At 38.5% G+C, this 72089-nt stretch overlaps 2 protein-coding genes across 2 annotated transcripts; both read left to right on the top strand.

Moving 5' to 3' along the window:
- Positions 1-37773: 37773 nt before the first annotated feature.
- On the top strand, positions 37774-40143 carry LOC128126873 (probable leucine-rich repeat receptor-like protein kinase At1g35710). The gene has a single exon (XM_052765026.1). The coding sequence runs from the start codon at positions 37774-37776 to the stop codon at positions 40141-40143; it is 2370 nt and encodes a 789-aa protein (XP_052620986.1).
- LOC111909306 (MDIS1-interacting receptor like kinase 2) lies at positions 40142-41361 on the top strand. Its single transcript, XM_042900610.2, has 3 exons — positions 40142-40466; positions 40566-40839; positions 40918-41361. Exons 1-3 carry the CDS (start codon positions 40212-40214, stop codon positions 41046-41048), a joined length of 660 nt encoding a protein of 219 aa, XP_042756544.2. The 5' UTR covers positions 40142-40211; the 3' UTR covers positions 41049-41361.
- The last annotated feature ends 30728 nt before the right edge of the window (positions 41362-72089 follow it).

The raw sequence follows: 72089 nt of genomic DNA, 5'->3' as shown, positions 1-72089 counted from the left end.
ATTGCACAAGTTCAGTCCATATGCATTTGGAAGTGTCACTGACCTAGTCCTGTGATTATGGTTTTGACAAAATTCACATGGAAAAGAACACATACACCATAAAATCTAAGTGCCATAAGGTTACTCTTCGATTCATGAAAATGATGGTAAGGAAATGCTTCCACTAAGAAGATTTTAAATAGATAGCGGTTGTGATATTTGCATTCTCATATAGTTAGTGGAGCGTGTGTGGTTAACCGACACACTAACTAGTGAGAATTGCAAAAGGTCTAGAAAAACATGTGAGCTATCTAAGGAAAGGTGTATGTTTTTTATAAAGTCTTATCAAAGCAATCTAGTATCAGAAATATGAACTTTGGTAAGAAAGTCAATAAAGTATTGATTTCTAGAAGTCTAGTTGATTTCTGAGTACATGTCAAAGCTAGTGGGAGCATAAAGTGTTATGCTGGAAATGATTATGCTAGTGGGAGCATGATGATTATGTTAAGTATTGCAAGTTAGCAACGTTAATTATAGAAAACAAAAGTTTCAATTTGCTTTGAGAACTTGTTTGCTATAATTAAGGGAGAGGATTTTATACTTCACTCCAATTCTACAAGCTTAGATTGATATTTAAATCTACTTTAGTCAAGAATATATATGAATGTTATGTTGGAATGGTTCAACATAAGGAAATTCTATATATGTTAGCTTAGATTGAGAATCTAATCTGCTTTAGTCAAGAATATATATGAATGTTATGTTGGAATGGTTCAACATAAGGAAATTCTATATATGTTGCGTTCTCAAAATTCGATTATGATTACGACATCCCTCTTCATAGTTCGAATTTTGAGAACATGGAAAATAAAAATTTTATAGCATGAATCGTGTCCCATATGCTTCAGATATAGGATCGATTGCATATACTATAATATTCATACATTCTAAATTTTCCTAATGCTTAGGGCATTAAGAAGGGAAAAAGGAATAGAACTGGAAATGACTAAAATGATTAAGCAAATTATCGAGGACAATCTGAGGTTTACCAAAGATTGGTTGCTCATGGACAATTAGAAGTATAGAGTAAGGACCATATTGACATATTTTGAAAAGAGGCAACTCTTGTTCAGAAGTGATGGTCAAAATGGTAATATGGAATTGTCTCCATAGGTGGAAGTTATTCTTTGAATCTGTGTAAGATTAAATAACTTAATGCTAAGAAGGATGTTTAGAGGAATTTACTTTGAATTTGAGACTTCATTTCCATGGAATTGTTTTCCATTGGAATGCTTTGTAATGTTTGTTGCCAAGTATTTGTGACTTCTGTGCATAGTCATTACAAGGGGATCATTGCAAATAAGTTTAGAATCTAAGAGATTACAGTAAATGGCAAGAGTTTGGTATTCTTGCAGTTAAAACAAGGATTGGAATTGTGAAATGAGCATCATTGGAATATTGTAAATTGATCTATTTCACAAAGAGAGGACCATATGTAAACATAGTATGCATACTTGGAGTACGACATAATTGTTGTTTGGAAAACCATAGTGTACATGCTTGGAGCATGGGACAACTAATGTTTTAATTCAAGCATAAAGTTGATTAATCGAAACATAAATAATGAGTAATCAATATGGTGCTTAAATAAAAGGTGTTTTATTTACACTCAAAGTGTTGGGGCCATATAAGATTAGTATTATTCTTGTGTTTCACTTTGCATGTTTTGACTTCCAGAATAATTATGTTATGGTATATATCATATTATTCAAACCATCCATAGTCAGTCATATGTTGGAAGTAGATATGAATCAAGATTGTCATGAATTTGTCTTGTATGATTTGTCTAAAGTGCTTTAGACAATGCAATGGTTGCTACAACATTCATGAGTACTCATAAGGGCTGAGTATTGGATTAACCCACGCTCACTTGCATCACTTCATGGAATTTATCTCGAGTGACCGTGAGACGGTAATATCATATGAATCTTCAAACCTAGAGATATGAGTTGTTGACTATGTGTTGTTTATTCATTGATTGTACGAAAACGCATTGGTAAGTCGATGTTATAAAGTGTGCCTTTGTGAGTAATTCAACAAGTAGTTAGTGCAAGCATATCAATCGAAGTTTATCTGTTCCTTCTAGAAATAGAAGCGATATCTGGGCCCCTCGATGATTTGGTTTTCACTTGTGTACCAGGCCCGGTCAAAACCTAATTGATGTGTTCAATTTAGTTCTATGTCGAAACAAATCGGAGATCGAGAAACAAATGCTGGACAATAAGTAAGACCATGTTCCATGTATTTGTCCGGCAGATATCATGAGAGTAGAGGATTATATGATCACTTATCTTAAATGGCGTATCATCATCATCTCAGTTCCGAGAGACTTTGAAAGAGCTACGATTGCTAGTCGGATTTTGAATTCATATTTGCAAATATAGTTATTAGACTTATCCAAGTGGGAGACTGTTGGATATAGTGTCTAAGTCCATAACTATATTTGATATGTACTTGACCCGGCCCGACATGGTCCATTTGGGTTGCATGGCATTGCAATACTTGGATAGACTAAATGAGAGAATATGGCACTTATGATTATTAATATATTATAAGTTCTAATATATTAATAATAGTGTTATTTAATTAGTATTGATCAAGTATTAATCTAGTATTAATTTGGTGATCAAAGTGATATTAATTAAATATATAGGGTTGATTATGACAATCATCAATTATTTTATGGTGGATTAATGATCCATGGTTTATGGGTTATGGATGTAACCATTTGGAGCTCCATGGATAGTCCATGGGAGTTACAAACCCATGGGTCATGAGAAATGAAGAGTCATGACAATTATGGGTCTTCTTAATGAAACCCTAATTGTGATACCACTATAAAAGGAACCCTTTGGCTAGCAAAATCGTGACCTAGTGTTACTAAAGAGGGCATAACCGATTATGAGTGCTAGAAGTATTCTCTCAAGTTATTCCAAGTTTTGTGGTGTTGTGTGAAGCATTTGAGGCACAACATTTGGGGTGCTAGGCTCACAAAGTCTTGAAGGAATCCAAGCAACATCAGGGTATGTAATTCTACTAGGAAAAGATCACTAAATATATGTAAAGGGAAAATAAATGTAGTACTGTAGTGTTGTATTATAGGAACTACTGTTGTACTAACTACCTTAAACCGGATTTATATTAAGGCATCATGTGATAAATTGCACCATACTATTGACTGGTAACAACGACATACGAATGGGCGTAAAATGGAATGACGTTTGGCACCCGCAGACCTGCAGGTCCGGCTGTAGCTAGCAGCAAGGTCTAGGATAGTAAACCCAGTATAGATCTATACGCAAACTCACGCTCTCCCTCCAAGAGAATTCTGGCTACAACTCGGGCCATGACATTTAAGGCATGCTCCGATAAAGTGGATCACAATTGTTAACGTATTCATGTATATGTAATTTAATGTTACTTGTTCTAGTATCGTTGTATATGCTCTCTTCCTAGTATAGTTGTATATGTTCTTCTCTAGTATAGTTGTATATGTTCTTCTCTAGTATAGTCGTTTATGTTCTCATAGTAGTAAGGATTGACTCATGAATGAACTGAGTCATAGTAAGATATTGTGATCTAGTAATAGTTCTACTATCTTCCTAAACCACCCCTATGGTAGTTTACTAGTAATCTAACTAGTAAGTATGAACATGGGTGTATACCCTTGCTACCCAAAGGCATTGGATGAACTGGAAGGACCTTTATGACTATATATGTACACATGTTATATAACTAATATTTAAACGACCTTCGGACGCGTACCCGATATACCACCAGACCACATCTCAAGCGCGAAAAGGAAATAGGGTGGATAGCCTTCCTAAGTCTTTTAAACATTTCTTATATAACTATACATATAGAGGCATGCAATTTATAATATAAAAGCATAAATAAGTTTTGTAAAACCTTTGAACATAATTATTATATTAAGAAACGATCGACTTGATGTCAATCTATAAAACGGTTTGAAGGCATGGGTTTGATAAAACAATTTAAGTATAAGGAAACGTTTGTTCGAAACACAATTGTAAATAAGTTTGAAATGAAACATACAGAGTAAAATTTACAGTGTAATAAGGAGTTTTAAAACATATAAAATGTTTACGAAGATCATTTGAAGGAAACTGTTTGGTAAAACGGCTAATGAGTAGTAAATCATTTAAATGTTGCTTATTAATCACATGTGATTGATATAATAAGTAGCATGATTCTACTTGTATCCCCCCCCCATAAAACATTTAAAATAGTTTAAACATTGATCAAGGGGTAAGAACTCACCTGTTGTGGGTGATACGGATGAACTGAAGAGGTAGGACTGCTAGGTGTCAAGTGGAAACTTTAGACACAAACAATGGTCCTAATTGCATATGAAGACATATGTATATAAACAATTAGTGATTATAACACTAATTAAACATGTATAAAAATCCTAATGCGAGGAAAACACTTTTGGTCAAGTGCTAGGAGGCTAATGGGTTGCGACAAAGGAGTGCAAGGCCTCGTATGGTAGTTTATGGTCAAAAGACCATATGTTTTGGAGTTTATGGCCCAGGGGAGTAAACTCCTGGCCGTAAACTCTCTTTAGGGTCACTAAATGAAGCCTAAATTTAATACAACTTAAGTGGTGAAGAGCTTCTAGTCTTAAACAAGTGTTTGGGTGGGTTTAAGGCCTTAAAATGGCCTTGCTTGATGTTCACGGCCCTGGGACCACTCCCCCATGAGTTTACGACCATAAACTCATGGTAAGGAGTACTAATTGATGTTTTGAGGTTCCTAACACTTCAAGGTTATGATCTATGTTGGGTTCTAGGCATAAGGAAGGAATTAGGGTGTCATTTGACCCCTTTATAGGGGTTTACGGCCCAAGAACTTGTCTTGGCCGTAAACTCCTTAATACTTGTGATTCCTTATGTTTTCTAGGCTATAAACACTTTAAGGTATATGTCAAAATTCAAGCCTAAGCCTTAGGAAGTGTTTGTGGCATCAAAACACCCCTAACTTGTGTTTTCGGCCCATGTACCAATTGGCAATGTGTTTGCGGCCGTGAACACCCATAGGTGTTGGTATTTTGATTGTTTTGGGTCCTAGACACATCAAGGTAATGTGTTATGCTAGTCTCTTGGCTTAATGAAGGTATTTAGGTCATTTTGGCAACCTAAAATGGAGTTCACGGCCCAAGAACCTCCTTGGCCGTGAACTCACTTTCACCCTTGATTCTTAATTGTTTTGTAGACTAAACATTGTAATAAAGGCTTCTAGTTTGAGTTCTAAGGTTTAGGGGGGCATTGGTACACTTTTGGCCCTTAAAATGGAGTTTACTCCCCAAGTGTTCTTGGGCGGTAAACTCCCAAATCTTGGGGTTTTGGTCCGATTTTGATGTTTCTAAACACAATCTAAGCTATATAACATAACTAGATCGAAGTACTCACAATTTGGGATAAAAATCCAAAGATCCGTGAGAGAGAATTTTGACTTTTCTCTAAATGGAAATGTAACTAATGAACGAATATGGTTCAGTTTTCTATATATAGTCCTGGGATTTTTGGCAGAAAATATTTTTATTCCCGAAATGAACTCTAATATCCTAGAGTATTGGAATAACAGTGTTGCACAAAACCCTAGTGCATCCACTCTCCTGATATCTCCTTAAGTGTAAATCCTGAAAAACTGCCAAAATTATACCTGAAGTCTGGAATTTCACTGAAACTATTCTACTTCTAGTGGCTTCAAATGGTTTGTATAGAAAGGAAATTTCGGGTTGTCACATCATCCCTCCGTTGAAGGGAATTTCGTCCCGAAATTAGAATTTAGGCAATGAAGTAGATACGAATGATCGAGTCGTGAGGATGAAACTTCCTAATCGATTGGTTCTAGCGCACCTAAGTGAAATCGGGCTCTCGGTTGGAATCCCAACCAACCTTCACTAACGGGCGATGACGTTGCTTCGTCCGCTTGACCTCTCGGTCGAGGGTCACTACGGTTTTAATACGAAGGCGAGGATCTCGACGAGTGGACTTACAAGAGTCCTAACAGAAAGGTATGGTTTCACGATCGAGACGCGAAGAGTAGAATGTACATTACTGGGTTCACGGAGTAGGTCTAGTTTGTGCGAGGCACAGGACCGATTCTGATAAATCTCGAAGGTCCTAACTATATTGGATTTTAGCTTTTCACATGTTACGAAGCATATTAAGCCATTCCCATAGTGAGTTCTCCTAAAGACCTTGGTCACTCACTTGGAATCTCCAAGGTTTATTTATCTTGTTTAACTTCCCAGTCAAGGGCCACCCCCTTGCTGGGTCAGAGTCGTAAAGGTTTCTGTAATTTGTGAGGGGTTCTGAATGAACTATGATAGTAGGTCGGTAAGACCTAGAATTTTTGCGAATTTTTGTCGGTCTCTCCGGTGTCAACAAATTCTCAACAGTTTTGACAAATTGAAAGAGTACGCAAAAATTCCCACATCACTAATAGTGTGTCTTAGGAAATTTTGACTCCTCAATTCCAAAACTCGGGTTCAGAGAACTTTGCAAAAAGTATCTCCGAGGGTGATGTTTCTAGAGGTTCCTTCTTACTACGAGGGTAGATAAGTAAGTCGTTACATGGAGAAATGACGAACTGATCCAAGTAAGAAAGACGTACCCTACTCATTTAGCTCATGAAAACTATGGGCGTATTGGTCCTATCCAAAGGGTATCACTACGGACTTGAAGTGTCCGCATCGAGTTTGGAACATAGTCTTCCGGACATCCTTCCCTAACACTCGAACTGGTGATATTCGGATCTCAGATCCATTTCTGAAAGTAATTCTTTCCTCGCGTTTGCTCAACCATTTCATTTATGCAAAGCAGAGATAACGATTTCTAATGAAAAATCTTGACGGAGTCCTCGATATCCGAGGCACATACGATGCAATCCGTCGATCTCTGGGAGAATAAGACTGGGATTCTCCAAGGTGAGAAGCCTAGTCTTCTAGTTCTCTTTCTGTGTAGTTTGCTAAGTTGTCTGGGCTGTTCTTGTGTTTCCATAGGTGTTTAAGCTGTAGGGCGGTCCGTTTACAAGAGTCGTACTGGGTTCTAAGTTTGTTCACATGAGGATGCGATTACTCGTAGGCTTAGGCAGTTCTTCGTCCTGAAGTTCATATTAGAATTCATACATGTTTTCACAATCACAATCTCGTGTATACGAGTCGTATATAATTAAGATTGAAAAGGTAGTCGAATAACTGATTCTTCTTTAAGCTCACTTCCTTTCGAGGAAAAATAAGTTAAAGTGGAATCATCAATTCTAAACCTGTAGAACCTTGATTATATATTACTCATATGTATATATTCCTCAGTGACAGATCAATCGCATGAATCCTTGGATTAAACTTGACGTACTGCACGAGTGGTACTTCGGGGGTTTCTTTGGAAAAGAAAAGAACTATGAGGTACTCCATGCATGAGTACTTCGGTGTTCTGAAATGACGATTTCGCTAAAAAGACATTTACTGATAATGACATACGCATGAAGCTGTTTTTTTTGTGAGGATCAAATTGAATCGAGTCGTATGATAATGTCGGCTGCAACTATATTAGGCAAGTATTTGACCCGGTTGTGCATGGTCCTTTTGGGTTGCCTTCACCATAGCAACTTGATGGGATGATTTATTAAGAGAGAGTAAATATTATTAATATATTATGGGAATAATATAAAGAATAATATATTGTTATTTGATTAATATAAGTCATAGAATTAATTGGAATTAATTTGGTGACTTAAAGAGATTAATTAAAATAAAGGGGTATAAACTATCAATTGTTTGATAGTTAAGCTTTAGACTGTAAATCCTTATGGATACACAAGGGACGGATTCTAGAAGCTAGGATAGCTTCAAAATCGTCCATGACTTATCTAAGGAAAGGATTTGGATAGCCTTAAGAGAAGATTATCCAATTAGGGTTTAGGTTGTAACCCTTAAGGAGTCTACAAGTATAAATAGATCCCATGGGCAAGGGAAATCGGAACCTCACCTAAAGTAAGAGAACCCTGGCCGATTTCCTCCCCTCTCCTCTCTCCTAAATCATCTTTCTTGCTATTGGTGTTTGTAAGCCATTAGAGGAGTGGCATTTGTGACTCTAGAAGCTCCAAGACCACAAGATCAACAAGGAACTCAAAGGTATGATTCTAGATCTGTTTCAATGTTGTTATTTAACCTAATTAGTCATTAGAAGTCTTGGATTCAAAGCATGTTTAATTAGAAAGCCTAGATCCAAGCATTAGGGTTTTGCATGCGCACATAGGAAAGTTCTTATGGCTAAAACTCATCAGTGGTATCAGAGCCTTGCTTGGTTTTCTTTAAATTGTTGCTTAATTAACTGAAACAAACCTGCAAAATTCGATTTTTTGGTTTCTGAGTCATGGACTCGGCGAGTTCCAAAGTGGACTCGGCGAGTAGGCCTGACTCGGCGAGTCCAGGCGTCAGGAATGGCCTGATTCGGGATTTTTTCATAATTATCTTATGGAAACTTACCTTAATCATAATAGATCAATCTAAATCCGATTTTTTGATATATATGACTATTATCTTGATCTAGTTGAAGGTATTTATCAACTAATAAAATATTTAATTTCCTTATATGATAATTAATTAATTATTTTAATTATTTTGGTAATTATATTTCAAAGAAATCTTGAATAAAATCAAATATAGATAATTAGGATATTAATTGTTAATTGGAATTATTTGTTATTTGATCCTCTATGTTTTAAATGTTTAAAACTTGCCCTCAAGTTTTGAAATTTATATTTGTATTTAAAAGTTTTAATTTAGACAACTTAAATTTCAAACCCTAGATTTTAAAAGGTTTAAAATACAACCCTATACTAATATGATATTACTAGAATAATATATATATATATATATATATATATATATATATATATATATATATATATATATATGTATAACTAAATGCTAATCTTACCGTTAGTAGGTCTCATTCACGAAGCCGGTCTATAAGGTGGGTATAAGCTTGCGGCCTATAAAATGGCGCTTAATGGGTGTACACTCACACCCACCGCTTGCTTGATTGGTGGAGGGTCATTAGCCGAACGGGTAGGATAGGGCAACCTCATCCTCTCATTAAAAGTATAATAAGTAATACAAAGTAACTACACATTTTTTTTAAAATTTCCCAATCTTAGTTACTTTAGGAAAAGTGAATTGATGCAATCCCATGAAATTACACTTTGCACCCTTGCTAAGAAGTTAGCGGAGCTTATGTGGTTTACCGGCACACTAATTGGTTCTAAGCAAAGGTGGCAAAGGTTGATTCATTGTTTATCATAGTTCGATGGAGCGTGTGTGGTTTACCGGCATATCGAATAGGTGATCGTTACAATGAAGGCACCATGTGAATTTGCATGGTAATTCACACCCTCTTTGTGATCCTCGGTATCCCAGTCACAAACAAGAGGGGCATATCGAGATTTAAACATGCCATTGAATAGTTTCAATGAGTCTCATTCGAACCTAGGAATTCTCAATAGACTTAGGACTAATAGTTTAGGTTTTGTGATGGAGAATTAGTGAATCGTCATTCACTTACCTTCAATTTATTTTCATGTTAGATTATGACATCCCTTTTCTAGTATGTAAATGTTATTGTTGGATCCTAGCCCTAATTTTCTTATTGGGTGATAATTAGGGATTCTTATTCTAATCTATCTTTGTCCTTTTCTTTTGAAGATGTCGAACGCAAACAACGCTGCTGCTAGTTCTTTCACGTTGATGAGCCTTTGCCAAAAGGTCACCTTCGATGGAACGAACTTTAGCGAATGGATAAGATACATTCGCACCATTGCTCGCTATGAGGATAAGGAGTATGTCCTTGATGAGAAGCTCGAGAAAATCAACCCCGAAATCGCTACTTCGGACGAAATCACCGCTTTTGAGACTCATGAGCGAGATGCAACGAAGGTACATTGCATCATGATTGCCACCATGAACTCCGAATTCCAAAAGTCCTACGAGGACATGTACCCGTACGAGATGCACCAAGACTTATTGGAGAGGTACCACCAAAACGCGAGACAATAGCGTTATGAGATTTTCACCAACATGATTTCCGCTAAGATGGGTCATGGAGAATCTCTTACCGTGCACTTGCAAAAGATGCAAAGGTATGTCGACCGCCTTCGCAAGTTAAATGTTGACTTTGGGGAAGACTTGGCGATCGACATGGTGCTTCACTCTTTGCCTCCAATGTACAACCAATTTAGGATGACCTACCACATGAACAAAGAAGAGGTCACCCTAAGAAAACTCCAAGGTCTCTTGAGGGTTGCTGAGAGCAACTTCAAAGACAAGTCTGTTGCGCCAACTCCCAATCCGCCTGCTGCTCCTATCTTGGCTATTGGTCAAGGAAAGGGAAAGAAGAGGAAGGCTTCATCGAAGAACTATCGCAAGGTCAAAGCCCGAGATGGTGCCTCTTCTAGTGGGACCAAAGTTGATCCCGCTAAGCCCTGTCCTAACCCGAAGGAGGCAGAGTGCCACCACTGCCACAAGATAGGTCATTGGAAGAGAAGCTGCCCAGAGTACCTGCAAGCAATCAAAGAAGGAAAGATCAAGCCATCTTTCGCAGGGACTAAGAAGAAGTAGGGATGTGGAGCAAGGAAGAATCAATCTAATCATGGGGAACAGAAGATCGTCGCCTGTGACCAAGATTGGAGTGTATTCTTTAGTGCTTAGGAATAATTTGTGTTTAGATTTGAACAATTGTTGCTATTCGCCAGAAATGGCTAGAAACATCATTTCATTTCATGGTTTATATAGACAAGAATTTAGTTTTTCTTTTAATAATGAGAATGGTTCTATTTTGGCTTATCTAAATGGTGTCTTTTACTTTGAAGCTATACCATGTAATGGAATATATGAGACTGTTATGATTGTTGATAACTTAGGAAATGATGTTTTGAATATAGATTCTTCCACTAGTATGGATAAAGCATCCTTGTGGCATTGTCGTCTTGGACATGTCAACAAGAACCGCATAGCCCAACTCCAAAAGGATGGAGTGTTGGATTCATTCGACCTTAGGGAAGATGACACATGCGAGTCTTGTTTACTTGGAAAGATGACTAAATCACCCTTCACAAGTACATGTGGAAGGGGTGAGGGTCTATTGGACCTAATACATACCGATGTATGTGGACCGTTTAAATCAACCACGAAGGATGGGAACCGCTTCTACGTGACTTTTACCGATGATTATAGTAGATATGGGTATATCTATTTAATCAAGAAAAAGTCAGAAACCTTTGAAAAGTTCAGAGAATTCAAGAATGAAGTGGAGAATCAATTGGGCAGGAAAATCAAGATGCTTCGATCCGATCGAGGAGGAGAGTACCTAAGTCTTGAATTCCACGATTATCTCAAGGAGTGTGGAATAGTTTCGCAATTGACGCCTCCTAGGACACCGCAGTTGAATGGTGTGGCAGAAAGGCGTAATCGATACTTATTGGATATGGTTCGCTCTATGATGAGTCGTGCTTCACTACCTATCCTTTAGGGGGTATGCCTTAGAGACTGCCGCCCATATCCTTAACCGAGTCCCTACCAAGAAGGTTGCCAAAACACCTCACGAGATGTGGACAGGGAAAGCTCCCTCGTTGGCACATATCAAGGTTTTGGGTTGCGAGGCTTTCGTAAGACGAGATACTCACGACAAGCTCGAACCTCGAAGTGAGTGATGTATTTTCATCGGCTACCCACAGACATCCTTTGGATATCTCTTTAGACAAAACTATAAAATTGGTCCCTGTGGTATTCAAAAAACTTTGGATAGGGTCCAAAAAGTTTTCAACTTGCATGGAAGATCCAAAATCAAGAATTTCCTTTGGTTTTGGTCCATGAAGGACATGAAAAGACTGTTTTGCCCTTTTTATTTCTTTTTTTGTATTTTTTAAATTTTCTTTAATAATTTATTTATTAAAAATTAAAAATGAAAGAACTGGGCCCACTCCCACCCCTACTCTCTCTCTCTCTCTCTCTCTCTCTCTCTCTCTCTCCAGAAAGAACCCACACACACACACTCCATATACAAACACAATCCATGATGAACACACTCATCCACCATCGGTTTCACCGATAAACTCCACCGCCAGTCCACCGAACAACACCGGTTTCACCGATAAACTCCACCGCCAGTCACCGTCATCCACCACAACCCTTACCAGAAACATCCTCATCATCTCCCTCTCTTCACCAGAGTAAATCAACCCCAAATATGTCAAACATCACTACATCACTCACTCAAGAACATACAATCACTCACTCAAGAACATATAACCACCACCTCAACGCCTTAGAAGGCCCATGAGCCGCCGAGAAGAAACCCACTCGTTGGCCGTTTCCAAAACAACTGTCTCTCCGATCTACAACTCGACGAAGACGATGGTTGATCCGCCCGTCTTTCTCCTTCTCCGGAGATGTTCCAGCTCACTGATGGCGGCGACATTTAGGGGTTCCAGCTCACTGATGGCGGCGACATTTAGGGTTTCAAGCAATCATTTGCAAATGAGGGTTTCAGATCCGTTTCCGTTTAGGGTTTCAAGCGATGACGGAGGCAACAAAGAGGGAAGATGGATGGTCGATGTATCTCCAACCTCCTGAGAATCGTCGAGCTCCATCGGTGACATATCACACCTTCAGATCCAAAGTTTTACTACTGAATGTGGGTTGATGTTATTTCTGGATTTAAAAGTGTTTTTTGTATTTTTGTTTTCTTTGTGTGTATGTATGAGAGATAAGAGAGAGGTAAAGATAGAATAAATGGTGGTGGTGGTGGCTAAGAGTGGTGGCCGACGATGGTGGATCGGTATTTGTTTATGTGTGAAAGAAGAAAGGATGAGAAGAAGACAATGGAGAGAGAGAGAGAGAGAACCTGCTGGTGGGGTGGACCCAAAATATATTTTTTATTTTTTTTTTATTTATTTTTTAATTAATAAGGTATTAAAACAAATATAAAATAAAAAAAAAGAAATGAGAAGGGCAAAATAGTCTTTTCAATATTTTTTGGACTAAAATTACAGGAAATTCTTGATTTTGGACCATCCATGCAAGTTAAAAACTTTTTGGACCCTATCCAAAGATTTTTGAATACCACAAGGACCAATTTGACAGTTTTGTCATCTCTTTATAGACTGAAGGACATTGTTGTCTTTGTTGCGAGGAGAGGAGTTTTCCGAGAGAGAGAACTCCTAAGACAAGGATATAGTGGGAGGCTAATCGAGCTTAAAGAGATTCAAGAGTCGATAGATGAAGGAACCTCTACCGCTGGCACTCAACCCGAGGAGGAAACTCCGGTTGAACCAATTGACGAATCCTTACCTCTTAGACGTTCCGATAGAGTTAGAGTTCTACCCCAGATTTATGGTTTTCATATTACTACCGAAGGGGACACGTATATTAGTGATGGTACACTGGTAAATCTTGACGAACCTAACAGCTATAAGGAAGCCATGGCAGGCCCGGAGTCTGCAAAGTAGAAAGAGGCAATGGATAGCGAGATCCAATCCATGTATGACAACCAAGTTTGGAATTTGGTTGATTATGTGCCCGGACGTAAGACCGTTGGGTGCAAATGGATCTTCAAGAAGAAGACCGACGTGGATGGAAACGTTCACACATATAAAGCGCGATTGGTTGCGAAGGGCTTTACTCAAACTCCCGGAGTTGACTATGATGAGACCTTCTCGCCAGTTGCGAAGATTAAATATGTTAGAGTGATGCTAGCTATTGCCGCATTTCATGATTATGAGATTTGGCAAATGGATGTCAAGACCTCTTTCCTTAATGGGAAGTTGGTTGAGGATGTTTACATGGCTCAGTCCGAGGGGTTTGTGCATCCGAAGCATCCAAATAGAGTATGTAAGCTTGAGAAGTCCATTTATGGACTTAAGCAAGCGTCTCGCAGATGGAATCTTTGCTTCGATGAGAAAGTCAAAGAGTTTGGATTTGTACGAAGCGAAGACGAATCTTGTGTATATGTCAAAGCCAGTGGGAGTATAGTAAGCTTCCTCGTTCTATATGTTGATGACATATTACTCATAGGAAACGACATCCCGACCCTGCAGGAGGTTAAGTCCTGGCTCGGGAAGTGCTTCGATATGAAGGACCTCAGAGAGGCTTCTTACATTTTGGGAATAAGGATAGTAAGAGAAAGAAGTAAGAGACTAATTGGACTTAGTCAAAACACTTACTTAGAGAAGGTACTAAAACATTTTAGTATGGAAAACTCAAAGAAGGGAGAATTACCGATACAAAGTAATGCCAAGTTGAGTAAGACTCAATGTCCGAGTACCGAAGCTGAAATAGCAGAAATGAGCCGAGTACCATACGCTTCTGCAGTTGGCTCAATCATGTACGCTATGACTTGTACTCGCCCTGATGTAGCCTTCGCTTTGAGCATGGTTAGCAGATATCAAGGGAATCCTGGCAGAGCACATTGGATTGCGGTGAAGAATATCCTTAAGTACCTTCGGAGGACGAAGGAATGGTTCTTAGTCCTCGGAGGGAGTGATGACTTGAAGGTGCGAGGGTATAGTGACGCCAGTTTTCAGACCGACAGGGACAACTACCATTTGCAGTCGGGCTGGGTCTTTACCTTAAATGGAGGAGCAGTAACATGGAAGAGTTCCAAGCAGGAAACCGTAGCTGATTCAATGTGCGAATCAGAGTACATTGCAGCGAGCGAAGCGTCGAAGGAGGCAATATGGCTAAAGAACTTCATCGGTGATCTTGGAGTTGTACCCGCCATAAAGGAGCCCATGGAGATTTTCTATGATAACGAAGGAGCGGTTGCCTTGACCAAGGAACCGAGGGATCATGGTAGATCAAGACATATCGACAAAAAATATCACTTCATTAGACATCGTGTAGAAGAAGGACAACTCGTAGTGAAGAGGATATCATCAGAAGATAACCCAGCAGATCCGCTTACGAAGGGACTAAGTAGGGTTAAGCACTTGCAGCATGCTAGGAGTATTGGGTTGAAGGATGATATTAGCATAGATTAGATAGTATTAGAAACGTGTAATAGATAAATGTAATTAACATTTGATGATTAAATAAAGGAGTTTTATTTATGAGTAATGTTACTGTCTTATGTTAATTGTTTAACTATTGTTTCACTTTGCATGTTTTGACTTCCAGAATAATTGAAATTATTAGGAATAATGGAATTGTTCAAATTGTCCACAATCGTTCATATGTTGAAGTAGATATGAATGAAGATTGTCATGAATTGGTGTGTAGATTGTCTAAATGGTGTTGGACATAGCAAAGGGTTGCTGCAACGTTCATGAGTGCTTATGAACTAGTTTTGAGCATTGGAACAAACCCGCGCTTGCTGGAATCACCTTATGGAATATGATATAAAAAGGATGATCGCAAGACGATAATATCATATGGTATTAAAACCTAGATATATAGTTTGTTATTTGTTAATTGATTGTACATTGATAATGCGAAAACGCATCAGTAACTCGGTGTTATAAAATGCATTGTTGTTTATAGTTGATTAATGAATAAGTAAATGCATATAAGTCGAAGTTTATCTGTAACTTTTATCTAAGAAGGTAAAAGTGATATCTCGGCCGCTCGATGATTTGATTTGACTTATGTGCCGGGCCCGGTCAGAACTGAATTGATGTGTTCGATTAAGTTCTATGTCGAATAAATCAGAGATCGAGAAACCTAAATGCTTGACTAACCATTCCATAGGATTGTCAGCATGATATCTAACAGAGGACTATACGATCCCTTATCTAAAGGACAAGATTGATTAGATCAGAGTTTGACAGCGTCTTTAAGAGCTACGATTGCGAACCGAGTTGTACTTGTGCATATAGTTACTAGACTTATCCAAGTGGGAGACTGTTGGAATAGTGTCTAAGGCTGCAACTATATTAGGCAAGTATTTGACCCGGTTGTGCATGGTCCTTTTGGGTTGCCTTCACCATAGCAACTTGATGGGATGATTTATTAAGAGAGAGTAAATATTATTAATATATTATGGGAATAATATAAAGAATAATATATTGTTATTTGATTAATATAAGTCATAGAATTAATTGGAATTAATTTGGTGACCTAAAGAGACAAATTAAAATAAAGGGGTATAAACTGTCAATTGTTTGATAGTTAAGCTTTAGACTATAAATCCTTATGGATACACAAGGGACGGATTCTAGAAGCTAGGATAACTTCAAAATCGTCCATGACTTATCTAAGGAAAGGATTTGGATAGCCTTAAGAGAAGATTATCCAATTAGGGTTTAGGTTGTAACCCTTAAGGAGTCTACAAGTGTAAATAGATCCCATGGGCAAGGGAAATCGGAACCTCACCTAAAGTAAGAGAACCCTGGCCGATTTCCTCCCCTCTCCTCTCTCCTAAATCATCTTTCTTGCTATTGGTGTTTGTAAGCCATTAGAGGAGTGACATTTGTGACTCTAGAAGCTCCAAGACCACAAGATCAACAAGGAACTCAAAGGTATGATTCTAGATCTGTTTCAATGTTGTTATTTAACCTAATTAGTCATTAGAAGTCTTGGATTCAAAGCATGTTTAATTAGAAAGCCTAGATCCAAGCATTAGGGTTTTGCATGCGCACATAGGAAAGTTCTTATGGCTAAAACCCATCAATAACATCCTAATTACATATATCCTTAGTGTATCCACTTAGCAACTATCAACTTAGTAATGAAGATCCCGTTTTAGTTCTCAAGTATAACGTACTTATAGTAACACCAAATACTCCTATAGTATTTTAAGTTTAATGTTATGTTCTACTGTTCTCATTGTGGTAGGGTTGGTAAGATTTTAGACTTGTTGCAACCACACAATTAAACTTAGGCACATGCTAGTCAACCCTCGGATAATATAGGTGACCAGGCTAAATCTTCCCGGTTTTGACCATATGTCTCTAAGCCCACTTGTGTTGCCCAACAACTGTAATTCTTTTGTATTGTCCTAGTGACACTCATTTTAGTATGAATGCAGGCACGTATACTTTATTAAACATTTTATTATTTAAAGTATAAACTCTTGGTCAGAGTATTTTTAATCCCTTATGTATTTATAGTTAGTATATTTTTTATAGGTTGATATACTTAATTCACTATAAAAAATGCTCTGATACCAATCTGTCACACCCCAAAACCAAGAACGGCGGAAACGTTCTGGGACGGACGACGTCATGTACAGTATCACAACAATGAAAAGTAGTAAACAAGCAACAACATCATCCATTGTATTAATAATATAATTATTATACAAGTGTGTTCTGTCAAATTTTGATAAACACTAAAGCATAAATCAAAATGAAAGATGAGTCTTGAACAAGCTCCATCTTCCCTAATCCTTGCATCGGTACCTGTCTATAGATGACCTGAGGATACAAGTAATTTTGAAAGCGAGTATCAGCTTTGAAGCTGGTGAGATCATAAGTATTTTAGTGTCTTAATTTGTATGTAAGAAATTGTTTGTAAATGAACTGTAAGTATGGAAAAATGTAGATGAACTGTAAGTATAAAAATGTTTGTAAAACAACTGTAAACGTTTGAAAAACCCTAGAAATCCCTATGATTCCTACTTTTATATAAAGGTGTCTTCTACCAAGACTTAAATGTTCTCAATGTAGTCTTCTACCAAGAGTTAACTGTTCTAAATGTTCGTTTCTTGTAAAAGTGTGTAATTTTCCCAAGTGTAACTATCATTATCAAAATATAGTTTTTACATTAAATGTTTAAGTGAAAAGATCACTAAATATATGTAAAGGGAAAATAAATGTAGTACTATAGTGTTGTATTATAGGAACTACTGATGTACTAACTACCTTAAACCGGATTTATATTAAGGCATCATGTGATAAATTGCACCATACTATTGACTGTAACAACGACATACGAATGGTCGTAAAACGGAATGACGTTTGGCACCCGCAGACCTGCAGGTCCGGCTGTAGCTAGCAGCAAGGTGTAGGATAGTAAACCCAGTATAGATCTATACGCAAACTCACGCTCTCCCTCCAAGAGAATTCTGGCTACAACTCGGGCCATGACATTTAAGGCATGCTCCGATACAGTGGATCACAATTGTTAACGTATTCGTGTATATGTAATGTAATGTTACTTGTTCTAGTATAGTTGTATATGTTCTTCTCTAGTATAGTTGTATATGTTCTTCTCTAGTATAGTTGTATATGTTCTTCTCTAGTATAGTCGTATATGTTCTCATAGTAGTAAGTATTGACTCATGAATGAACTGACTCATAGTAAGATATTGTGTTCTAGTAATAGTTCTAGTATCTTCCTAAACCACCCCTATGGTAGTTTACTAGTAATCTAACTAGTAAGTATGAACATGGATGTATACCCTTGCTACCCAAGGGCATCGGATGAACTGGAAGGACCTTTATGACTATATATGTACACATGTTATATAACTAATATTTAAACGACCTTCGGACGCGTACCCGATATCCCACCGGACCACATCTCAAGCGCGAAAAGGAAATAGGGTGGATAGCCTTCCTAAGTCTTTTAAACATTTCTTATATAACTATACATATAGAGGCATGCAATTTATAATATAAAAGCATAAATAAGTTTTGTAAAACCTTTAAACATAATTATTATCTTAAGAAAAAATCGACTTGATGTCAATCTATAAAACGGTTTGAAGGCATGGGTTTGATAAAACAGTTTAAGTATAAGGAAACGTTTGTTCGAAACACAATTGTCAATAATTTTGAAATAAAACATACAGAGTAAAATGTACAGTGTAATAAGGAGTTTTAAAACATGTAAAATGTTTATGAAGATCATTTGAAGGAAACTGTTTGGTAAAACGGCTAATGAGTAGTAAATCATTTAAATGCTGCTTATTAATCACATGTGATTGATATAATAAGTAGCATGATTCTACTTGTATTCCCCCCAATAAAACATTTAAAATAGTTAAAACATTGATTAAGGGGTATGAACTCACCTGTTGTGGGTGATACGGATAAACTGAAGAGGTAGGACTGCTAGGTGTCAAGTGGAAACTTTAGACACACACAATGGTCCTAATTACATATGAAGACATATGTATATAAACAATTAGTGATTATAACACTAATTAAACATGTATAAAAATCCTAATGCGAGGAAAACACTTTTGGTCAAGTGCTAGGAGGCAAATGGGTTGCAACAAAGGAGTGCAAGGCCTCGTATGGGAGTTTATGGTCAAAAGACCATATGTTTTGGAGTTTACGGCCCAGGGGAGTAAACTCCTAGCCGTAAACTCTCTTTAGGGTCACTAAATGAAGCCTAACTTTAATACAACTTAAGTGGTGAAGAGCTTCTAGTCTTAAACAAGTGTTTGGGTGGGTTTAAGGCCTTAAAATGGCCTTGCTTGATGTTTACGGCCCTGGGACCACTCTCCCATGAGTTTATGGCTGTAAACTCATGGTAAGGAGTACCAATTGATGTTTTGAGGTTCCTAACACTTCAAGGTTATGATCTATGTTGGGTTATAGGCATAAGGAAGGAATTAGGGTGTCATTTGGCCCCTTTATAGGGGTTTAACGCCCAAGAACTTGACTTGGCCGTAAACTCCTTAATACTTGTGATTCCTTATGTTTTCTAGGCTATAAAAACTTTAGGGTATATGTCTAAATTCAAGCCTAAGCCTTAGGAAGTGTTTGTGGCATCAAAACACCCCTAACTTGTGTTTTCGGCCCATGTACCAATTGGCCATGTGTTTGCGGCCGTAAACACCCATAGGTGTTGGTATTTTGATTGTTTTGGGTCCTAGACACATCAAGGTAATGTGCTATGATAGTCTCTTGTGTTAATGAAGGTATTTAGGGCATTTTGGCAACCTAAAATGGATTTCATAGCCCAAGAACCTCCTTGGCCGTGAACTCACTTTCACCCTTGATTCTTAATTGTTTTGTGGACTAAACATTGTAATAAAGGCTTCTAGTTTGAGTTCTAAGGTTTTGGGGGGCATTGGGACACTTTTGGCCCTTGAAATTGAGTTTACTCCCCAAGTGTTCTTGGGCGGTAAACTCCCAAATCTTGGGGTTTTGGTCCGATTTTGATGTTTCTAAACACAATCTAAGCTATATAACATAACTAGATCGAAGTACTCACAATTTGGGATAAAAACCCGAAGATCCGTGACAGAGAATTTTGACTTTTCTCCAAATGGAAATGTAACTAATGAACGAATATGGTTCAGTTTTCTATATATAGTCCTGGGATTTTTGGCAGAAAATATTTTTATTCCCGGAATGAACTCTAATATCCTAGAGTATTGGAATAACAGTGTTGCACAAAACCCTAGTGCATCCACTCTCCTGATATCTCCTTAAGTGTAAATCCTAAAAAACTGCCAAACTTATACCCGGAAGTCTGGAATTTCACTAAAACTGTTCTACTTCTATTGGCTTCAAATGGTTTGTACAGAGAGGAAATTTCGGGTTGTCACAAATTCTCTCTCAAGGATCTTTAGACTTTCGTTCCGGAAAGTGAGTACGTCTATCTAGTGTTGTTTTATAGCTTCTTATATGCTTAATACACTAGAAATCATAGGAAAACACTAAGATCTAAGAGTTTACCGCCCAAGAACACCTTGGGGAGTAAACTCTTTTATAACGGCCAAAGTGTGCCTAATGTCCCTCCAATCCTTGGAATTGTAACGCCCCAAAATTCAAGACTAAAAATTTCTTTTAAATAACACATTACTTTAAACAAAACATCATTCCAAAACATAATCTGAGTATAAGTTTTCAAAACACATGTTTATTATCAGAGTAAACATTCCCAGGCTGACTACTCAATGGTGTGTGCCATGCGATCACCCCGAGCTCCTCCCTCCACTACCGGAAGTACCTGAAAGCAAAACTGAAAACCGTAAGCACAAAGCTTAGTGAGTTCCCCACCTTACCACATACTATTCAAGATCACATACTGCACATACTGGGCCACGCCCGCTATCCTGGGCCTCGCCCTCTACTTCGGGCCTCGCCCGCTATAACGGCCCCGCCGCTCCAGGACCCGCCTGGCTTCGAGCCCCGCTCGGATACATATCTGTTTCACTTAGGCCTCGCCTGTCACAGGGCCTCGCCCACTAACATAAAATAGCACATAAACATATCATAATACATTACATAAGCTAAACATATACTAACAACTCTTATTCCAAGGCCTCGCCTATCTCTGGGCCCCGCCCGAGTCCTGCTACTGACGAGTCATGGAACCTCGTCCATATTCCTGCTGATAGTGAGGTACGGGCCCAGCCCACCCTCACTCCTTTCCTAACTTGGGCCTCGCCCCTGCTCTGCTGCTACTGAGATGTGGAACACAGTCCACACTCTGCTATTTGTGAGATACGGGACCTCGCCCTCACTCACCCCCCTACTAGGCACATACAAGTATCACACAGACAACAAGTATAAACTATCACTTAAACCGCTCCATGGGCACCCGCCCTCTGTCATTGGACCCCGTCCAAATATCATACTAGCATACTGTGCCTAGGGCTAACCCCCGGGTCTTCTACTCATAACTACATGGGCCGACATTGTGGCCGTAGACCCATTCATACAAAGGGAAACTCACCTGATACTGCTGAACTGCTGCTGCTAACCCCTTTGACCGCTAACTCCGAACTGTTACTCCGCTAGCTCCCCGAGCTACCAATAACAACCCAACACTTAGTCTAACTGACCTCCAAAGGTCAACCAAGTCAACTCTGGTCAAAGTCAATGTCCTGGTCAAAGTTGACCTTCCAGGTCAACCCTACTCGCCGAGTCACCCTACTGACTCGCCGAGTTCATAAATCCATAGTCCTTCCATTCGCGACTCTACTCGCCGAGTCAGCCCATGACTCGCCGAGTTTACTGATTCCCGATTCCTGTCCTGACCAACTCACTGAGTCCTGGCTCGACTCGCTGACTCGAGTCTTAACTCGAAGGGTTTGGGACCACTCGACCTGACTCGCCGAGTCTAAGAACAGACTCGCCGAGCACACGGCAATCTTCATCCAACTCGCCGAGTTGTTCATCCAACTCGCCGAGTTCATGCCCATCTTCATCCGACTCGACGAGCTGTTCATCCCACTCGTCGAGTTCCTCCTCATCTTCAAGCTACTCGCCAAGTCCACTCGAAGGACTCGTCGAGTCCACTAAGATCCACTTACATGCAGAGGACTTCCGAGTCATGCATGAGCTCCAAACTGTAGATCTACCCTCCCCAAGCCTATTTCCCACGTAAAGTTGCAAACTTTACGTGTAGAGAGTGAGATCTAGGCAAAATACACCCATAGCTAGGGTTTAGGACCAAGAGACTCCAATTTCCGCCCAATGGCTGATACTTTATGGGATTCCATACCAAAACAAGCATGGATCTGAAGTAGCCACCTCAGATCTGGACTTCAAACTCGAGATTGACCTTAAACATGGCTTAAAAGCCCCAAACTCAAATCCAAGGAAGATCTAAAGGAGGGAAACGAATTGATACCTTCCATTGCTCTGAAATGCTTCCCAAAATTCAGATCCAAAGCCACTCCCTGATGCTTCACGGATTCCCACTCCTTCTTCTTCCTTAAAACCACTCAAAAATGGCTAAAAGCTTGAATGAACACAATGGGGGCTTAAGGTGCGGCGTTCTGGGTGTGAGAGGCTGTAAAGGAGCCCTAGGAAGAAGATTGAGACGTTTAAATAGGTTCCAAGCCCCGGATTTAGGGTTTTCCTCGCACAGACCAGACTCGCCGAGTCCACTTGGCCGACTCGTCGAGTTGGTCAGTTTCTTATCGACCCGGATCCCGCTCCGACTCGCCGAGTCCTTCCTTTGACTCGTCGAGTCCCTCTTAAATTTAGGGTTTCCTTTACTTTCTTGGCTTTCAAAATCCTGGGTGTTACAACTCTCCCCCACTTAAAATGAACTTCGTCCTCGAAGTTTACCATGGCCCACCGCCTGCGATCTGCCTCCAATACCCAACACCAGCCGCCTACCTGCGCTGGTCTTCCACCGAATACTGCACTGAACCTGCAGAGGTTCTCCACTTCTTTCCTTGCGCAAATCCCTTGCCTTCCCAAGGCAAAGCCTCATAACCGACTTTTCCTTTGACACTGTGAAGGTCCTATCCTTCACTAACTCCATCACCTCCCTGCTATTCCCAGAACGGGTCATCACCGTCAGCACTCACTGACACTCCTTCCTGCCAACACTTGGTGTCGAGCACCCCTCGAATCAACTAACTGAACTCCACCATACGCTGCACACTCGCACTGCCACCGACTGGCAATTCAGCTATTCCTCGACTGACTTCCTGATAAACTGGGACCGCCCCGGTCCCTACCAACCTATCACTGACTGGATTACCGATTCCCACCGGTAGCTAGTCCCAACACTATCACTGGTCGCTCTCAGCGACTTCCCAAAGAAACCTCGACCACCTATAAGTGCTCAAACAATCCTGCCATCCAGGCACCACAAACCTGGGATCCCTGATCCCCTATCTTGACACTAGAGTCCTTACCAGGTCCCACCTGCGCTGCTAAAACTCACGGGCCTCGCCCTCGGGTCTCACCCAACCATACTACTAGGCAACCCTGCTCCCAGGTCTCATCTCCACTGCCAATCTCATACGGGCCTCGCCCACGCGTCTCACCCAACTATATCCTGGAGCGGCCTCTCCCAAGGTCTCACCTCTCTAGAGCTATACAGGCAACTCCTTACTACTCTCATTCACTACCCATTCCTGCTCCCTACCTGATCACTAGGAGATAAGGGCCTCGCCCCAATTCCGCTAACGAAACTACTAAGGAATGCTACGGCTTACCCGTAGTCTTACATCACCAACCATTACCGACTGCTAGTGAATGCTACGGCCGCCCTGTAGTCTTACAACACTCCCTACCACTGACTGCTAATACGAAGGTACCCACGTGCCATCGGCTTCTCAAGATCCTTATTCCGACTCCCGCGAGTCCTTCAGGCGATCCACAACCTGAATTCTCAACCATAACCAACCATTACCATCCCACGAGCTAGCTGATATGGAGTTTCTCAAACTCCCAACCCTGAAATCCTCAATCCATCAAACGTTGAACTACTTCTCTTCCCTCTCGAAGGTCACGTACTCGTTCTGGGTCTGCGTGCTCCTCTTTGGGCACACCCGGAGGATTCTCCCCCACTTCGATCCTGCTTACCCCTTGCTGCTCAATACTCAAAGAGATCCCGATCTTTACTACCCTTCCATAACCCATCTACTGAGGAATCCAAGCCTGCCATAGCTAGGGATTTAGACAATCCATCACAATCACTGCACCACTCTGAACTAGCGAAACGTACCAAATCCCTCCCAAGCATGCTACAGTTACTGCATCCTTCGAAACCTTCTTCAATAGAGCACATCCCCCTAACTACCATACAAATATCCAAGGTATGAAAATGGCATATAACTCGATCACAATCAACCAATCAAAATAAAATACTTATACCGATAATGATGCAGAACCATAACAATGAAATCATGCACAAAATAAAAGAACTGAGAATGGAAATTGCATACCTGCAACGTCCGGCGATGCTCGCGTCTCCAAAGTCGTCATCTAGAAAGCCCTGCTCCTTGCTGCAGGTGCCTCTACCCGGCCCTGACAGCCATTTGCGATCCTCAAGGTTGCAGGGGCGGGTGCCATCACCCATCCTGCTGAAGACAAACTGGGGCACTGGGCCTTCTTGTGGCCCCGCTGGTTGCAATGAAAACATATCATGTCTGATCCCTGCGCGGCGGTAACAGTACAATCCCTGCTAAAATGACCAGTCCGACCGCACTTGAAGCAGCCAGACTCACCACCGCTACCACTCCTGCACGCGCCCCCGTGCGCCCTACCACACTTTCCGCATCGACTGCGGTCCTGATGATCCCTCGATCTCGAATCCGATCCCTTGGGCCTTTTGTCCGAACCCACTGATGCCTGAACCTCATCCGGCTTCCTCTTCCGGATCTGCTCCAAATCAATTTCCCTTTCCCTAGCCCGAGAAATCATATCTTCCAGCGTCTTACAGCTGGACCTGCTCATGAACTCCCTGATGTCGTCCCTCAACATCTCATGGTACCGAGCCTTCTTCATCTCCTCATCCACTACATACTGCGGTACAAGAAGAGCCCTCTCCCTGAACTTGGCGGTGATCTCCGCCACAGTCTCAGTAGTCTGCGTCAAATCCTGAAACTCTCGTGCCAGCTGCTGCACCTCAATAATCGGCGAAAACTCCGCCATGAACCTGGCCGAGAAATCGCTCCAAGTCATCGCGTCCAACGCGGCATCATCCCCCAAAGCATGACCAATCTCCTCCCACCAATCCCTCGCTCTGTCCTTCAGAAGACAGGAGGCGAGTCTAACCTTGTCCCCCTCGGGACACTTGCTCGTACGAAAAGCGTTGGCAACATCAGCCAACCATCTGCTGCTAGCAATGGGGTCCCTAGCTCCATGATAATCTGGTGCCCCGCAGGCTCTGAACTCTCGAAATGTCAAGGTACGCGCTCCCATCAATGTCATCATCTCAGTACGGAAGGCTCCCAGCCTCTCCTCCAAGATCTCCAGTATGCCCTCCTTGACCGTGCCAAAGATCACAGGAGTCTGAGCTAGAATACTGCGCGTAACCTCAGTTGATATCAACTCTCTCATCCGCCCCTCGAGCTGCTCGGCCCCTGAACCCGAGCCCGATCCCTCTTCGGTGCCTGATCCGCCCGCTGGTCTCTCTTGCAATGTTACCATGCTGAAAATATACCACAACCACTATCAGAATACTCATCACTGATACGAGACCAAACATGCCCTACCAGGTTCCCGATCTTGTCTCTGCCCTTCCTGAATCGAGTACGGATCCTCTGCTTTCAGTAGTATGGGCCCATACTACCTTCCACATCTATCCGTACTTTCCTCAGAAATTGCTTTGACTCCACTAGGTCCCTTAACCACTAATACTGCTCCCAACTCTATCTCATCCTAGGCTTACCCTAGGGAAACCTCTGACTCAACTCAAACCAGTCCTCAGCTGCTGAAGGTCTCCTTGTGATGCCAATTAGCCATCACCTGGATACCATCACATGCGACGAGGCTCAGATAATCCTTCAAGTAAAGGACTCGTCCCTACAACGGTTAGACTCAAATGAGAGCTGCGCGATAGGATCAATTTCAGTACTCTGAGATTATTCAACCCTGATCACATGTGATGTAACGTATCCACCTAATGGCTAACTCCCATCACTCAGAATCCCACAATGCACAAAGCAAGCAGCATTCAGCCAAGGGAAAATCTAACCACCACATACTCAAGCAATCATATCCACATAGCAAGAATCTGAACTAGCATGCAACACAAACTCAAAAACTCAGGCATAACCTAAACAGGCCATCCTACTACTACCTAATCAGCACTATCATGCAGCTCAAAAGCACAACAACAGTCACATAAGGCATCATCCCTAGATACTTAGTCCTATTCTAGCATGCTGTTCTATCAACTGATAAGCATAACATAAACTTGTATGGGTAATTTGGGGTACTTACTTGAGCTCGGTTGATTGCATGCACCACACCTCTTTTCTCTTTTCAAAGTTCTTTTCTTTCTGGATTCTTTTTGCTTTTCTAAAACTGTTTTTCATTCTCAAAAATCTGTTTACAAAACTGTCTTTTCACAATTTGAAAACTTTTCATTCGACCCCTCAGTTTGAGTTCAGGCACACCCGAGAGTATGCCCGAATCCCTCAAACCAAGGCTCTGATACCAACTTGTAACGCCCCAAAATTCAAGACTAAAAATTTCTTTTAAATAACACATTACTTTAAACAAAACATCATTCCGAAACATAATCTAAGTATAAGTTTTCAAAACACATGTTTATTATCAGAGTAAACATTCCCAGGCTGACTACTCTATGGTGTGTACCATGCGATCACCCCGAGCTCCTCCCTCCGCTACCGGAAGTACCTGAAAGCAAAACTGAAAACCGTAAGCACAAAGCTTAGTGAGTTCCCCACCTTACCACATACCATGCAAGATCACATACTGCACATACTGGGCCACACCCGCTATCCTGGGCCTCGCCCTCTACTTCGGGCCTCGCCCGCTATAACGGCCCCGCCGCTCCAGGACCCGCCTGGCTTCGAGCCCCGCTCGGATACATATCTGTTTCACTTAGGCCTCACCTGTCACAGGGCCTCGCCCACTAACATAAAATAGCACATAAACATATCATAATACATTACATAAGCTAAACATATACTAGCAACTCTTATTCCAAGGCCTCGCCTATCTCTGGGCCCCGCCCGAGTCCTGCTACTGACGAGTCATGGAACCTCGTCCATACTCCTACTGATAGTGAGGTACGGGCCCAACCCACCCTCACTCCTTTCCTAACTTGGGCCTCGCCCCTGCTCTGCTGCTACTGAGATGTGGAACACAGTCCACACTCTGATATTTGTGAGATACGGGACCTCGCCCTCACTCACCCCCCTACTAGGCACATACAAGTATCACACAGACAACAAGTATAAACTATCACTTAAACCGCTCCTTGGGCACCCGCCCTCTGTCATTGGACCCCGTCCAAATATCATACTAGCATACTGTGCCTAGGGCTAACCCCCAGGTCTTCTACTCATAACTACATGGGCCGGCATTGTGGCCGTAGACCCATTCATACAAAGGGAAACTCACTTGATACTGCTGAACTGCTGCTGCTAACCCCTTTGACCGCTAACTCCGAACTGCTGCTCCGCTAGCTCCCTGAGCTACCAATAACAACCCAACACTTAGTCTAACTGACCTCCAAAGGTCAACCAAGTCAACTCTGGTCAAAGTCAATGTCCTGGTCAAAGTCGACCTTCCAGGTCAACCCTACTCGCCGAGTCACCCTACTGACTCGCCGAGTTCATAAATCCATAGTCCTTCCATTCGCGACTCTACTCGCCGAGTCAGCCCATGACTCGCCGAGTTTACTGATTCCCGATTCCTGTCCTGACCAACTCACTGAGTCCTGGCTCGACTCGCTGACTCGAGTCTTAACTCGAAGGGTTTGGGACCACTCGACCTGACTCGCCGAGTCTAAGAACAGACTCGCCGAGCACACGACAATCTTCATCCAACTCGCCGAGTTCATGCCCATCTTCATCCGACTCGACGAGCTGTTCATCCCACTCGTCGAGTTCCTCCTCATCTTCAAGCTACTCGCCTAGTCCACTCGAAGGACTCGTCGAGTACACTAAGATCCACTTACATGCGGAGGACTTCCGAGTCATGCATGAGCTCCAAACTGTAGATCTACCCTCCCCAAGCCTATTTCCCACGTAAAGTTGCAAACTTTACGTGTAGAGAGTGAGATCTAGGAAAAATACACCCATAGCTAGGGTTTAGGACCAAGAGACTCCAATTTCCGCCCAATGGCTGATACTTTATGGGATTCCATACCAAAACAAGCATGGATCTGAGGTAGCAACCTCAGATCTGGACTTCAAACTCGAGATTGACCTTAAACATGGCTTAAAAGCCCCAAACTCAAATCCAAGGAAGATCTAAAGGAGGGAAACGAATTGATACCTTCCAATGCTCTGAAATGCTTCCCAAACTTCAGATCCAAAGCCACTCCCTGATGCTTCACGGATTCCCACTCCTTCTTCTTCCTTTAAACCACTCAAAAATGGCTAAAAGCTTGAATGAACACAATGGGGGCTTAAGGTGCGGCGTTCTGGGTGTGAGAGGCTGTAAAGGAGCCCTAGGAAGAAGATTGAGACGTTTAAATAGGTTCCAAGCCCTGGATTTAGGGTTTTCCTCGCACAGACCAGACTCGCCGAGTCCACTTGGCCGACTCGTCGAGTTGGTCACTTTCTTATCGACTCGGATCCCGCTCCGACTCGCCGAGTCCTTCCTTTGACTCGTCGAGTCCCTCTTAAATTTAGGGTTTCCTTTACTTTCTTGGCTTTCAAAATCCTATGTGTTACAGGAACTCAACCTAGAAACTACCATGACATGTGTAGACCACAAAATCATTAAGAAACAAAGGCTAGAAGTGAGTTCACGGCCAAGGATGTTCTTGGGCCGTGAACTCCATTTTAAGGTGCCAAAACACCCTAAAAGCCTTCCTTAAGCCAAGAGACTAGTTTAGACATGTACCATAATGTGTTTAGGACTAGAAAACACCATTAGAACACCAAGAGTAAGGTGTTCACGGCCCAAGAAGTTCCAGGGCCATGAACTCCAAACAATAGGGCCAAAAGGTGCTATAACATCTTCTAAAGCCATGTACACTAGCCTAGTTTAGTTCCTAGTTAAATTAGGGACTTGAAAACACCAAAAACACCCATCCAAGGGATATTACGGCCGTAATCTCCATGGGATTTGGTCCCATTGCCGTAAACTCCTAAAAGGAGTTATATAATGCCCTAAACTCTTCCATAGACCAAGCCATTAAGTAGAATTGCTTCTTAGGGCCTTATAGTGCATCAAACATCAAATGGTCACCTAAGTATGAGCTTACGGCCGTAAACTCATGAGTTTACGACCGTGAACTCATTTGGTAGTGTCATTAGCGCCGTGAACTTCATGGTGGAGTTTTCCTTGAGCCCTACACACAATAGCTTCCCTACAAACACTTAGATGCAATCCTAGAGGCTAATAACACTTGATAAAGGTGTTTAGCATGTCCCAGGGTGTCTTGACTTGTTTATTAGTTGTTTATAGACTAATTTGTTACATATATGTGATATTATATGTTAACTAGGATCATAGAGTGTGTTTAGGACTTCACTTGACACCTAGCAGTCCTACCTCTTCAGTTCATCTGTATCACCCACAACAGGTGAGTTTATACCCCTTAATCAATGTTTTGACTATTTTTAAATGTTTCATGGGGGGATACAAGTAGAATCATGCTAGTTATTATATCAATCACATGTGATTGATAAGCAGCATTCAAATGATTGGCTACTCATTAGCCGTTTTACCAAACAGTTTCCTTCAAATGATTTTCATAAATACTTTATATGTTTAAACCTCCTTATTAAACTGTACATTTTACTCTGTATGTTCCTTTTCAAACTCATTTACAATTGTGTTTCAAACAAATGTTTATTTATACTTTAACTGTTTTATCAAACCCATGCTTTTAAACCGTTTTATAGATTGACATCAAGTTGATATTTTCTTAGATAATAATTATGTTGAAAGGTTTTACAAAACTTATTTTATGCTTTTATATTATCAATTGCATGCCTATATATGTATAGTTATATAAGAAATGTTTAAAAGACTTAGGAAGGCTATCCACCCTATTTCCTTTTTGCGCTTGAGATGTAGTCTGGTGGGATATCGGTTACCCGTCCGAAGGTCGTTTAAATATTAGTTATATATCCTGTATACATATATAGTCATAAAGGTTCTTCCAGTTCATCCAATGCCCTTGGGTAGCAAGGGTATACTTCCATGTTCATATGTTCCAGTTATATTACTAGTAAGCTACCATATGGGTACTTTAGGAAGATACTAGAACTATTACTAGAACGCGATATCATACAATGAGTCAGTTCATTCATGAGTCAATACTTTCTAGATAGAGAGAACATACATTATAGCTAGTACACACAGTACATTACTATACATGCTAGATAAAGAGAGAACACACATTACAGCTAGCACACGTAGAACATTACAGTACATTACTATACTATTACATAGATATGTTTACATGATTACGCTTACATGAGTACGCTTACATATACGATAATAGGACAGACGTCACTAGGTGCTATAGTACAGAACAAGTTCAGGATCTAACTATACCGATGAATCGCAACGCATTGTGATAGTTATATCGGGTATACATGATCATAGTAATGTGGATGTTCACGGCGTGCAAATATGCATGGGAGTGTAAAGGTACCAAAATCCCTTTGACAGGGGAGTGTCTAGCCTGGGATCTAGCCATCACATTATACCTTAAACCTCAAATAAGGCAATAGGAGTACAGAAGTAGTTATTTATTACAAATATTATAGTACTTAGAAGAATTACCCTAGACTTAAGGTAATTGGTACGGTTGTAGTTCGACACTACACCATAGTACTATTTCATTTTCCCATTACATTCACTTCGTGAACATTCACACGACGCACGGTAATGTAGAAACTATATTTTTGGTTAATGATAGTCATACTTGGGAAAATACACACTCTTACAAGAGCTACACACACAGACACTAGATGCCTTGGTAGAAGGATAATATTAGTAGGAAACATAGGGCTTCCTAGGATCATACAAAACATTTTCATACTTACAATTCATATACATTTTCAATACTTACAATTCATATACATTTTCAATACTTACAGTTCATATACATACAAATTAAGACACTAAAATACTTATGATCTCACCGGCTTTAAAGTTGATACTCTTTTTCAAAATAACTTGTATCCTCAGGTCAATCATAGACAGGTACCGATGCAAGGTTCAGAGAAGATGGTGCTCGTTCAAGACTCATCTTTCTTTTTGTTTTATACTTTAGTGTTTATCATAATTTGTCAAAACACACTTGTATTAAAATTATATTATTAATGCAATGGATGATGTTGTTGCTTGTTTACTACTTTTTATTGTTGTGATACTGTACATGACGTCCTCCGCCCCAGAACGTTTCCGCCGTTCTTGGTTTTGGGGTGTGACAGGTGGGTCATAGGGTCATGGGGAGTACAGATGTGGTACTCAAGACTACGGAGAGGATCCAACAGGTTCGGAGTAGGCTTCAGACTGCTCAGAGTCGACAGAAAAGTTATGTTGACAAGCGTCGATCGGACCTGGAGTTCCACGTCGGGGATATGGTGCTCCTGAAGGTGTCGCCTTGGAAGGGCATCATTCGATTTAGGAAGCGGGGCAAGCTGGGCCCCAGGTATATTGGGCCCTGTAGGGTTATAGCCCGGGTGGGCAAGGTGACATATAAGCTGGATCTGCCAACCGAAGTCAGTCATATTCATAGCATTTTTCATGTCTCCCAGTTGCGGAAGTGTCTAGTGGACGATTCAGCGGTGGTGCCTTTAGAGGATATTCAAGTCGATGACAGCCTGAACTACATCAAGCTACCAGTGGCAATCGTTGACAGGAAGTCGAAGGATCTGAGGAACAAAAGAGTGGAGTTGGTAAAGGTTCAGTGGCAGCACCGAAAGGGTTCGGAATGGACCTGGGAGTCAGAGGACGAAATGAGGGAGCACTACCCCGAGCTTTTTTAGGACCAGGCAGCAGACTTCGAGTAGAGTCGTGACCGCGGGAGAGTTTAAGTGGCCTACTCGACGAGTCGGGAGCCTGATTCGGCGAGTAGGTACTGTTTTGGTGAAACCCTAAATCCGAGGGTTTGCACCCTATTTAAAAAACTTATCCCAGCCTCCTTCGTCCCTATCACTCCCATAAGACAGTATATCGAAACCCTAGCCTTGTTTGTTTTCTCTAAGGCCATTTTTGGTGTATTTTGGTGGGTTGTGAAGCTTAAGAAAAGGAAAGGAGCTTGGGAGTGCAAGTTAGGGCTTAAAGATCCAGGATATTTGTTCCATTTCCAGTCCATTCAAGGTAAAAATCTCTTGTCTTGGTCTTCTATGTGATTATTCATCTTTGGAGTTGGGATATTGGGGGCTTTCTAAGCCATTTTCAAATTATGAAGGGATTGAATGGGGTTTGACTTCAGATCTGGGCCTTAGGAGGGGTCTCATGGCATGAAGGTGCCAACTTTATGGCCATGAGAGCCCCATGCCTCTTATAGGTTGCTTCTTATGGCTTTTTGAGCCAAAAACCCCTTGCATGTGCATCATGTTCGGGACTTTATGTGTAAAATGGGCATTAGGAGGCCAGATCTATGGTTTTGGTGTGTTAAGACCCCTTTAGATCGACTGTATGGTGATGGTCAAGAGTGAACTCGAAGAGTCATTCTTGGGACACGACGTGTCGGAGCGTAATAATCATCAAATCCTTCTGTCGAAGGACCAGATGAGAGCAAGGAAGGTCCCTTAGTTGTTGAATCTCATTAGAGGGCCTGGGAGTCATGGGACTCGGCGAGTGCTTAGAGCAGGCTCGACGAGTCGAAGGGAATCTCCTAAGGACTCGACGATTTATTCATACAACTCGACGAGTCATAGATTGGACGTGTTCATAAGAGGGAGGTGAACTCGACGAGTTCAAGGTGAACTCGGTGAGTCAGATGAAGTTGGCCCTGAGTGTAAGATCAAAGAAGAACCCGTCTAGTTCTTGCTAGACTCGACGAGTGGAGATGGGGATTTTCATCGAGTTGAGGGGTATGGACTCGACAAGTGCTAGACCAACACGGCAAGTCAGGTCAACTGGAAGTTGACTTTGACCAATTTTGACTTTGACTAGATTGGTATGACCCTAGTTAGGATTCCATACTCAAATGAATAGCTTTGAAGTATTATCATGTAGGGATCAAGGCGTCTTAGGTAGTCGACTTGTACGTCGAAGATAGTTCAGACACTGCACGACATTGAGGTGAGTTACCTTCTAGTAGGGGTGGGTCTAAGGCCATAATGTCGGCCCACCATCAGGAGTATTTGGTGGATAATTGTCTCTGTGATAATTATCTTGGTATGTTTATGTGATATGGTCATTAGATATACATGTATGATATGCAGTGTGTATGTTAGTGGTAGTAGTAGGGAATAGTTTTTCCCTGACATCAGTCATTAGGATCAAAGGGTAGATCAGTAACCAAGATATGCCTGACTGTAAGATTATATCTTGATATTGTATGATAGCAATAGGGGTGAAATAGTCCCCGGTTACCGGTTGAGAGATACCGATGGCAGGTACCGGTTGAAAGATACCTATGGCCGTTACCGGTTGAAAGATACCAATGGCAGATACCAGTTGAAAGATACCGATGGCAGTTACCGGTTGATAAATATCGATGATATGATAGTGTATGTGCTATGATAGGGGGAACTCACTAAGCTTTGTGCTTACAGTTTTGGTTTTGGTTTCAGGTACCTCTTCGTCGAAGGGCAAGGAGTCGGCGATGTACACACACACATGGTTTCTGCATTGGGTTTCTAGGATTGTACTCTGATTTTCATTACTTTTGATGTCATGGTAGTGTTGCTTTATAGACAATGTTATGGTAAAATGTTTTATAAATTATTAATTCAAAAATGAAATTTTTGGTCTCGAAATTTGGGATGTTACAATCTTTTTATCCAAGTTTTAATTTATAAAAGCTATTTCCTTCGCTAGACTATTAAACACACTAGGCAGTGTGCCTAATCGTGTAATAGTATAGCAATGGTAAGAATGAGTGTCGAACACAAGGAACGGTGTTTTAACTAACTTTATTCTACTATTAACTAATTACTATTTAAATTTAAAAAAAAGGTTTAGTTTCCCTAGTTTTGCAAGACTTGATACTTAAATTATCAAACTAACTAAAAATTCACTTAATTAAGCTAACACTAAACTCAAAGGGTGAGTAAGAGACTTCCGTTTAGCTTTGGATTTATTTGTTATTATGGTTGATTTATGGAAGTGCAATGGATTTAGTTTCTTTAGTTACTGATTCCTAATATGACCAAGTTAGTATTCACTAACTTAATCCTTTAGCAAACTAGTTTATTTATTTAGTGATCATGTGGACAAACTTACAATCTTACTAGTGTTTGGTTCAAATTGATTAGACTTATAACTAATTGACCAATTTAGTTTATTGATTTAATTTAATATATGAGTTGTCGTCATATATTAGCTCCTATACTCTTTTACCCACTTTTCTACTTAACCGTAGGTTTTGTCAAAACTATAGTCCAACAATTTTGCAAATCACAAGATCATAAGATTCAAATTTAACTAAGAGAGATGGTCATACTAACTTGATCAAATTTAGCAATAAGTAGAGAAAATAGTTATCAAAAGTACTTGAGGTCCTTTAATAAGCTATATCAACAAATAACCAAATATCCAAATCCAAACCATAAATCAACCGCAGATACTTAATTCATGTTGGGCTAAACGAAAGTCGTGAGTATTTATCTCATGATTTCAGCAAACAAAACCACAAAATGAAATTCAAAGTATTTGACATGGCAAAATCTAATGAAAAATCAAAAGTATAGAGTTTAATTGCCTTAATGCTCCTCCTTCCAAGGTTATGAATGAAATTCTTGCTTTCAAGCCTTAGAATAAGTATTTTAGCCTTCAAAGGTGTCAAATTCTCCATAGCTAAAAGTTCCAATTTGGGGGTTTGAGTGATCTATTTATACTTTTCCCGAAATCAGAGCACCACGTCGTGGTAGATCCACCACGCGGTGGTCATCGTGTTTATGTCGTATTCTCCAAGTCTTCTAAGCTGATCGGGATTCTTCAAGTTTCCACGTCGTGGTCAGATCACCACGACGTGTTGGGCATATTTTTCTTCATTTTAGGGCTTTGATCCAAACTTTCAACTTCCTGCTTCCTTTTCGCTCCAAACATGTCTTTTAGTCCCTACAACACGATTCCTAGCAAATTAAGTATCTTTTGTTCTGATAAGGGTATAAAAGTAATTAAAATATTAATATATGTTGTATAAATATGTGTATAAATATGCACATATCAATATCCCAGGTGTAGATAGACGAAATGAGGCTATAGAGGCTGATAGGTTTTGGTCCAAGAGGCTTTAGGGAGTTTAAATAGGTGTCAATTCCGAGAATTTGGGTTTTAGCCTTCTGTTGCGTACACTCAGCATGCCCACAGGTACGCCCTATGTACGCAAGGCTCCTTCGTGATCCTTCCTCCTTAGTATGCTAAGCGTACTCTTAGGTACGCCCAACGTACAAAAGGGACCATTTTTTCCAATTAATTTACATATAAGAGTTACAAGGGTAATACCTGATTTGGAGTGTTACATGTACGCAGCACATAAAGCCAAAGGGTCGAGTACACTAAGCATACTGATGTGGTAAGATTGTTGTACGCACTATAGGAGAGTTAGGCTTCGTTAGGCTTGCAAGCTTATTGGGCCCTATTCAACTTTGGGCCTGGTCCCATTCAGAGTTATTGGACTTTTCTTCTTGTTAGGGCATTGATGTCATGTTTGGTCTTATTGGGCCATGTGGCCCATTGTAGTTTGGACCTTGATCTTCGGCCCATTATTGTACGTTATACATTTGGGCTTTGATGGTGGGCCTTAAATTAAGATGTTGGGCCTTTTTCTAAGTTGTGAATCAATTCTAATTAGGGGTTTTTGTATATTTGTTTAATGTGAGATTTTGGGCTAGTAGTCGAGCAGCTTTTGTGTTCAGCAGACTGAGGTGAGTCTTCTCACTATACCAATGGGTCGAAGGCACTAATGTTGACCTATTACTTGATGTGAAATCTCTATAAATGATCATGCAATGGTTAGTTATTTGATGTGTATTGATTTACATGAAGACCATGGGGGAGCCCATGGCACCTGATAAGACCATGAGGGGGAGGCCATGGCACTTTGGTATAAGACCATGAGGGTAGCCCATTACATCTCGGTTGAAGACCATGGAGGGATTCCATGACAATTTTATGTGTATATGTGCATGGCATTATATGGTTATGTAATTTGTGTATTTTAGGAAAATCACTAAGTGTGTGCTTACAGTTTTGTTGGGCGTTTCAGGTACTTCTGGCTCTAAGGACAAGGGTCCAGCTTGATGGCGCAGCGTGCACTCTCCAGTCTTCCGTACTAGTTGTTTTGAATACTCGGATCTTTTGAACCATATGTTATGTAAGGGAATTTTAGATAACAAACATGAATGTGATTTCTAAGTATTAAATGAAAATTTTTACCTAAGTTTTTGAGTTGTTACAATAAGATTATTATTATTTTTTGATTTTAAATTGTACTTCAAATCAATAATTTTTCAATCTCTGTAATCAAACAGTGATTTAATAATTAGCTTTTTGGTTCATTCCTTTAATTTCCAGAAAAGAAAGAAATTCTTCGAAAAAAACTATCGATTATTTGTTTGTTGGTTCACTCCCTAAAATAGAGTTCGATGTTGAACTTGATTTTATATATATATATATATATATATATATATATATATATATATATATATATATATATATATATATATATATTAAAGAAAAAAATAAAGTAAAAGCTTTTACTGAAAATATAAAATTTTCCATTTTTTAATTTCTTTGATTATATCCTCTTCTTAGTCTTTACCACTTAATTAATCACTAGGTGTAAGATCTCTATGCTATATGAATTGATTAAAAATTAAAATATTAAAATTTAAATAATAAGTATTTTTTCAAATAAAATTTTGAAATATGGAATAAAGAAACACAATAATTGCAATTAATATCATATTTATTATATTTAATACTTAACATATAAAACTAAAAGTATTATATAGCTTTTTAATTTTAAAAATTGAAAAATCTCATAAACTGACACGTAAATATTATTTATTTAAAAAATATCATAAAATAAAAGTGTTAAATTTGATGAGAAGTTGAAAAATAACAAAATTATTTTTATTTATTTGATAGGATTTATTTTTTCTTGTATACTTCCTCCGACAGGGAACTATATAAATAGTAACTATTTCGTCGTACAAATCATAAACACGAAATGAATCCTTTTCCAGTGGAGAGGACTTTTGTCGTCCAAAACACGAAATGAATCCTTTTCCAGTGGAGTGGACTTTTGTCGTCCAAATATTTATTTTCATGCTTGCTACCATTTCCCTTTCCCCAATCGTTTCTTTTGGTTCTTCATATGAATTCATTGCTCTTCTTAAATGGAAGGCTAACCTTCAACAAGGAAATAATAACCCTGTGTTATCTTCATGGATATCTCCTCTTCCCGACCGTCAAAACCGTTCTTTGCCTCAAACGATGCCAACTATGTTTTGGTGCACTTGGTATGGAGTTTCTTGTAATTCTGATGGAAGCGTAAGGGCACTGAACCTCTCATCGTCGAGCTTAATAGGTACACTAAATAGCTTCACGTTTTCATCCTTCCCCAACCTTACTCTTTTCGATCTAAGTGTAAACAATCTTTTTGGGACCATCCCAGCTGGAATCGCTAACGTGTCAAATCTTGTTTATCTTAATTTAAATTATAATAATTTTTCCAGCATCATTCCCCCAGAATTTGGGTTGTTGGCATATCTTGAGTCACTTAGCTTGTCTCGGAATCAGATATATGGTTCAATCCCACATGAGATATGCCAATTGAAGTATCTAACTCGGTTTGGTTTGGAGAACAGTATTGTCAGTGGTAGCATTCCTCACTGTCTAGGGAACTTGACCAACCTCAGTTATCTATTTCTCAATGGCAATAAACTGTTTGGTTCCATCCCTTATGAATTAGGAAACCTCTCAAATTTGATTGAGCTGCAATTGCAAATGAATTTTCTAACAGGGACTATTCCAAACTCTCTTGCAAGTCTGGGCAAGCTGACTAAATTGAATCTGTTTACGAACCAGATACAGGGTCCCATTCCTGCTGAAATAGGTAGATTGAGTTCGCTTCAACAGATAAACCTTTACCAAAATCATCTAACAGGTTCGATCCCAAATTCTTTAGGTCGTCTTCGATCTCTTATGGTTCTGAGTCTCCACACCAACAACCTTTCTGGTCCCATTCCTGAAGAGTTAGGAAACATGGTATCCCTTGTCAATCTCGAAGCAGGTAAGAATTATCTTACAGGTTCGATCCGAAAATCTTTAGGTCATCTTCGATCTCTTATGGTTCTGAGTCTCCACACAAACAACCTTTCTGGTCTCATTCCTGAAGAGTTAGGAAACATGGTATCCCTTGTCAATCTCGAAGCAGCTAAGAATTATCTTACAGGTTCGATCCCGAATTCTTTAGGTCGTCTTCGATCTCTTACCATTCTTAGTCTCCCCACCAACAAACTTTCTGGTCCCATTCCTGAAGAGTTAGGAAACTTGGTATTGCTTGTCACTCTTGATGTATCTAAGAATCAGCTCAATGGTTCCGTTCCAAAGTCAATTGGTAACCTACTACATTTACAGGTATTGTATCTTAGCAAAAACAAATTTTCTGAACATCTTCCTCAAGAGTTGGGAAATCTCAAGTTAGTGGAACTAGAACTTTCCAGAAATCATTTCTCGGGTTCTTTACCAGATACCATATGTAATGGAGGAAGATTAACGATGTTGCTTGTACGTCTAAACAAACTGACAGGCTCATTGCCCAAGAGTTTGTATAACTGTTCAAGTTTAGTTAGAGTACGGTTAGACGGAAACCAGCTCACTGGAAATATATCTCAAATATTTGGTGTCTATCCTAGCCTTTTATTCATTAGTCTCAATGACAACAAGATTTACGGTGAACTTTCTGACAACTGGAGTAAGTGCAAAAATTTAACCTCAATACGTCTTGATGGAAATGCCATCAGTGGTAGCATACCTCCATCTCTTGGTAATGCTACTCAAATACAAAGGCTTCATCTTTCGTTTAATCAATTGGTTGGGGAGATCCCAAAGGAATTTGAGAGGATGAATCGTCTAGAGAGTCTGATTTTAAGCCATAACAAACTTTCCGGTGCACTACCCCTAGAATTAGGGTCACTTACAGCAATCGATTTCTTGGACCTATCTATGAATAATTTGGAAGGGCCCATCCCTTATACTTTGGGGAATTGTTCCAAGCTCATTGAGTTGAAGTTGGGAAACAACAAATTTACTCGTGAAATTCCAATTCAATTAGGTCAATTGTCTCGGTTGTCAATTCTTGATCTCAGTCACAATTTACTAACTTCAAAAATTCCATCACAAATTGCAAGTTTGACTGATCTGATGAAGCTGAACCTTTCTCATAATAAGCTCTCTGGAAATATTCCAAAGTCCATGGAAGCAATGCGTGTTTTGTCCAGCATTGATGTATCTTACAATGACTTGGAAGGTCCCATTCCCAACAGCAATGGCTTTTTGACTGCTTCAATAGATAGTTTACAAGGGAATAAAGGTTTATGTGGTAACATTACCGGGTTCCACAATGCTACAATCATTTTATAGGGCAAAAGCATAATACGAACAAAGGCCAGAAGCTTGCACTTATTCTTGGAATTCTTTTACTTCTTAGCATGTTCATTGGAATTGTCATCTTCTTTCGCAGAAGGAAGATGTTGTCATCAACCCCACAACTGGTAGAGGAGCACGAATCTGATGATTTCTTTTCACTATCAAGCTTTAATGGAAAGGATACATATGATGAAATCATAAATGTGACAGAGGAATTCAATGAAGCATTTTGTATTGGAGAAGGGAGATGCGGGAAGGTGTACAAAGCAAAGTTGACATCAAATGAGATCATTGATCGTAATAGTTTTTTACAGGAGGTGAAAACACTGACTCAAATAAAGCATCGGAATATTGTGAAGCTATATGGGTATTGTTCAAATTCAAAACACTCTTTTTTGGTGTACGAGTACATGCAGGGAGGGAGTTTACTTGAAAAGTTGAAAAAAGAAGCTGCTAAAACTTTGGGCTGGGACAAGAGAGTGAATATAATCAAAGGCGTTGCTCATGCTTTATCATATATGCATCATGACTGCTCACCCCCTATAGTTCATCGAGACATATCAAGCAAAAATATTCTACTTGACTTTGAGGGTGAAGCTTGTGTGTCAGATTTTGGCACGTCCAAGATTTTAGACCCAAATACGGACAATGAGACTGCTCTTGCTGTAACATATGGATACCTTTTACCAGGTTATAAATTTGTCCTTCTCTTTCTAAACATATTATTGAGAATGATTCATTATTATTATTTTTTTCATTTTTTTTCAGAACTTGCTTATACAAGAAAGGTAACTGAAAAGTGTGATGTATTTAGTTTTGGGGTATTAGCACTAGAAGTGATCAAAGGAGAGCATCCAGTGATATTATTACCTCTCTCTCAGATGAGACGAGGAAGTTAGAAGATTTACTGGATCAACGTCTTCCAGTTCCCTCGACAGATATAAAGAAGGTGTTGACCGCCATCATACCTTTGGCAATCAGATGTTTGCATAATAATCCAGAAGTGAGGCCGACAATGTATTTTGTTTCCCAAGAGATTTCAAAATTTTGTGGTGCTGATGTGTAGATTATTAAAGACATAAGATGTGTAATTGTGGCTATCAAATTATGTAGTTCATATCTATGGATATCTTAGGGATTCTTAGAACTCTCCTGATGTTTTCATGTATTGTGAGCTACTACATAATAGTAAATAAAAAGGGACATTTCATATGCTCGGAGCCCAAAAATATTGAAACAATGTCACTCATTGTGCAAGTTAACTCTTGAAAAAATTTGCTATAATCTCACATATTACAGGTCAAGAATACTGGGAGGCACTCATTGCGAATTTGAGCTAGGTGATTGGATTTGTATATCGCTTCTACAAACTGGCTTATAGAGGCACCACACATACCACGATTTTAGCCAGCAACCTTTCTAGAAATGGTTGCACTAGGATTTCAGGAAGAGTGCCTAAGCCTAATCTGATCATTAGAATATAAAACAACAAATGGAAACGGCACAACTACAAAAACAGCCTTTAATGACACACATTGCGTGTCATAAAAGCCACAGATGACACGTAAATGCGTGTCAAGGAAGACCCTGTCATAAAGGAAGACGACATGCATTTGCATGTCGTAACCTTACGACGCGCATTTAACACGCGTGCTTATGACATGTAATGCGTGTCAAGGAAGTCACTGTCATAACAAAGACGACACGCACTGCGTGTTACGACTCGCATTGTGTATCCTTAAAGCCTCTGTCATAAAGAAAGATGACACAACTTTTTGCGTGTCATAACATTAAAGGTTTTATAAATATATTTGATAGATTTACTAAATTTCAAATTAAATAACACATTTGAGCTTATCTCTCTCTATCTCTCTCTCGCTCTCTCTCTCTCTATATATATATATATACATATATATAGAGAGAGAGAGAGAGTGGAGTTAAAATAGGATCACTAACTTTTTTAGGATTAATATAATCATTTTCTTCAACTTTTATTTTAGAGTTTATCTTCTACAAAAAAATATCTAAAAATATATAAAGTCATCAATTTTTAACCTCTTTTCATATTGATATTCGAAAGAAAATTCTACGAAAAATCCACACCATATGCACATTTTTCGTTAAAAAAAAAAAAAAAAGCCCTCATTTTTTTGAAATTTTTGAAGGAATCACCTTTTGCTTTAACATCTTAGACAATTAAGAACTTTTAATATATATATATATATATATATATATATATATATATATATATATATATATATATATATATATATATTAAAAATGTTATAAAAATGTGCATATATGCAGAAACTCAAATGTAGTTTTAGAGCATAAATGATATCAATATATATATATATATATATATATATATATATATATATATATATATATATATATATATGTAAATTCATCATTTATTAATTTCTTTACATATTGAAATATGAATATATATATATATATATATATATATATATATATATATATATATATAGAGAGAGAGAGAGAGAGAGAGAGAGAGAGAGGATGAAAGAGAGAGAGAGAGAGAGATGAGTTCAAATAGGATCACTAACTTTTTAAGGATTAATATAATCATTTTTTTCAACTCTTATTTTAGAGTTTATCTTCTACAAAAAAAATATCTAAAAATATATAAAGACATCAATTTTCAACCTCTTTTCATATTGATATTCGAAAGAAAATTCTACGAAAAATCCACACCATATGCACATTTTTCGTAAAAATAAATAAATAAATAAAAATAAAAAAACTCATTTTTTTGAAGGAATCACTGTATTAACATCTTAGACAATTAAGAACTTTAAATATATATATATATATATATATATATATATATATATATATATATATATATATATATATATTAAAAATGTTATAAAAATGTGCATATATATGCAGAAACTCAAATGTGCATATATATGCAGAAACTCAAATGTTATAAAAAAACCCAATTTTGTTTTCAACTTTTAAAACTTATTTTTTATCAAAAAGAAAACTAAAAATACTAAAATTCATAACTTTTTATGCTTTTTCCAATGATATAAAATTTGATTTTTTTTACGTCAAATTCACAATGTGAATCTTTGAAATTCACAACGTGAATCCGGATTCACATGGTGAATCCGTAAAATATTTTTCACATTCACAATGTTAATATATGAATTTAGATATTTTTAGATTTTTTTCGATAAAGAATAAGCTCTAGAAATTGAAAAAAAAAAGGTATGGTTCCTTGAAGAACCAATGATTATGGTTCTCTATTGAACTTCTCTCTCTCTCTCTCTCTCTCTCTATATATATATATATATATATATATATATATATATATATATATATATATATATATATGTAAATTCATCATTTATTAATTTCTTTCCATATTGAAATATGAAAAAAGAATTACGCAAAATGTGCACAATATACATATATACAAAAAATGAAAATATGCATATCTTCACATCTGCATATATGCACATTAATGTGCAGATGAAAAAAATCTTAATAAGTTAAGACACTGTTATAGAACGTGATTTTTTCAGAACAAAATACAAACAAATGTTTTTCTACTTATGTGCATATGGTGCAAATTTTTTGTTATAAGCAAAAAAAAAACGAATATAGTTATATATATAGAGTTTAAAAATGATGAATTTACATATTTTTATTTATTTTTTCCTATATAAAATAAGCTAAAAAAACATTTTTTCCAAATAATTTCATGTGATGCACATGTTACAATTTTTTTAATATCAAATAAAGAAAGAAGTTAAAAATGATAAATTTACATATATTTTATTTATTTATTTTGATACAAGATAAGTTCTAAAATAAAAGGTTGAAAAGGTGGTTATGATGATCCTAAAAAAGGTTAGTGATCATAATGGATCATATATATATATATATATATATATATATATATATATATATATATATATATATATATATCATTTGAATTCGTGTAACTTATTATATCTGTAAGAGACTATAACTAATTCGACAGTATCAATAAAAATTTATCTCACGTGCTGGCCTATGGACATAGCAGACCATTCTAATTGTGTGAACCACGAAAATCGATTATATTATTGTTTTTTCCTTTACCCTTATTTCTATGTAAAATTGTTTCACTCTTATGTTGAAGTGTCTAAACCCTAACACCCTCGTGAATTTGTTTTCTATATCCCGTTAAAATGAGAGAATGGATGTACGGAGAATATTTTTTGTAATAAGGCATGTATTGGCTTAGTCTCTTAAGAATTTGCATACCTTATATACTGAAAAAAAAAATGATAAAGATTAACTTCTCTTCAAAATTTGCTTAATTAAGCTATTAATACCATAATTAAAACCATGGAACTTTATTGCATAAATGGTTGTTCCCCCTCGATGTCTAGTTCTCGTTATTTAGTATTGAACAACAAACTAGTTCATTAAGTGTTTCTTGATTTTCAATATTAAGTTATGTGTGTAACCAAAATAGGCCCATGTATTTATTTGTAACAACTGAATTTTCAGGTGTTTTATTATTATGTTTCCCTGGTGTTTTCAACATAAGATTTTGGACTTTGACATTACCACGACATGGTATTTAGGATACCTCGGCTTGGTAGTGCAATCTCACCATGGCGTGGTGATTTAATGAACACAACGTGGCGCCTCTCTCTGCACAAAACCCTAAGTTTTAGGATTTGGGATATATTTAAAGGATATAAGGACTATGATTTCCACCACCCTCACCCCTAGTACCCCCACAGAACACCCAAGCAAACCCTAGCTTCTTGTGACCTTTTTAGTGGTGGTTTGGGTGATTTGCCGCCTTGTAAGGAAGAAGAAGGATGTGACATCCTCTAATTTTGAAAACCAAAAATAACTTTCTTTATGCTTTAAAAATCGAGATACTTCATTTGTGGAAAATCCCAATATATAAAAATCTTTTGGGTACAAGATTGCCTCAAATAAAGTCCTAAGGATATCATAATCAATATAGATATATAAGTTACAACATAAAGACCAAATGGTGTTGAACACGATTGCAGGCTTTCCCTTAATCACTCAACATCCTAATCAAGTTCCGGTAGATTAAGTATTGATACTTGTGATGCACGCAAACGGAGTGGGTCAGGTTGGAAACCTGATGAGATACATCATAGATCCAAGTCAACAATTATCAAGAAGTTGGATCGTTTTAAAGCAAGGGTTTGACTATATACCTATGGGGTTCCTTGTCTAGTAAAATTCATAAACGCACTCGAGCCATCAGAGTACTTGGTGAATATGATATCCCATTTCACCTACGTCTGTGGGTTTGTACAACAGGAACTAAGTCCATAACTGCCGACGATGTTATTTGTTAGGCACTAAGTTCATAGCTAACATGGTTTGTATAATAGGCACTAAGTCCATAGTTACCGACGTTATTTGTTTGGCACTAAGTCTATAGATGCCAGGGTTTTTAAATTACAACTGGTGAACACGTAGTTCAAAACATCTGGTGAACACTTAGTTCAAAAATACCTAGTGAGCACACTTAGTTCAAAAATACCTAGTGAACACACTTAGTTCAAAAATACTTAATGAACATCTAGTTCAAAAACACCTACAGGCTACGAGCCTACTAGTGTTCCACTGGATTGTCTAGAATAGTCAGTGATCGTTGTCTATACTCTGCTAGATGAATGGATCATCTTAAACATCGAGACCTCTCATCAATTTTTATTTCATCACACATCATCTAATTCATCTACCCATGTTTTACCCAATATATTTGTAAATATAAAATACATATACAGTTTAAATCATTTAAAACATGTATAAAATTGTTCATCCAGCATAGATATCAAGAACACATATAATATGCACACATTGCACGTAATTTATATTAAATACTTCATATCTATGTGGAAGATGAAAGTAACTATGCACTCACTTTAGTAGCGTGATTTGAAAGAATCTAACTAGAAACGGTCAGCGGTTCGTGATCATCGGGCTCGGTACAAGGAACGCCTTCAGCAAACGAGAGAGGAAAGAGGTTTTGGTGTAAGGAGAGAATGGGTCTAACTTGCTATTTATAGGCTGTTCTAGGCTCATTCATGTCGTGGACGTGCAATGTTCACATCGTGGACATGGCTGAATCACTTTCTAGGTTTGCCATCTGCTTTCTAGCTTCGAAAGGTGTCTAAATGACATTTTCGCATCGTGAAAGTGTTAGGTTCACATCGTGGAGTTCCATGAGTCATCCCGTAGCATTAACATGTTTTTTCTAGCCTCGATTAGTTTTTTTTACTAGTTTCACATCGTGGACTTAATGTTCACCTCATGGACTTGAGGTGGCTAAGGTTTCTGCCACGTTTCATGCCCTCAGACAGCTACATCTTCGGAAGGTCATAACATTTGCATAAGAGCTCCATGTTTAACATTATTTATATCCACACGTAGGTGAAGACTTACTCTAAAACTTTAGTTTAGGTCACTAAGGCTAAAAAGTACTTTATCGTAAACTCACTTTTTACGATTCACGGTGTTGTGCCAGTTTTGTCGCGAAACTTCGACAGGTCATAACTTCTTCGTTATAACTTGGATTTTGAGGTTCTTTATATGTACGGAACCCTTGTGACATATACTACAACTTAGTTAAGTTATTTATTCTAAGTAATCCTCTATAAAAAAAGTAATTTTTAACACTTATCGTCTCTAAATTGACTAGCCCGAATCTGTGGGCATTACAGATCCATCGTGAGGCTCTATAGCTACAGTATTTGGTGGCAGTATGGTAGTATGGGAATACACAAAATGATCCATGTGGTATGGTTAATTTGAGATGAGATCAAGGGTCTACTTTCTTGAGATGAATTAACGGTTGGGATTTGTAGGCGAGGAGTGTAGTAATCCTTTTTTCTAGATAGGACGTTAGTGTTTTTGTTTGTTCATCTGCATGGAATTCTTGATGGTAGAAACAACCATGATTGGGGAGTTCCCGAGGTCTCCATCTGAGATTCAGAATCTATTTGATTTTGATTTGTCCTCATCTAGAATATCATTTTGCATTGTGTTATACATTCTAAGGGTCTCGGATGCTATTTATGTATGTGAGCCGCTTTGAGTTTTAGTATGTCTGCATTGCCAGTTGGTAATAGTTCGAACCTTGAGTGGGGGAGAGTTGGATATTATGTTTAGGGAATCATTGATATGTTCGAATTATGGTTTTAGAATAATGGGTCATAGATATTTGTTGTTCGAGTATGCGAAACTTTGGTTCAGGATTTGGTCAAGGCGGGGGCGCAGAGCATTTTTCCATGAGATGTATGTGTTCAGGAATGCAATAGTCATCTTTGTAGCAAGAGTTGTTGGATAATGAGCTTGTTGTAGTTAGTGGTTCCTTTCGGAAACATCGAGAAATAGGTCAATAGGCAGTTGGGTCACTCAAGTTGAGAATCGATCGTTGAACGATTTGTCAGCTTGTTGTATAGATTGATATTTATTGTAACACTAGTCAAAATTAGGTCAATAACAATCACATGTGATTATACCAATCATGTAATGTGATTTTATCAAAACAAATAATGTAGTAAACTCACTATGTATTTCATGATAATTCTAATATAAATATGAACTTTCATACATACTTAATAGTATAAATCAAAGTATATGTCCATACGATTCCAAAAATATATAGAACATCTGAATCTAACTTCGCGTGAAGAAGTTATGATAAACCGAACACTATAAATCTCTATAATAAGAGAAATTAAAAATAGACTTATAATTAGCTATTGGTGTCTAAAAGATAGTTGTAGTACTCGTGAATACCTACGCGTGGATATAAAGAACGTTAAAAACGGAGTTCATATGCGAAAGTTACGACCTTCCAAAGATTCAGTTGTCAGAAACCCTAATTTGACTGAACTCACGAAGTGAGCACAGAAACTCACGACGTGAGGAGTCATTTTGCCACATTTCGGGTTTAGAAGGTGCGTAACGAGGCTACGAAGTGATAAGATCCAAACTCACGAGGTGAACATTGATATTTCACGACGTGAGGAGTCATATGGCTACCTTCGGAAGCTAGAAGACGGATGGCAAGTCTACGAAGAGATAAGCTCGAAACTCACGAAGTGAACAATGAGATTCTCACGTCGTGAGGGTCTAAAATCCTTCCAATAAATAGCAGGTCCGACCTTGACACTTCCTTACACCATTTCCCTTTCTCCTCTCTCTTTTTGCTGAAGCCCTCTTGCATCCCAAGCCCCGACGACCTTGTACGCTGACTGTTTCTGCTTAGATTACATAAAATCACGCTGTTAAGGTGAGTTTCACGGGCCCACTTTCTAATATTTCGGGGGAAAACGATGCTAGATATTATATATACGTTATTATTATGTCTATATGATAGTATATCAGTATCAACGTAGACAGTTATAATAATCGGGATAGAGTTATTTCGTATCTGAAAGTATACAACTATCGTAAAGTTGTTAGCATGTTATTGTTATAGTAGTACACTAATGTAGATCTTGAGTTATACTTAGGATTCTATATATATGTTATTTGCGATACAGTTCTAGAGTTATACTCGGAAGTTCTATATGTTAATTGATAAGTATGTTGTTATTATTGGTTTTATGTCAAGATAAAACCAGGTATGTTATATGTTGTTGTTATTGGTTTTATGTCAAGATAAAACCTGGTTTTAATTCTAATTATAATTATTGTACTACCGCAAGGTGTGATCCTTGTACTACCGCAATGTGTGATCCTTGTACTACCGCAAGGTGTGATCGTTGTACTACCGCAAGGTGTAATCCTTGTACTACCGCAAGGTGCAATCCTTGTACTATCGTAAGGTGCAATCTTTGTACTACTGCAAGGTGTGATTCTTTTACTACCATAAGGTGTGATCCTTGTAATAATAAACAGAGGTATAAAACTAAGCCATACAGTCGTAGTTACAAACTCATGGTAACTTAACTTTAGAAGCATTATACTTTGTCGATATACAAGTATAAATGTTAAGTATAAGTTTCCCAAAGAATTATACTATAAGTATAAGAATCTAGTAGCTATATTATTGTATATTACGTAGACCACTATACCTATCCTACTTACTCGTATATAATTGAAATAAATTTATACGTAGTAGTTTTACTCGTATAGAATTGAAATAAGATTTATACGTAGCAACTTAGTTTGTATGGAATTACAAACATTTATATTTATAATATATGAGACTTATAGGTATATACTTATTTGGTAAGTAAAACATTATACCTAGGATATATATACTAAACGTTGGAAACTCAAAATTATACTTTCAAAACTATACTTTTGAACTTGGAAAATGTATTATTTTTATATGGAGTCAAAACGTGTGGACTCACCAACTTTATGTTGACGTAATTTAAATTGCATGTGTTTTCAGGAAGTTGATAACTATGATACGAGAAATGACGTTACATTGCCCGGTGTTTCCGCCGACGGCCGGGGTGTGACAGATTGGTATCAGAGCTATTAACTATAGTGAATTAGTACTTTCTTAGGAAAGGACGACTATAGTTTAGGGCTTACTCTGTTAGGTTTAGGTATATCCCTTAGCCTACAAATATAAAGTATTATTAATTATACTACTAAAGGACTACTTACGGGAGCGGTGACAAGGATAGACATGTCAATTTGGGTTGTTGGAGTTCAGAACGGCTATATGCTAAAATGATCCTGCCCTCCGACTGTCCTGACTGGCCAGTGCCTTATCAACTAGACATGAAGTAACAAACAATAATTAAAAGAGCATGAATACAACAAATAACAAATATAGAGTCATATATGAAGACTCAAACCCGCGATGAGAATACACCTAAATACCCGGAATGTTTTTTATCTCAAGGATTTAGATCAAATATTCCAACTAAAGTTCATATGTGCAGAGATCTTATCACAACTAGGTGTAGGTGTACAACTATATTTTATTATGATCAGATCATATGAACTATTTAAATTGGGAGCAATATTTGATAGACTAAACACTTGATGATCCAAAATGCATAGGAACTAAACAAAATGCCTAGAATAAGTAGCGCTCAACTAAACCTTAACCGACAACCAGAACCACAACAACAACCGCAACCACCACCACGAGAAACAAACCCTCCAATAAGTTCATCAGAACTTGAAGAAATCATAGCTCATAGAATCGTTGCAGCTCTAGCTAATGTCACAAGAGGTGGATTTAGAAATGAAGGCAATGTAGGGACCGCCAGAATATGTACCTACAAGGATTTTATGAATTGCAAGCCTAAGAGTTTCCATGGAATGGAAGGGGTTGTTAATTTAACCCGGTGGATTGAAAAGGCAGAATCAATATTTCAAATAAGCTTCTGTCCGGACGAATGGAAGGTACGATTTGTTGCGTGTACTTTCGTTGATGCAGCACTTACATGGTGGAACAGCCATGTGAATACAATGGGTATTGATGCTGCCAATTCCATGAAATGGGAATAGATGAAGAGGATGCTAGTAGAGGAGTATTGTCCTAGAGAGGAAATACATAAGCTGGAACAAGAATTGTGGATCCTAACCATGAAGGGTTTAGAGATAAATGCTAATACCACTAGATTCAATGATCTTGCAGTGATGTGTCCAGCACTTGTAACCCCAGAGTACAAGAAGATCGAGAGATATATCTGGGGTCTAGCATCGCAAATCAAAGGAATGGTGATTGCATCGAAGCCTACAACATATGACAGTGCAAAGCGTATAGCTCATCAGCTAACCAGCACAGAAATCCAAGTGGGATTTATAGCTGAGTCTCCCGAATATGGAACGAACAAGCGCAAATTTAATGGGAAGAATCCCATACAATCATCTGAGGAGAGACAAGATGTGGCATCTAACTATTCAGCCACAACAACAATACCCGTACAACCAAGGAAGTATGCTGGAAAACTCCCAAGGTGCACTCAGTGTAATCATCATCACCTAGGTAGCTATTCATGGTGCAGTCAATGCAACCATCAGCATGCAGGTGACTGTTATATTTGCATGAAGTGCGAAAAGAAGGGATACGCTGCCGGTTACTGTAGGAGCACAACACCTATAACAGAAAATCAAGGAACAAACACTGGAAAAGGCCATGATGAAGGAAGAGTGTGTTTTGAGTGTGGTAAAATTGGAAATATCAAGAAGGAATGTCCAAAGTTAAGGAGTCAAGGAAGTTAGGTTGTGGCAGGGCATTCGTAAAAGGAAGAAGGGAAGCTATCCAGGACCCTCCGGTGGTACCTGGTACAAAACAAATTTCGGGACGAAATTTACTTCTACGGGGGGAGAATGTAACAGTAGTCAAAATTAGGTCAATAACAATCACATGTGATTATACCAATCATGTAATGTGATTTTGTCAGTAAACTCACTATGTATTTCATGATAATTCTAATATAAATATGAACTTTCATACATACTTTATAGTATAAATCAAAGTATACGTCCATACGATTCCAAAAATATAAAGAACATCTGAATCTGACTTCGCGTGAAGAAGTTATGATAAACCGAACACTATAAATCTCTATAATAAGAGGAAATAAAAATAGACTTATAATTAGCTATTGGAGTCTAAAAGATAGTTGTAGCACTCGTGAATACCTACGCGTGGATATAAAGAACGTCAAAAACGGAGTTCGTATGCGAAAGTTACGACCTTTCGAAGATTCAGCTGTCAGAAACCCTAATTTGACTGAACTCTCGACGTGAGCACAGAAAATCACGACGTGAGGAGTCATTTTGCCACACTTCGGGTCTAGAAGGTGCGTGAAGAGGCTACGAAGTGATAAGATCCAAACTCACGATGTGAACATTGATATTTCGCGACGTGAGGAGTCATATGGCCACCTTCGGAAGCTAGAAGACGGATGGCAAGTCTACGAGGAGATAAGCTCGAAACTCACGATGTGAGCAATGAGATTCTCACGTCGTGAGGGTCCAAAATCCTTCTTATAAATAGCAGGTCCGACCTTGACACTTCCTTACACCATTTCCCTTTCTCCTCTCTCCTTTGCTGAAGCCCTCTTGCACCCCAAGCCCCGACGACCTTGTACGCTGACCGTTTCTGCTTAGATTACATAAAATCACGCTGCAAAGGTGAGTTTCACGGCCCCACTTTCTAATATTTTGGGAGAAAACACATGTTAAATATTATATATACGTTATTATTATGTCTATATGATAGTATATCAGTATCAACGTAGATAGTTATGATAACTGGGATATAGTTATTTCATATCTGAAAGTATACAACTATCGTAAAGTTGTTAGCATGTTATTGGGATAGTAGTATACTAATGTAGATCTTGAGTTATACTTAGGAATCTATATATATATATATATATATATATATATATATATATATATATATATATATATATATATATATATATATATGTTACGTGCGATACAGTTCTAGAGTTATACTCGGAAGTTCTGTATGTTAATTGATAAGTATGTTGTTATTATTGGTTTTATGTCAAGATAAAACTAGGTATGTTATATGTTTTTGTTATTGGTTTTATGTCAAGATAAAACCTAGTTTTAATTCTAATTATAATTGTTGTACTACCACAACGTGTGATCGTTGTACTACCGCAAGGTGTGATCTTTGTACTACCGCAAGGTGTGATCCTTGTACTACCGTAAGCTGTGATCCTTGTAATAATAACCAGAGGTATAAAACTAAGTCATACAGTCGTAGTTACAGACTCATGGTAGCATAACTTTAGAAGCATTATACTTTGTTGATATACAAGTATGAATGTTAAGTATAAGTTTCCCAAATACTTATACTCTATGTGACAACTCGAAATTTCCATTCTGTATAACATATCAAGTCAATAGAAGTTAGAACAGTTGCAGTAAATTTTCAGACTTTTGGAATAAGTTTGGAGTATTTCAGGATTTACACTTAAGGAGATATCAGGAGATTGGATGCACTAGGGTAATGTGCAACTCTGTTATTCCAAAGCTCGTTGATATTAGAATTCAATGCCTGAATAAAAATATTTTCTGCCAAAAACCCCACGAGTATATATATGATTCTCAGCCATAATTATTCATTAGTTACATTTCCAACTTGAGAAAAGTCGAATTCTTGCTCAAGGATCTTCGGACTTTCGTCCTAGAAAGTGAGTACTTCTATCTAGTGGTATTATAGAGCTTCTTATGTGCTTAATACACTAGAAATCATAGGAAAACATCAAGATTAAAGAGTTTACGGCCCAAGAACATCTTGGACCGTAAACCCTTCTTTAAGGGGCAAAGATTGCCCTATCCCCTTCCTCTTGCAATGAAACTAGTTTAGCTTGTACCCTAATGTGTTTAGGACTAGAAAACACCATTAGAACACCAAGAGTAAGGTGTTCACGGCCCAAGAAGTTCCAGGGCCGTGAACTCCAAACAAAAGGGCCAAAATGTGCTTTAAACTCTACTTAAGCCTTGGACACTAGCCTAGATTTATTCCTAGTTAAGTTAGAGACTTGAAAACACCAAAAACACCCTTTCCATGGGAGATTACAGCCGTAATCTCCAAGGGATTTGGTCCCAGGTCCATGAACTCCTCAAAGGAGTTATAGGATGCCCTAAACTCTTCCAAAGACCATACCATTAAGTAGAAATGCTCTCTTAGGGTCTTGTAAAGCCCCAAAACAACAAATGGTCTAGTAAGTAGGATCTTACGACCGTAAACCAATGATTTTACGACCGTAAACTCCTTTGTTGATGACATTAGGGCCGTGACCTCCATTAAGGAGTTTTCCTTAAACCCTACACACAATAGCTTTTCCCTACAACACTTATATGCAATCCTTGAGGCTTAAAACACTTGTTAAAGGTGTTTAACATGTCCTAAGGTGTCTTGACTTGTTTATTAGTTATTTATAGACTAATTTGATACATATATGTGATATTATATGTTAACTAGGATCATAGAGTGTGTTCAAGACTTCACTTGACACCTAGCAATCCTACGCCTTCAGTTCATTCGTACCACTCACAACAGGTGAGTTCATACCCCTTAATCAATGTTTTAAATGTTTTTATATGTTTTATGGGGGGATACAAGTAGAATCATGCTAGTTATTATATCAATCACATGTGATTAATAAGCAGCATTCAAATGATTTACTACATAGTAACGGTTTTACCAAACAGTTTTCTTCACATGATTTTTCATAAACGTTTTATATGTTTAAAACTATTTATTAAACTGTTCATTTTACCTTGTATGCTTCATTTCAAACTCATTTACAATTGTGTTTCAAACAAATGTTTCTTTATACTTAAACTATTTTATCAAACACATGCTTTCAACCCGTTTTATAGATTGACATCAAGTCGCTCTTTTCTTAGATAGTAATCATGTTCAAAGGTTTTACAAAACTTATTTTATGCTTTCATATTATCAATTGCATGTCTACGTATGTATAGTTATATAAGCAATGTTTAAAAGGCTTAGGAAGGCCTGCCCGCCCTATTTCCTTTTCGCGCTTGAGATGTGGTCTGGTGGGATATCGGGTACCCGTCCGAAGGTCGTTTAAATATTAGTTATATATCATGTGTACATATATAGTCATAAAGGTTCTTTCAGTTCATTCAGTACCCTTGGGTAGCAAGGTTATACTTCCATGTTTATACATACCAGGTACATTGCTAGTAAGCTACCATATGGGTAGTTTAGGAAGATACTAGAACCATTACTAGAACGCGATATCATACAATGAGTCAGTTCATTCATGAGTCAATACTTACTAGATAGAGAGAACATACATTACAGCTAGTACACACAGTTCATTACTATACATGCTAGATAGAGAGAGAACACACATTACAGATAGCACACGCAAAACATTATAGTACATTACTATACATTTACATGATTACATTTACATGAGTACATTTACATGATTACATTTACATGAGTACATTTACATGATTACATTTACATGAGTACGTTTACATAGATAATATATGAGGAGTTATTATTACATTTTATATGTTTAGATTATGTTATATAATCCTCATTCTTATCTTTACCTTGTGATACAATCACATAATCGACGAGATAGATTGGATTTAATATCCTAGTACCAAAGAATACGTTGCGGGATTAACCATTCCTAGAATCTCTGTTAGCTACAGAGGTAAAAGCACATCCACAGATTGAAGGGTTTTATGCATAAGAAACATTCCTATGTGCTCATAGAAACCCTAATGCTCGGATCTTTGTTTCTCTATTGAACATGCTTTGATTCCAAGACTTACAAACCCTAATCTAGCATACAAATAACAAAAACAACATATAGAATCTAATCTAGATGTTTACCTCTTCAAATATTGTCTTAGATCCTCTTCTCTTCTTCTCTTGAGCTTAGAGTCACAAATGCAACTCCTTTAATGGTTCACAAACCCCACAAGCAAGAAGGCAATATGAGAGAGGGAGAGGGAAGATAGAAATCGGCCTAGGGTTCTCTTAGAATCAAGTGGTAGCCGAATTCAATGCCCTAGGGGTCATATTTATACTTACAGGCTACTAGGGTTTCAGTCTAAACCCTAATGGACAGCTTAGCCACCAAGCAGCCCAAGGAACCTTCTAGAATAAGGCCTTGGACGAAAATATGATGGATACCCATCATAATTTCGTTCCCCCTCAAGCCCATTAGGTTTCCTTAACCAAAAATCAACTATCATACATTTGACAATTTATACCCCTTTATTCAGTTAATCTCTTTTGGTCACCAAATTAATTCCTAATTAATTTATGACCAATACTAATTAAATAAATATGATTTCTCTTTTAATATATTATTCTTATAATATATTAATAAACCATAATATTCTCTCTTTCTCCTTAAATTACCTTGTCAAGTTGCTTTGGAGAAGGCAACCCAAAAGGACCATGCACAATCAGGTCAAGTACACACCAAATATAGTTATGGGCTTAGACATTATTCCAACAATCTCCCACTTGGATAAGTCTAGTAACTATATCTCACATATGACTTCAGAATCCGATTAGCAATCGTAGCTCTTTATACTTCGCTGTCAACTTTGATCAACTTGTCCTCTAGATAAGGGATCGTATAATCCTCTGTTCTGGATATCATGCTGACAATGCTTATTGTCCAGCAGGAGTTTCTTGATTTCCGATTTGTTTGACATAAAATTTAGTTGAACACATCAACTTCATTCTTAATGGGCCCGGCACATAAGTCAAAACAAATCATCAAGTGGCCAAGATATCACTTTTATTCTCATAGAACAAAAGGAACAGATCAACTTCGACTCATATGCATCTATTATTTACTAACTGAATCACACACAATAATGCATTTTATAACATCAAGTTACTGATTTGTTTACACATTATCAATGCATAACCAACCAGCAAACAACAACCATATCTCTAAGTTTTAAGACTATATGATGTTATCACTTCGCGATCACTTAAGGTAAAACACCACGAAGTGATACAGCAAACTCGGGTTTATTCCAATGCTCAAATCATATTCATAAGCACTCATGAAATTTGCAGCAAACCTTTGCTATGTCCAAAACCTTTTAGACAATCTACAAACAATTCATGACATTCTTCATTCATATCTACTTCCAAAATATGACCGATTGTGGACCTTTTGAATAATCCTATCATTCAGGAAGTCAAAACATGCAAAATGGAAACAATAGATAAATAACCAACACAAGATAGTAGCTATACTCATAAATAACACAATTTTATTTATTCATCAAATGTAAAGTACAAACTATCTATTACACGTTTCCTATCTAATCCAAACTCATATCATCCTTCAGCCCAATGCTCCTAGCGTGCTGCAAGTGTTTGACCCTACTCAGTCCCTTCGTAAGGGGGTCAGCTGGGTTTTCTTCTGATGATACCCTCTTCACAACGAGGATTCCCTCTTCTACCCGATGTCTGATAAAATGGTATTTTCTGTCAATATGTCGAGATCTACCATGATCTCTCGGTTCCTTGGTCAAGGCAACCGCTCCTTCATTATCACAGAAAATTTCCATCGGCTCCTTTATGGATGGCACAAATCCAAGGTCTCCAATGAAGTTCTTCAACCATATATCCTCCTTTGACGCTTCACTTTCCGCAATATACTCTGATTCGCACGTTGAATCAGCTATGGTCTCTTTCTTGGAACTTTTCCAAGTCACTGCTCCTCCATTTAGGGTAAAGACCCAGCCCGACTGCGATCGGAAATTATCCCGATCCGTCTGAAACTAGCGTCACTGTACCCTCGTACCCTTAAGTCATCACTCCCACCGAGGACTAAAAACCATTCCTTGGTCCTCCGAAGGTACTTAAGAATATTCTCGACTGCAATCCAATGAGCTCTACCAGGATTCCCTTGATATCTGCTGACCATGCTCAAAGCAAAGGCCACATCAGGGTGAGTACAAGTCATAGCGTACATGATAGAGCCTACTGTAGAAGCGTAAGGTACTCGGCTCATATCAGCTATCTCTGCCTCTGTACTCGGGCTCTGAGTCTTACAGAGCTTGGTATTGCTTTGGATTGGCAACTCGCTTTTCTTGGAATTTTCCATACTAAAACGCTTTAGTACCTTATCCAAGTATGCATCATGACTGAGTCCTATCAGTTTTTTTCCCTATTTCTTACTATTCTTATTCCCAGAATATAAGCAGCCTCTCCGAGGTCCTTCATAGCGAAACATTTCCCAAGCCAGGATTTGACTTCCTACAAGGTTGGGACATCGTTTCCTATGAGCAGTATGTCGTCGACATACAATACGAGGAAGCTCACTATACTCCCACTGGATTTGACATACACACAAGATTCATCTTCGCTTCGCAAAAAGCCAAACTCTTTAACCTTCTCGTCAAAACAAAGATTCCATCTACAAGACGCTTGTTTCAATCCATAAATAGATTTCTCAAGCTTGCATACTCTATTTGGATGCTTCGCATCGACAAAACCCTCTGGCTGATTCATGCAAACATCCTCAGCCAACTTTCCATTAAGGAAAGCGGTTTTCACGTCCATCTGCCATATTTCATAATCATGAAACGCGGCTATTGCAAGCATCACCCTAATAGACTTTATCTTCGCAACTGGTGAAAAGGTCTCATCATAGACAACTCCGGGAGTTTGAGTAAAGCCCTTTGCAACCAATCGCGGTTTATAAGTATGCACTTTCCCATCCATGTCCGTCTTCTTCTTGAAGATCCACTTGCACCCGACTGTCTTACGACCCGGTACATTATCAACCAAATTCCAAACTTGGTTGTCGTACATGGACTGAATCTCGCTGTCCATCGCCTCTTTCCATTTAGCAGACTCCGGGCCTGCCATGGCTTCCTTATAGTTGCTAGGTTCATCCAAATTTACTAGTGTACTATCACTAATAAATGTATCCCCTTCAGTAGTAATATGAAATCCATACAACTGGGGTGGAACACTAGCCCTAGTGGAACGTCGAAGAGGTAAGGACTCGTCAACAGGTTCAACAGGAGTTTCCTCCTCAAGTTGAATGCCAGTGTTAAAGGTTCCTTCATCGCTTTGATCTTGAATCTCTTCAAGTTCAATTTGCCTCCCACTGTCTTCTTGGCTTATCAATTCCCTTTCTCGGAAAACTCCTCTTCTAGCAACGAAGACAACATTGTCACTCGGTCTATAGAAAAGGTAGCCAAAAGACTTCTGCGGATAGCCAATGAAATAACACTTCTCACTACGAGGTTCTAGCTTGTCGTGAGTCTCTCGTCTTATGAAAGCCTCGCAACCCCAAGCCTTGATATGTGCCAACGAGGGAGCCTTCCCTGTCCACATCTCGTGAGGAGTCTTGGAAACCTTCTTGGTGGGAACTAAGTTAAGGATATGGGCGGCAGTCTCTAAGGCATACCCCCAGAAAGCAATTGGCAACGAAGTCCGACTCATCATAGAACAAACCATGTCCAACAAGGTCCGATTATGTCTCTCAGCCACACCATTCAATTGTGGCATCCTCGGAGGCGTCAATTGCGAAACAATTCTGCATTCTTTTAGATAGTCGTGAAACTTAAGACTTAGGTACTCTCCTCCTCGGTTTGACCGAAGCATCTTGATTTTCCTGCCCAGCTGATTCTCTACTTCATTCTTAAACTCTTTGAACTTTTCAAAGGTTTCCGACTTTTGCTTGATCAGGTAGATATATCCATATCTGCTATAATCATCTGTAAAAGTCATGTAGAAGCGGCAAGCATCCCTTGTGGTGGATCTAAAGGTCCCACACACATCGGTGTGTATGAGATCCAATAAACCCTCACCTCTTTGACAAGTGCCAGTAAAGGGTGACTTGGTCATCTTCCCAAGTAAACAAGATTCACACATGTCATCGTCCCTAAGGTCGAATGACTCCAACACTCCATCCTTTTAGAGTTGGGCTATGCGTTTCTTGTTGACATGGCCAAGGAGACAATGCCACAAGCATGCTTTGTCTAGACTAGTAGATGAATCAATATTCAAAACATTATTTCCTAAATTATCAAAAATCATCACAGATTCATAAATCCCATTACAAGGTAATGCATTGAAATAAAAGACACCATTCAAATAAACGTTAACAAAACCATTACTATTCTCAAAAGAATATATGAAACCTTGTCTAAACAACCTGTGAAATGAAATAATGTTTCTTGCCATATCTGGCGAATAACAGCAATTGTCTAAATCTATCCCTAACCCATTACTCAACACTAAAGAATAAACACCGACTTTGGTCACAGGTGACGATTTTCTGTTTCCCATAATAAGGTTCATCTTTCCATGTTCCACCTCCTTACTTCTTTTTAGGCCCTGCATATCAGAACAAATATGGTAACCACACCCTGTATCAAGAACCCATGAAGTAGAAAATGATGAGTTATTAGATTTAATAGAATACATACCTGCAAAGGTGGGCTTAATCTTCCTATCTCTTATGTCTTGCAGATATTGTGGGCAGCTTCGCTTCTAGTGGCCCTTTTGGTGGCAATAGAAGCATTCTGCTTCTTTAGGATCGGAAGAGGGTTTAGCAGGGCCGGCTTTGGTCCCACTTGAGGACGAACCATCACGGGATTTCCCCTTATGGTGGCTCTTACATGGAGCCTTCCTCTTTTTACCCTTTCCTTGACCTATTGCCATCATAGGAGAGGCCACAGCAGGGGACGGTGCAACGGATTTGTCTTTGAGGTTGCTCTCAGCAGTCCTCAAGAGTCCTTGGAGCTTGCTCAAGGAGACCTCCTCCTTGTTCATGTGTTAGGTCATCCTAAACTGGTTGTAGCAAGAGGGCAAGGAGTGGAGGATTATGTTGATAGCCAAATCCTCATCAAACTTAACATTAAGTTTCAGAAGAAGATCAACATACCTCTGCATTTTCTGCAAATGAGAGGTTAGGGATTCTCCACTCCCCATCTTAGCGGTGATCATGTTAGTAATGATCTCATAGCGCTCTTGCCTCGCGCTCTGGTGATACCTGTCCAGCAAATCCTGATGCATTTCATACGGATACATGTCCTCATAGGACTTTTAGAGTTCGAGGTTCATGGTGGCCAGCATGATGCAGTGAACTTTTGTAGCATCACACTCGTGGGCTTCAAAGGCGGCCAACTCTTCAGGAGTAGCAACATCTGGGATGATCTTCTCAAGCTTTTCATCGAGGACATATTATTTGTCCTCGTAGCGTGTGATCATGCAAATATACCTCATCCACTCGTTGAAGTTTGAACCATCAAATGTCACTTTCTGACACAAGTTCATCAACGAGAATGACCCAGAAGCGTTGTTGTCGTTGTTGTTGTTTGCAGACATCTGAAAAAGGAAAGGAACAAAGTTTGATTAGAAGTGAATCCCTAATTAAACACCCAAATGAGAAATTAGGGCTAGGATCCAACAACATTATTTACAACTTAGAAAGGGATGCCGTACTTTAAAAGTAAATAATTTGAAGGTAAGTGAATGACGATTCACTAATCTTCACCATGAAAAACGAAAAGTCAATTTAGGTTTTAAATGTATTGAAAACTCCTAGATCTTTGAGATTCATTGAACTTTTCAATGGCATGTTTAAATCTCGATATGCATTTCAAATTTGTGACTGGGATACTGAGGATCGCAAACAAATTGTGAATAACCATTCGAATCAACATGGTGCACTCAATGTCTCTATCACCTAATCAATGTGCCGGTAAACCACACACGCTCCATTGATCTATGCCAAACATCGAGTCACCCTTAGCTACCAATGTCATCCCCAAATTGATGTGTCGGTTAACCACACATGCTCCATCAACGTTTGACAAGGGTACAAAGTGTAATTCCATGGATTAACATCATTTTCACATTTTATCCTAAACTAACTAAGATTGGGAATTTGGAAAAAAAAAAACATGTAGTTACTTTGTATCTTACATTATACTTTTAATGGGAAGATGGTTGCCCTATCCTACCCGTTCGGCTAATGACCCTCCACCAGTCAAGCAAGCGGTAGGTGTGAGTGTACACCCATTAAGCGCCATTTTATAGGCAGCAACCTTATACCCACCTTATAGACTGGATTCGTGAATGAGGCCTACTAATGGTACACCTAGCATTTTAAGTTATATATATATATATATATATATATATATATATATATATATATATATATATTAATTAAACTTGTAATAATATATAATAGTATAGGGTTGAATTTTAAACTTGTAAAATTCTAAGGGTTTGAAATTTAAATTATTCAAAATTAAACTTTTAATCACAAATTCAAATTTCAAAACTTGAGGGCAAGTCTTGAAGTTTTCAAAACATAAGGGATCAAATAACAAATAATTCAAATTAAACAATTAATTTCATAATTATCTATATTTGACCTAATCTTATTTTAGTCATTAGATAATTACCAAATAACTTTAAATAATCCATATTTATCACATAAACAACCAATATTTAAAAGATTTGAAATTATCTATTGTTTTGGCAAGGATAATCATTTAATTAAGATAAAATTTAGATTTTAACTTCATAAAACAATTTAAGCATCAAGTCCAAGTCAAAACAGCAGCTAAATCCCGAAATACCCTCTGTCTGGCGCACAAACTCACCGAGTCAGACCTGGACTCGCCGAGTAGGGCCAACTCGCCAAGTCCAGATACTGACTCGCCGAGTTGTGTCGGGCAGAGGCAAAAAACTTGATTTTTAGCAAACAAAACAGTTAAGCTTCACATACAATTGAAACCAATCAAGGCTCTGATACCACTGAAGGGTTTTATGCATAATAAACATTCATATGTGCTCATACAAACCCTAATGCTCGGATCTAGGTTTCTCTATTGAACATGCTTTGATTCCAAGACTTACAAACCCTAATCTAGCATACAAATAACAAAAACAACATATAGAATCAGATCTAGATGTTTACCTCTTCAAATATTAGCTTAGATCATCTTCTCTTCTTCTCTTGAGCTTAGAGTCACAAATGCAACTCCTTTAATGGTTCACAAACCCCACAAGCAAGAAGGCAATATGAGAGAGGGAGAGGGAAGCTAGATTGGTATCAGAGCCTTTTTTATAGTGATATTGTATTAAAATTATATTATTAATGCAATGGATGATGTTGTTGCTTGTTTACTACTTTTCATTGTTGTGATATTGTACATGACGTCCTCCGCCCCAGAATGTTTCCGTCGTTCATGGTTTTGGGGTGTGATAGATTGGTATCAGAGCCTTTTTTATAGTGAATTAAGTATATCAACCCATAAAAGATATACTGACTATAAATACAATGGTATTAAAAATACTCTGACCAAGAGTTTATACTTTAAATAATAAAATATTTAATTAAGTATGCATGCCTGAATTCATACTAAAATCAGTGTCACTAGGACAGTACAAAAGAATTACGATTGTTGGGCAACACAGGTGGACTTAGAGACATATGGTCAAAACTGGGAAGATATAGCCTGATAAACTATATTATCCGAGGGTTGACTAGCATGTGCCTAAGTGTAGTTGTGTGGTTGCAACAAGTCTAAAATCTTACCAACAATACGACAATGAGAACAGTAGAACATAACATTAAACTTAAAATACTATAGGAGTATTTGGTGTTACTATAAGTACTTTATACTTGAGAACTAAAACGGGATCTTCATTAGTAAGTTGATAGTTGCTAAGTGGATACACTAAGTCTATATGTAAGTAGGATGTTATAGACTTAGAATCTGTCAAAATTTTGCTTTCCCCCTATTCTGTGTGAATTTGGAGTTAAGGTCACTTATTCGAAGGCCTATCCTGTTTCGATTAGATATAACTGGTATGCACTTCACAAATAGCGATGTAACTGATGAAGATTTTCTAAATAATTATCTAGATAGTTCGTCTAATAATTATTTTCTTACCCCAATTCTCGTGTAGATAACATGGCTGGACTCCATCCCCACGGCAACCAGTACCTTCCGAATGAGGTCATTGTTAGATGGTTTGAAGAAGAACCAGAGAATGATCATCCTATCCCTGTGAATGATCACCATGATGAAGACCTTTCGGATGATGCTAACTCCGAACCCGAGGTTGAGAACCTACCCCAGGCAGCTCCCGTTCCAATTCCTAACCCTCGTCCGGCTTTTCAAGGCCCGATGCCTGAGTGGGTGGAATGCATAGAAACATGGAGCTAAGGACAAGATCAGCCCATGCCATTTAATGGTGACCGAAGCTTCTATGACCTGAGCAATGGGGGCTCACAGACAGAATCTTGCCAATCTTGGTCCGCATAGTGGCCCGAAATGAGATTCAAGGCAGGACTGCCCTACATCAGATCACAGAAGTTGTCGCCGATGCGAGAATGCATACCCTCCGCACCATTCGTCTAGAAGATGCTCGCGAGAGATCTAAGAGAAACCATGAAACCCTGCTGCAAGCACTGGCTGAATAACAAGTCGAAGTCATAGAACTTTGAGTACGCCAGAGGGTGTACGAAAGACACCTACTTGATATTGAACGTTAACTGGCTGAACTGAGAGTTCACCAGAGGGATGATCGTCGCCAGTACTAGATGCTTTACTTCATTTTCCTTGTTAAAAGGAATTGTTTTCTGTATATGCCCGATGTGGCATTTTCTACGAAACTATCTTGTATTGTAAGTACTTTTGGTTAGGTCTTTATGTTGTCAAGAACTATCTTCTCTGGATATGATGTAAGACCCTTTTACAAGGTCATTTTCCCAAACTTTTACGTCATGAATATCAAAGATATTGACATTCGGCTAACTTCTATTTCATTCTTTATTCAAGTACTCGTATCATGCTTTCATTGGAGTCTATCTGAAACATGTTTTAGTCAAGTCATTAGACTATAGTAATTTAGCTTTGGAGACATTTCCAAGTCTCTTTTAGTGGTTGGATCATGTTATTCACCAACCAACGATACCTCGGCTTGAACGACAAACGTCTTGAGACCATTCTACGAACTTACTTCCACTCATTACTAGGACTGCATCATAGGGATGTAGGTCAACCCTTCATAAACACACTTCCACTCAGTACTAGGACTGCATCATAGGGATGTAGGTCAAACCTTCGCGAACATACTTCCAATCCGTACTAGGACTGCATCATAGGGATGTAGGTCAAACTGTCGAAAACATACTCTTACTCTTTACTTGAACAATCGAAGTACATCTAGGGTCAACCAGAATCGCTCACAAAATCCTTATCTTCTGTGTTACAGAATCATGTCGTCATCCGGAAACAATCAGCCGAGCAACGAAACCCCTGCCTTTCCTATGGACGCCGCTACCTTCCAAACCACAGTTACAGCTGTCGTGATGGATGCCGTAACGGCTGTCCTTGCACACCGTAGCGCTATCAGCACAATCAATGTTCATGATGGGGTTGAAGACTCCGATTGTAGTATCTATCCAGGAAGTCGTCAAACGGTAACAGTCACAGGCTCGCAAAGCCGAAAATCAGAGAACAAGAAACGAAAGCGTCAATCCCAGAAAGAACGCAAGAAATCCCAAAGGCTGGCCATGCAACAGCAGCAAGTGGAAACCCCTGCCATCCCCGGACCGAGCAGGCCATACGAGGGAAAACTCCCGAAGTGTGATAAGTGTAGTTTCCATCATCATGGGACTTGCCATGAGATGCAATGTTGCAATTGCCTAAAAATAGGGCACCATGCTCGTAGCTGTGGAGCACTGGCACGACCCATCACTCAAGCCCCTAACATCAAAGTCAACCAAGCTTACGATGGTGGTATTAAAACTAGACCCTATGAAAGGAAAATTTCAATGTGGATAAACAAGGAGAACACTCGTGTCCACGTCACTCTAGCTCGACACATCACTTCCATCACCAATGTTGGTGCTGTCCAGATATGTCACCAATGCGGTGAAATTGGACACCTCAAGGAGGATTGCCCGATAGCGCAGAACTCTGGCGCAGACGGGAAGATTCTCAGGATCACAGCTGCAGGAGAGCCTACTCCGGACCCACGTTAATGTAATTTTGGTGTTTTGCTGTAACAGACTTATAAACCATCCCAAAACTAGTGCAACTAGAGTCTTATCTTTTGCGAGATCCCGTCCATTTAGGGATGCTCGTGCTGCGTATACTTGTCTTTTGTAGTATACCTCATTCGCAGCAATGGTCTTGTAGTAAGTCTAAAGTACTATAACTCTGTTGATGGTTGCACGGTTGTGTTTGTCTGTAACGCCTTATGCTGAAATCTAATGTCTTTAATTTTCCTTATGATTCCGACATTATCATACAACTAGACTCAATTTGATCCGCACCAATACCAGCATCATACGTACATCTCTTCCTTCGAAATCGCCGTTCCAGCGAAGCCGTCATTTCAGAACACCAAAGTACTCGTGCAAGGAGTACCTCATAGTTCTTTTCCTTTCCGAAGAAATCCCCGAAGTACCACTCGTACAGTACGTCAAGTTCAATCCAAAGATCCATACGGTTGATCTGTCGCTGAAGAATGTATACATAGGGGTGATATATAATCAAGGTTCTACAAGTTTAGAATTGATGATTTCACTTTAACTTCTTTTTCCTCGATGGGATGTGAGCTTAAAGAAGAATCAGTAATTTGACTACCTTTTCAATCTTAATTATATACGACTTGTATACACGAGATTGTGATCGTTGAACCATGTATGAATTCTAATATGAACTTCAGGACGGAGACTACCCAAGACTACGAGTAATCGCATCGTCATGTGAACAAACTTAGAACCCAGTACGACTTCTGTAAACAGATCGCCCTACAGTCTAAACACCTACAGAGATACAAGAACAGCCCGGACAACTTAGCGAACTACACAGAAATAGAATTGGAAGACTAGGCTTCTCACCCTAGAGAACTTCGGTCTCATTCTTCCAGAGGTCGACGGATTGCATCATATGTACCTCGTCTATCGAGGACTCCGTCAAGATTTTTCATTAGAAATCGTTGTCTCTGCCTCGCATAGATGAATTGGTTGAGCAAACGCAAGGAAAGAATTACTTTCAGAAACGGATCTGAGATCCGAATATCACCAGTTCGAGTGTTATGGAAGGATGTCCTGAAGACTACCTTCCGAAATTGATGTGGACACTTCAAGTCCGTAGTGATACCCTTCGGATATGACCAATATGCCCATAGTATTCATGAGCTAAATGAGTAGGGTACGTCTTTCTTACTTGGATCAGTTCGTCATTTCTCCATGTAATGACTTACTTATCTACCCTCGTAGTAAGAGGGAATCCATGGAAACATTACCCTCGGAGATACTTTTCGCAAAGTTCTCTGAACACGAGTTTTGGAATTGAAGAGTCAAAATTTCCTAAGACACACTATTAGTGATGTGGAAATTCTTGATTGCTCTGTCAATTTATCAAAACCGTTGAGAATTTGTCGACACGAGAAACGCCGACAAAAATTCGCCAAATTCTAGGTCTTGCAGACCTACTATCGTAGTCCATTCAGAACTCCTCGCAAATTACAGAAACCCTTACGACTTTGACCCAGCAGAGGGTGCCCTTTGATTGGGAAGTTAAGCAAGAAAAAGAAACCTTGGAAATTCAAAGTGAGAGACCAAATTCTTTAGGAAGTCTCACTCTGGGAATGGCTTAATACGCTTCGTAAAGCGTGGAAAGCTAAATCCAAGATAGTTTGGACCTCCGAGATTCTTACCAGGATCGGTCCTATATCACACAAACTACACCTACTCCGCGAGCGTAGTAACGTACATTTTACCCTTCGCGTCTCGATCTTGAAATCATTCCTTTCCGTTAGGACTCTCGTAAGTCCACTCGACGGGATCCACGCCTTCGTATTAGAACTGTAGCGACCCTCAACCGAGAGGTCAAGCGGACGAAGCAGCGCCGCCTCCCTTTAGTGAAGGTTCGTTGGGATACCAACCGAGGACCCGAAATCACTTATGAGCGCGAGAACCAATCGATTAGGAAGTTTCCACCTCATGACTAGATCATTCATACCTACTTCCTTACCAAAATTCTAATTTCGGGACGAAATTCCCTTTAACAGGGGGATGATGTGACAACCCGAAATTTCCATTCTGTATAACATATCAAGTCAATAGAAGTTAGAACAGTTGCAGTAAATGTTCAGACTTTTGGAATAAGTTTGGAGTATTTCAGGATTTACACTTAAGGAGATATCAGGAGATTGGATGCACTAGGGTAATGTGCAACTATGTTATTCCAAAGCTCGTTGATATTAGAATTCAATGCCTGAATAGAAATATTTTCTACCAAAAACCCCACGAGTATATATATGATTCTCAGCCATAATTATTCATTAGTTACATTTCCAACTTGAGAAAAGCCGAATTTTCTCTCAAGGATCTTCGGACTTTCGTCCTAGAAAGTGAGTACTTCTATCTAGTGGTATTATAGAGCTTCTTATGTGCTTAATAAACTAGAAATCATAGGAAAACATCAAGATTAAAGAGTTTACGGCCCAAGAACATCTTGGACCATAAACCCTTCTTTAAGGGGCAAAGAGTGCCCTATCCCCTTCCTCTTGCAATGAAACTAGTTTAGACTTGTACCCTAATGTGTTTAGGACTAGAAAACACCCCTAGAACACCAAGAGTAAGGTGTTCACTGCCCAAGAAGTTCCAGGGCCGTGAACTCCAAACAAAAGGGCCAAAGTGTGCTTTAAACTCTCCTTAAGCCTTGGACACTAGCCTAGATTTATTCCTTGTTAAGTTAGGGACTTGAAAACACCAAAAACACCCTTTCCATGGGAGATTACGGCCGTAATCTCCAAGGGATTTGGTCCCAGGTCCATGAACTCCTCAAAGGAGTTATAGGATGCCCTAAACTCTTCCAAAGACCATACCATTAAGTAGAAATGCTTCTTAGGGTCTTGTAAAGCCCCAAAATAACAAATGGTCTAGTAAGTAGGATCTTACGACCGTAAACCCATGAGTTTACGACCGTAAACTCCTTTGTTGTTGACATTAGGGCCGTGAACTCCATTAAGGAGTTTTCCTTGAACCCTACACACAATAGCTTTTCCCTACAACACTTAGATGCAATCCTTGAGGCTTAAAACACTTGTTAAAGGTGTTTAACATGTCCTAAGGTGTCTTGACTTGTTTATTAGTTGTTTATAGACTAATTTGATACATATATGTGATATTATATGTTAAGTAGGATCATAGAGTGTGTTCAAGACTTCACTTGACACCTAGCAATCCTACGTCTTCAGTTTATTCGTACCACTCACAACAAGCGAGTTCATACCCCTTAATCAATGTTTTAAATGTTTTTAAATGTTTTATGGGGGGATACAAGTAGAATCATGCTAGTTATTATATCAATCACATGTGATTAATAAGCAACATTCAAATGATTTACTACATAGTAGCGGTTTTTACCAAACAGTTTTCTTCACATGATTTTTCATAAACGTTTTATATGTTTAAAACTCTTTATTAAACTGTTCATTTTACACTGTATGCTTCATTTCAAACTTATTTACAATGGTGTTTCAAACAAATGTTTCTTTATACTTAAACTGTTTTATCAAACACATACGTTCAACCCGTTTTATAGATTGACATCAAGTCGATCTTTTCTTAGATAGTAATCTTGTTCAAAGGTTTTACAAAACTTATTTTATGCTTTCATATTATCAATTTCATGTCTACGTATGTATAGTTATATATGCAATGTTTAAAAGGCTTAGGAAGGCCTTCCCACCCTATTTCCTCTTTGCGCTTGAGATGTGGTCTGGTGGGATATCGGGTACCCGTCCGAAGGTCGTTTAAATATTAGTTATATATCATGTGTACATATATAGTCATAAAGGTTCTTCCAGTTCATTCAGTACCCTTAGGTAGCAAGGGTATACTTCCATGTTCATACGTACCAGTTACATTACTAGTAAGCTACCATATGGGTAGTTTTGGAATATACTAGAACCATTACTAGAACGCGATATCATACAATGAGTCAGTTCATTCATGAGTCAATACTTGCTAGATAGAGAGAACATACATTACAGCTAGTACACACAGTACATTACTATACATGCTAGATAGAGAGAGAACACACGTTACAACTAGCACACGCAGAACATTATAGTACATTACTATACAATTACATGATTACATTTACATGAGTACATTTACATGATTACATTTACATGAGTACGTTTACATAGATAATATATGATGAGTTATTATTACATTTTATATGTATAGATTATGTTATATAATCCTTATTCTTATCTTTACTTTGTGATACAATCACATAATCGAGGAGATAGATTGGATTTAATATCCTAGTACCAAAGGATACGTTGCGGGATTAACCATTCCTAGAATCTCTATTAGCTACAGAGGTAAAATCACATCCACGGATGTCAACGGTTGATACCATTACAGGTATACTTTAAGGGGCTAACTATTCCTATACCCAGTTGTTAGCAACAGAGGTAAATGTACATCTACAGATGTCTTCAGTTAACACTGTTAGTTACCCTAGTACCAAAGGGTAATACTTAGGTTATTTATATTATTACCTTTATCTTGTGACTCATTCACATAATCGATGAGGTGAATTATATTTGAGTATCCTAGTACCAAAGGATACAATTTCTAATAATAATAATAATAATAATAATAGTAGCGCAGTTAGGTCTTGGTAGAAGGCTACATTCAAAGCAGTTGGGTCTTGGTAGAAGACTCCCTTTTATAATAGTAGAAATCATAAAGATTTCTAGGGTTTTTCAAACATTTGTAGTTGTTCTACAAACATTTTCATGTCTTTCATTACAAGTTTTAAAAATTAAGACACATTAATACTTATGATCTCACCAGCTTTAAAGCTGATACTCTCTTTCAAAATAACTTGTATCCTCAGGTCAACGATAGACAGGTACCGATGCAAGGTTTAGAGAAGATGGAGCTCGTTTAAGACTCATCTTTCATTTTGATTATACTTTAGTGTCTATTATAATTTGACAGAACACACTTGTATTAAAATTATATTATTAATGCAATGGATGATGTTATTGCTTGTTTACTACTTTTCATTGTTGTGATACTGTACATGACGTCCTCCGCCCCAGAACGTTTCCGTCGTTCATGGTTTTGAGGTGTGACACTCTAAGTATAAGAATCTAGTAGCTATATTACTGTATATTAAGTAGACCACTATACCTATCCTACTTACTTGTATATAATTGAAATAGATTTATACGTAGCGGTTTTACTCGTATAGAATTGAAATAAGATTTATACGTAGCAACTTAGTTTGTATGGAATTACAAACATTTATATTTATAATATATGAGACTTATAGGTATATACTTATTTGGTAAGTAAACCATTATACCTAGGATATATATACTAAACATTGGAAACTCAAAATAATACTTTCAAAACTATACTTTTGAACTTGGAAAATGTATAATTTTATATGGAGTCAAAACCTGTGGACTCACCAACTTTATGTTGACGTATTTTAAATTGCATGTGTTTTCAGGAAGTTGATAACTATGATACGAGAAATGACATTACACTGTCCGGTGTTTCCGCCGACGGCCAGGGTGTGACATTTATAGTCTAGGATGGGCAGTTACTGATCAGTCAATTAGTTTCAGAGTTTGGTATGTATGGTTCCTCGTGGGTTTTGGTTCATTAGTGTATTGGATAATGGGATTAGTTGTCAATGTATCCTAGATCATCGGAAATTTCATTCATCATCAATAACGAAAATTCTTTTGAAGTATCAGTTGAAGTTCAATGGATGCGTCAACCTATCATCAAGTTCGGCTCAAGTTTGGGAGATGTTCTTAATTATTGGAAGTTTAGAAGTTGGGGCAACGTTATTCAGTTTTTGTAGACATGACATTAAATCTACATAGAATCTAATTTTTGGCATGCACACTGCCATGGTTGGTATTTGGATGGATCTGACCAGAGTTTTTGCAGCATTTATGGATAATATTAAAAGTCTTGTCGAGATAGTTACATATTGATGGGGTCTGTTCAGTCTCAATCAAGTTAATGGATCTTGTTTCGATCGTTTAGGAGAATGTTTTATGTTAATGATTGAGGTTCATCATTTTGTTAGACCTTCTGGTACTTCACCCTTTGGATAAGGTTGTGGGTTCCCTTAAGGGTGTATTGTGGTAAGTTCATTAGATATTTTTGTAAGGAATATATGTGGGTTGGACAACATAGCAATGAAGCACTTGGTTCAAATTATATACATGGTTCTTATTTGGGTTATAACCTTTGAATTGGAACAAGAGTGTGATCGTGTATCCCATTCATGCATCGTGTGTGACCATGTTTTCGTCGGATTTTGCATTGGTAGCAGCTTGTACTATGAAAGGAATTGTGTGGGGTAAAAGAATATGGCAG

The sequence above is a fragment of the Lactuca sativa genome, chromosome 1 (genome assembly GCF_002870075.4).
Source record: "Lactuca sativa cultivar Salinas chromosome 1, Lsat_Salinas_v11, whole genome shotgun sequence".
Taxonomy (NCBI): domain Eukaryota; kingdom Viridiplantae; phylum Streptophyta; class Magnoliopsida; order Asterales; family Asteraceae; genus Lactuca; species Lactuca sativa.
The sequence above is the reverse complement of the archived record's forward strand: the minus strand, read 5'-3'. Positions and strand labels throughout refer to the sequence as shown.

Excerpts from the sequence above, each read along its gene's own strand:
- LOC128126873 (XM_052765026.1), top strand. The coding sequence starts at position 37,774 with ATGAATCCTTTTCCAGTGGAGTGGACTTTTGTCGTCCAAATATTTATT.
- LOC111909306 (XM_042900610.2), top strand. The coding sequence starts at position 40,212 with ATGTTCATTGGAATTGTCATCTTCTTTCGCAGAAGGAAGATGTTGTCA. Across the intron at positions 40,467-40,565 it reads GTAATAGTTTTTTACAGGAG|GGAGGGAGTTTACTTGAAAA; the intron begins GTGAAAACACTG and ends GAGTACATGCAG. Across the intron at positions 40,840-40,917 it reads ATATGGATACCTTTTACCAG|AACTTGCTTATACAAGAAAG; the intron begins GTTATAAATTTG and ends ATTTTTTTTCAG.